The sequence below is a fragment of the Hesperophylax consimilis genome, chromosome 17 (genome assembly GCF_061612785.1).
Source record: "Hesperophylax consimilis isolate HC1 chromosome 17, BYU_Hcon_1.0, whole genome shotgun sequence".
Lineage (NCBI taxonomy): Eukaryota > Metazoa > Arthropoda > Insecta > Trichoptera > Limnephilidae > Hesperophylax > Hesperophylax consimilis.
Genome location: NC_142852.1, coordinates 19,887,250 through 19,959,338, shown reverse-complemented (window position 1 = coordinate 19,959,338; position 72,089 = coordinate 19,887,250). Strand labels below are relative to the sequence as shown.

At 34.3% G+C, this 72,089-nt stretch overlaps 2 protein-coding genes, 1 long non-coding RNA gene and 1 pseudogene across 3 annotated transcripts; all 4 read right to left on the bottom strand.

The window, feature by feature from the left end:
* Positions 1-16,181: 16,181 nt before the first annotated feature.
* Positions 16,182-16,576, bottom strand: LOC149416169 (uncharacterized). Its single transcript, XR_016303656.1, has 2 exons — positions 16,439-16,576; positions 16,182-16,322 (listed from the first exon to the last, which is right to left on the bottom strand). It is a non-coding gene; the product is annotated as an uncharacterized LOC149416169 (long non-coding RNA).
* A 1,475-nt stretch (positions 16,577-18,051) lies between these two features.
* On the bottom strand, positions 18,052-20,612 carry LOC149416168 (uncharacterized). The gene is made up of 7 exons (XM_089642065.1): positions 20,358-20,612; positions 20,012-20,198; positions 19,669-19,878; positions 19,382-19,576; positions 18,908-18,940; positions 18,678-18,733; positions 18,052-18,443 (listed from the first exon to the last, which is right to left on the bottom strand). Exons 1-7 carry the CDS (start codon positions 20,378-20,380, stop codon positions 18,353-18,355), a joined length of 795 nt encoding a protein of 264 aa, XP_089498191.1. The 5' UTR covers positions 20,381-20,612; the 3' UTR covers positions 18,052-18,352.
* A 2,585-nt stretch (positions 20,613-23,197) lies between these two features.
* LOC149416167 (uncharacterized) lies at positions 23,198-37,770 on the bottom strand (annotated as a pseudogene).
* Positions 37,771-38,186: 416 nt separating this feature from the next.
* Positions 38,187-53,591, bottom strand: LOC149416166 (uncharacterized). The gene is made up of 7 exons (XM_089641895.1): positions 53,512-53,591; positions 47,956-48,071; positions 46,918-47,070; positions 46,582-46,763; positions 39,086-39,290; positions 38,460-38,612; positions 38,187-38,290 (listed from the first exon to the last, which is right to left on the bottom strand). The coding sequence occupies exons 2-7, from the start codon at positions 48,020-48,022 to the stop codon at positions 38,187-38,189; spliced, it is 864 nt and encodes a 287-aa protein (XP_089498021.1). The 5' UTR covers positions 48,023-48,071; positions 53,512-53,591.
* Positions 53,592-72,089: the final 18,498 nt, after the last annotated feature.

The window sequence follows — 72,089 nt, the reverse complement described above, 5'->3', positions numbered from 1 at the left end:
GAGACAATCGGATTCCCAGTTCATCTCCTATCCCCAAGAAGAAGGCAACAATGTCAAAATACAACAAAGGTGTGCTTTCTCGAGGACATACTGAAAGTGCGCAGACATCATTTGGCAAGACCCCCATCTACGTTACTCAATGGGTTGATAACGCTGTTTGTTCTGTAGCTTCAACAAAATACGGAAAGAATCCATTGGATCTAGCAAGCCGTTACTCACGGAAGGAGCAAAAAAAGATCAGTATACAGAGGCCATATGCAATTCATCAATATAACACGAATATGGGCGGAACTGACAGAATGGACCAAAACGTTGCATGTTATCGCATTACTGTTCGCCAATAGAAATGGTGGTGGTCCATTTTTACCTGGGTCATTGATGTAACCATTAAGAATTGCTGGCTTCTGAAGCGCAAAGCCATGGGCAATTTTAAATTGGGGCAGTTAGAATTCCGTGAAGAAATATCAAAGCATTACTGCGAGAAGTATTCTATCAAGAAATACTTCAAGGCACCCGACAAACTCACTAAAATAGGTCGAGCGGCGATGCAGTATGATACCTCCGTCCCCCATTATCCTGGGCCAATACCGATAACTGAGACTAATAAGGGAGGAAAACTGTCTTGTGCATCTTGCAAAAGCAAGCAGCGCATCCGTTGCATCACATGTAAGGTCGGACTATGCGTGAAATGCTTCGAGGGCTATCACACTAAATAATGTTGTTGAAAATTACACTTTTTGAACAATAAAGATGAAAAAATGAAATTTCTGACTAGTTATTTGCCGAAAGATCCATATGGACCTCATCCTTCTCGAGGCTCCTGGGGGATGAGGAGACGATTTTTTCAAATTCCGAAAAAAACGTTCTTATTCTACTTTCAAAACCAACCACTCTGTGAATTTTCTGCGCGAAATTCGAAAAAAAAATAGTTCGTCATGAATGGGTTAAAATTGGTAATATTCCTTTGGTCTAGAATCTGAGTAAGAAACAAAACGAGAATTAGAGTATAGACATCTAAACAACAACAAAAAAAATATAGATCCCAATGGTTATTAAAATAAAAAATAAAACACAACAAAAATATGGAAAATGAAAACGTATTTTTATTTTAGATGTATATCTTAAGATTTATCACTAATAATAATTTTATTCTTCCGGTAACGGGCAAAGCTTTATCATTGGTCGAACCAACGAACCAGATTGAGTTTTAACAGAAGCTACCCTAAATATTCCATCCTTACCGGGATGAACGTGGATAATTCGTCCTAATACCCACTTCATCGGTGGAAGACGATCGTCCTTTATTAACACTAATTGACCTAATTTAATGTTTGGATTGATTTTGCACCACTTTGATCGTTGTTGAAGCGTATTTAAATATTCTAAATGCCAACGTTTCCAGAAATGTTGCGACATCTTTTGGAGATGTTGCCACCTACTTAAACGATTAGACGTGGTGTCAAGAAAGTCATATTCAGGCAAACCTAGTAGGAATCCACCGATTAAAAAGTGGCCCGGGGTGAGTCCATTCACATCCTCGGGGTCTGAGCTCATTGAACACAAAGGGCGGGAGTTGAGGATGGCCTCAATTCTAGTGAGAACTGTCGCAAATTCTTCATAAGTTAGAACGGTCTCACCTATCACCCGTTTTAAATGGTATTTTACAGATTTTATCTCTGCCTCAAATAAGCCTCCGAAATGAGGACTTGCTGGAGGGTTAAAAGACCAAATAATGCCGCTCTGAATTAGATGATTAGATATAACATCACGCTGTGATGCCAAGAATTTATTTATACCGAGTAGGTACCGATTTGCACCGACGAAATTGGTTCCGTTATCGCTTATGATTTCAGAACATAACCCTCGACGATCTGTAAACCGGCTAAGGGCTGCAATAAATGCTTCAGAAGATAAATCAGACACGATCTCTAAATGAACTGCTTTCGTCGCCATACATACAAATAGACATAAATAACCCTTTGACGTTTTTGCTCCCCTACGTTTGTGATCTTTCAAGGTGAAAGGTCCTCCGAAATCTACACCAACTCGAGAAAAAGCACGGCTTTGTTGCACTCGAGAGGGAGGTAAATCACCCATTAGGGGAGGTAGCACCGAAGATTTCATTTTATAGCAGACAATGCATTTCGATAGTTGTGAGCGAATTTTATTCCGTGCAGCCACTATCCAAAATTTACGCTGAATAGTGAATTGAAGGCTTCGTGGCTCAACATGAAGATATAGTTTATGATAATAATCTATAATTAAATAAGCTAAATGACAGATTTTCGGAAGTAAGATCGGAAATTTACTTTCATATGACAAATTTGAATACTTGAGTCGACCGCCCACCCTGATAATACCGTGGCTATCAAGAAACGGTTTCAAGTTTTGAATTTGCGTTGAACATGGACTGCCATTTCGCATATTACGTATATCAACAGAAAAATACGTTTCCTGTTCAATGCGTACGATTTTCATAAGCGAATCATTTAATTCGCGAGAACTTAGATAAGTCGAGTTTGAATTTCCACTACCAGGACGTTTCTGACAATTATTTACGAAACGCATTATCCAAGCGACGACGCGTTGCAATTTATAAAATGAAGAATATTTACTAATAATCGAATTAGGTACTATTTGAGATGATACAAACGTTTTAAGGTTGCATGTTTTGAGTTCTGGTATTTCTCCGTCAGATTGATTGTACACAGCTGAACAAGGCCAGAGTGCTATTGGTTGGTGAAGCCATTTTGGTCCCGTAAACCACAAAGGGTGTGATATAATGTCTGCTGGGAAAAGCCCTCTTGAACCAGAATCGGCACAATTTTCCTCCGAGACAACATGCTTCCAAACAGCATTTGGTGTATTTTCCAGTATTTGTACAACCCTATTAGCGACAAATGTTTTCAATAAATATGGCGGCGTTTTTAGCCACGCTAGTACAATAGTCGAATCTGTAAATAGAAAAACGTTTTCTATTTGTTCGGCAACCTTTACAGATGACATAATATACTTTACAAGTTTCGTGAGAAGAACGGCCCCACATAATTCTAGTCGTGGAATTGACAGGGTTTTCAAAGGAGCGACCTTCGATTTTCCCATTAAGATGTGAGTGGTATTGCTCCTCCTCTCTAATAAATATACCACTGCAGAATAACCCAATTGTGAAGCGTCACAGAACCCTACGAGGAAAAGACGACTTGTCATCACCGTGTTGTAATATCTAGGAATATTCAATGTTCGAAGTAATGCAAGTTGACTTACAAATTTACTCCACGTATTATGAATATGTGGTGGAACATCACGATCGTCCCAATCGACACCTAACTTCCATAGTTCCTGTAATAGACATTTTGCGAAAAATGTCACTGGGGTGATGGATCCCAAGTGGGTCGAATAAACGAGCTACCGTTGATAAAATTGTTCTTTTTGTGCATATCTTATTTGAAGGTAGATCGACCTTGTAGGTAAAATTATCAGTCGTTGGACTCCACTGAATGCCTAATATTTTAACAATTTGATCAGTTCCGGCGTTATCAAAAGAATGACCATCTTGCTGGTGCTCTTGCGAAACGTGATCCAAAAGTGACGGTGTATTAGATTGCCATTTACTAAGTTCTAATTTCCCAAGATTAAACAATCCAATGATATCTTGTTTTAGTCTGAGGGCTGTGCTAATCGTTTCTGTCCCTGTTACCAAATCATCTACATACAAATCATCGCATAGAACCTTGGCAGCGTCAGGATACTTTGATCCTCCATCTTGTGCTAGCTGGCGAAGGGTACGAATGGCTAAGAATGGTGAACTAGACAACCCGTACGTTACAGTTTGGAACTCGAAATCAATAACCGGTTCATTCTGAGATTCTCTCCACAAAATATTTTGGAATTTACGCTGAGATGGAATAATTAATATTTGCCTATACATCTTACAAATATCAGCTGTAAATACATACTTATGAAAACGAAAATTTAAAATCATACGTGGAATTTCAGTTTGCAATTTTGGACCGTTCAATAATAAGTCATTTAGAGATAAGTTATTTGGTTGGGTTTTTGCCGACCCATCAAAAACCACACGTAGTTTTGTAGTTTTACTGTCAGGATTCAAAACACAATGATGAGGTAAATAGAATGCATCTAAATTCCGAGGTACCCGTGTCATGTGTCCCAGACCCTCATATTCTTGTATAAAATTTCCATAATTAATTGCTAACATGGGATCCCTTTTAAAACGAATTTCTAGTTTGTTCAATCGCGATTCCGCAAGTTTTAAGGAATTTTGAGAAGGCATAATTTCAGATTTTGTTAATAATGGTACAACATATCTACCATCACATTCTCGATAGTGATTCGAAGCGTACATTGTTTCGGCTAATTCGTCGTCCGGATTACTCGTCACAATTGAAGGTGTTTCTTCAATTTCCCAAAATTTTCTAAGAGTATTGCTTAACGAATTTGTTTCAACAAATAAAGACGAAGGCGTTTGAAATGACGAATTTTCCATCTTCCCCATTATAATGTAACCGAATACACTGTTTACAGCACATGGAGAGCCGTGAATTATTTCATGGCCACTATTAAATATATCCAAGTATACGTCAGCTCCTAACAAAAGGTCTATTTTGCCCGACTTGTAAAATGATTCATCAGCTAATTTTAAATTTTTAAATTGTGACGTTCCACTCGATGGTAAATCATATGACGGATGATTAGAAGTGATTTCTGTAATCACGACAGTTTGACATTGAAGAATAGGCCCTTTTTTATTTCGAGGTTTTATAAAACATTTTGTTTTTCCATGACAAGAATTTATACTAGAATTTCCTAAACCGTTCAGTGAAATACGATGTTTTTTAATTGACAAACCCAAAAGCTGAGCACATCTTTCCGTAATCAGAGAGACTTGACTCCCACAATCTACGAGGGCGCGGATAGGTATATAATCATTATATTGATTTCGGACCTCAATTTGTACAGTTCCTAACAAAACGGTAGAAACGCTCGGAATCGTTGTTGCGGCCAGGGTTGCACTTGAATTATTAAATTCATTTTCGCCCGATGGTTCGGCGGCAATGTGCAACATTGAATGATGTTTTTTATTACAAACCTGGCATGTAAATTTTGATACACAATCTTTTACATGGTGTTGTTTCAAACAATTGAAACAGCGGTTTAAAGTTTTAATTTTGTCCCTCCTTTGATGGGGACTTAAAGATGTAAAAGATGCACATTTGTAAAGAAAATGTGCACCTTTACATAATGGACAATGAAGGTTATTATCATTCTTATTGGCAGATAACAACGTTTTAAACGAACCTTTTTTCTCTTTTGTAGTATGTGGAGATAACATTTCTAAAATTCGCGTTTGATTTCTCAGAAACTCGAAAATTGAATCCAATTCTGGAATCTCTTCACCGGGCAATTTGGATTCAAATTGACGTTTAGTTGTCAGATCCATCGATCGTATCATAATATGACCAACAAATTTATCAAAGATATTTTCTATCTTCATCGCCTTTATAGCGGCGCAATTCTCTTGAAACGTACTGAGTAACCGCGCTATACCTGACGCAGACTCGTTTTGTAATATTTTGAAATTAAGAATTTCATCAACATAATGCGTGAAAAGAATTCTAGAATTTTGGTATTGATTTACCAGAATATTCCAGGCAATGTCAAAGTTCTCTTCGATAAGAGGCAATGATTGTATAAGTGCCAGTGCCGGCCCTGTAATAACTGATAAAAGATAATGGTATTTTTCTACCTTAGTATATGCATTGCTGTCATGTATAAGACTTTTAAATAATGAATGAAATGAGCACCAACTTTTAATGTTACTATCAAAAGTGGGCAGCTTTATCACTGGTGCACGAATCACCGAATTACTTGCCGTTTTTGGAATTGAATTTTCATTATTACTAGTGATAACGCTTTTCATTTGCATGATCTCGAAATACATTGAATCAACATTATTCGCAATGTTTCCTAGTTCTGACATTTCTGTAATCTTGTCTAATGACAGTAATTGTTCCTCAATCTCGTTTTGAACTGATTCAAATTCTTGTAACCAATCTTTTAACTTTTCACACCTAGCAAGAAACGTATCTTTTTTCTTACTATCATCATAAGTGCTCGCTATGAGCTCTTGCGTAATACGAATACGAGATACTATTCGCTCACGTCGGGATTGCAACAAAAGTACTTTTTTCTCAGCCATTGTATTGAGAAATTAATCTGCACAAAAATGCCGAGTGAATACAACAATTTATTTTAAATATTAACAAATTTGTCACCAGTTAAGTATTTTTTACTACCTACAGGCAATTTTCGGCAACAGCACGGCTGACGCGAATTTTACACATAGATCAACTTTTATGAACAATTTAACCTTGAAATAATTAAATTAACCACAATTTTTTCAATTAATCACAATTTTTTCAATAAATATAAATTATCAGGCTCGAATGACCAATGTTGGGGACGGAAACGCACCGTCGCAACGCGGAATCATAGGATTGGAAAAAGTTCGGAATGCCGACTTACCCTTTTCTATTCTTCCACGGTATTCTTTCCTTCTTTGCGCTGGTTCACAACAATTCACAAATTTCACCATGCGCGAGCTCACGATGGCTTTGATTTTCGACACGGTCGATAAAGGGGGCTCCGTAATCAAACGATGTTGACAGGACGAATATTTTAACTCAACTAACGTCGGCATAGGAGAGGAGAGGAGGGGAGAGGTCGATAGGCCACAATAATTATATAAAGGATATAAAGGTAGGTAGCACGATGCTAGGTGCCAACAGTACCAAAATAAAAGATAAAATAAAAATTTGAACATACACTGCCTCACTTCTCACCAGCACCAGTAATAGTTACTAGGCACACCTAAACTGAGGCAGAATTTTAGCAAAATTAATTCGTACACTGTTTATTAACTAACACAATTTACACAGGGTGTCAGGAGGTAAAGTGTGCTAACTTCGCGAGGTGATTCTACAGGATGGTAGAAGTAAAAAAGTAAAATAACTTTTTTCGACCTAACCGAACTTAACCCCGGACAGCCTGGGAAACAAATGTGTTCCTATAAAATCAACCTACAACATTACTTTACTCGCCCACCGTACAACCGTGTATACTAGGTAATGTTGAATGCTTGTAACTCGCGCAACGCTGGGTGTTAATGATATTATTGTCTATAACTACCAAGGTATTTACGGTTGAATCGGCCACTTAAATATTACCTAATTACATAATAATATGATTTCATATAATTACACATACCGATGGAACATAATTAACTTTAGAATAAAAATAAATTCTTAGTTGGTTCTTTACCGTGAAAAATAAACAACACAAAATGACCGCCAATGTTATAAAATAATATTTTATACATCCGACTGAATAACATTGGTTCGTTCAGACAACCATACATTGTAAAGTACGAGAATATAAATTAAAATTTACAAATCTTTGTTATTTTTTTCAAATATATCTTGCAGAAATATTTTTTATATCGTGTCGTTTTCTGATGAAGTTTTAATCGTAAGTATTTTTCGGCCCCATATCTTTTAGAGGAAGTTACAAGCCAAAAATATGTATATTCTTGGTATGCCTTATATTGTAGGTAATAGGCATTAAAATCGCTTGACAAACGGAGTCAGGAAACGTTCGATTTCAAGCACAAAACTGGTTTTTATTTATTTTGTAAATAATTTTATAAGCAATAAAGTTAATCAAGTGAAACTGTCACAGATAATCTTAGCTACAATACTGTTTTTTTTGCTTTACGCGTTCATACATTTCTATTGTTAAAAATATTTTTTATTGAGTAATTTATTTTTTATTTGTATTCTACTCAAGCGAAACGATAGGAAAACCTTCAATTTATCTAAAGCATATTTTGTGGTATTCATAATGTACACCAATTCGTTAAAAAGATTAATCAAAATAGGGATATAGCATTCGCCTTAAAATTTGATTGACAATAGGGCCGCAAACAGACGACCATTGAGCACAGAACTTCGGGAATAATGGCGTGTTAAGAGCATGTGTCTCTCACAGCAAATACAAATAAAAAAGAGCAGAGTTTTAAGAATAAAATACTTTTAAAAATAAGTTTTTGGTCATAATTATTTCTTATTTTTCAATAATTTTTAGGAAAAATATTTGTGTTAAAAACATAATATATATTGCATTAATTTGATCAAATAAATATTAAAATTATTATATCAATTTGATCAAATAAATAGTTGATACGTCTAGAATTCGATTTAAAATCACAACTTTTCGGCTGGATTTTGAGGTTTTACTCATTTAGTTCCCCTAACGTTACTAGTTATTCTATGGTTCCAGTACAATTGTACTGGAACCATAGAATAACGAGTAACACTCCTGGGCGTGTAACTATTTGCCTACTTTGGGACTATGTTTCATTACAATACAGTTTTTCAGAAAAGTGTATGTGTAATGTTGGACTAAATCATTTATTAAATGCGTATACGTCGATCCAGACGCGTAATTTTTGTATTGGAAACATAATATATATATATTTTTTTAATTTCTTGTGTCTAGTAAAGTTTATTTTATTCACGTAATTGTTGTTTGTTTTGAGACTTCTTGCATTTCTTAATTGCTTTATTCACAAAAATAATGTTTATTTTTATAAACTTTCCGACTTACTTCTACATCCATTTTTTTTTCATTATATACAATGTGAATATTTATGTGAAAAGTGTGGGATTGCACTAATCTTAATACATTCGGGAATAAAAAATATTAGTCATAGTAGACCCGATATAGTTTTACGTGACAAAATTTAAAAAAAATAACTTATATCATTGATTCCAAATTCCAGTAATATTAAAAAATCTGTTAAAAATGGGATAATTCAATAATAAAAAAGAATTCGGCATTCTCAGACTATAAAAATATTACCATTTGTTATTTCGTCTACTGGCTTTATACCTAGCTCTCTCATTCAAAATTTAGGCGTATTAGGACCTGTTAGGAGTTCTACCGAGCCGAACCCTCTGATATAAAAATATCTAGAGTCGGTGAATTATTTTCCCATTTGATCTCTGGTGAGTTGACGTGTTGTTCTTGTATTGTTTTGTATTTATTTTGCTTGTATAATGCACTTGCACAATGAGGATTGACTAGATGATCATTTGTGGAAAAGTGTGTGGAAGGGTTTATTTTTTCCTATGGGGAAGATTTAACCCGGACACACAGTCGGAAAATTTTAAATAAATTATTTACTGTACACACGTATATAAGTTTTTTAAATATTCATAATAGAAGCGTAGCGGAAAAATATTTGAAATATAATTTGTAACATTAGTTAAAAAAAATCAATTCGATTATTTTACCATGCGAAGCAGAATGAATAATGGCGTGTGGTCGGAGGAACAGATGCTAAAGTAGATGAATTTCCCTACATGGCGTCCTTGAGGACAACAGATTTTTTTTTTTTTTTTTTATTTTTTTTTTTTTTTTATTTATTAAATTTAATATAATTACATTTAATACAATATAAGATATGGGTAGTCCCACAAAGCTGTGACAATCAGCTTGTCTGTAGGTTCTACCATTTAATGTTATAACATAATACACATTAGCTTAAGTTTAAATATTAATACCAAATATAATGTTTAGGATAGATAAACGTTTTGTTCATTTATTAACCACTTTTTTGTCAGTTTAGGGCAGGGTTCCTCATTATTTTTCAAGTTAAATTTTTTGTTAAATTTGTTATAAATCACAGGTATCAAATAGTCAAGTGTTCTGCTACCATACTTATTTGATATTAGTGGAATTCTTAGGCCTTTTTTTTCAGTAAATCTTGAAAAAAAAGAAAAAAAAAACTCACATAATTGCGGATGATTTAATTATGATTTAATTTTAACTCACATAATTGCGGATGCTCCATTGTAAACGCACACACCATCCTCACAGCTGCACATTGCGTTAGTGGGTAAGCAAACCTTCATAATATATGTATATATACTCCCTCCAAACACGACGTCTAATTTTTGATCAAATCTTATTGTTTAAAATCCTAAATAATGGTCTCGACTCACCAGAACTTACCAATTTAATAAATCTTCATATTCCGTCTAGATCAACCCGACAATCTGATTTACTTTATCTACCCTCGTGTAGAACAAACATTCGAAAAAAATCCCCAATTCCTCGTATATGTGCACAATACATACATACATACTTGGTTCATTCTAGACACGAGAGACTGAAGATATTCCATGCTGTCAGAAATCAGCGCCGCATCATCAGGCATATTTTCAGATTACTCAATTCTAAGCCCAATCCCATCTCTTCGAATTGTTCAACATACTTCTCAAACAAACAAACTCATTCACCTGCTCCATGTATTCGTCAATCAGTTTCATCGTCAAATAGTTAAACTTCAATGGTTTAATTGATTAAATAGACGAATTCTCCCAATTTTTATTCCAGCATCTTATGTTGTACACGCTGTATGTAAAAATGCTCTGTATGATACACTGTTTTTAAAAAAGAAAATATTTTCATAATCTAGGGAGATTCCGGTGGCCCACTCGCCGATGGAAATGTGTTGGTCGGTATCGTCTCCAGAGGAGAACCTTGCGCCAAGGGTTATCCTGATGTTTACGTCAGGGTCAGCTCCTACTTATCCTGGATTAAGAACAACATTCAGTCTTAACAATTTTTCTAATATTATCACAGCTGACGGTTTCACTTGGAATTCAGACATTTAAATGAATTTTTTTATTTACAGGGTACACATATATTGTCAATAGACGTCTCTTCAAATTTAGTTTATCATTAAAATAACAATATTAGATTCCTCTTTCACCTCAGCAACCAGTTCGTTTAATCGTCAATTTAGTAGATTCCTATCAATTCCTATTTTATTTATTTATTCAAACACCATAAAATGGCTTTTACAATACAGTTATAATCGAGTTATAGGCGTAAAGTTGTAAACAGGATAATAATAAGTGTACCAGAAGTACATTGATATGATAGAGCAAATCCAGAAGAAATTCCTCAGGTATGTCTATATGCGGAGGCATGGAACCTATCCTAGGTTCATGCACCATATCGACTTACTTGAGGAAACTAATTCTGTGAGTCTGGAAACTAGGCGGAAAGCAAGTCTGGCTATTATGTTTTTCAAATTTGGAACGATTATATCGATAGGCCATTCCTCTTGGGATGCTATGATTTATATGTACCAGACCACTACAGCTGAAGTCGATACCATTACTATTCAGAGTACCAAAAGGCAAAACCGACGTCCTGGCAAAGCATAGCATGACGAGGGGAGTGGTGCTGTTGAACGAACTAGCAAAGAATTTGGATGTGTTTTTTTTTTGACAAAGAATTTCTCTGACAAAAAAGTGACTGTTCTCTAAATGACCCAAAACAATTATTGAAGAGTCACTTAGCTAAATGCTGATATGATGTAAAATTGTATTGTAACTGGAATGAATATTCTGTTGTACAATAAAAAAAAAATTAAATTAAAAATAATAGCAATCAATTAAAGAACAATTAATGTGTACACAAAAACATTATTGAAAGTGATGCAGTTATTAATATAAGTGCAAAATAAAAATTACTATTGTTGTTTACCTTACCTGATTCTTACCTTATCTGATTTTTGAAGTCTACAAAAAACTGTCTGTGATCGAAGCGTCCTTGTGTTTTAATTATTAAGAAAAGAAAGTGGAAAATAAATGGGATTGACATTAAAAACAGTTTCTTTATTAAACAAAAAATTTTTACCGATAAAATTTTATGTATTTCTTGTAGTTGGATCATTTTTTACAAATTCCAAGCCGCATTTTTTTAATAAACAACACTATTATTGGCGAGTGTACAATATAAGGTATTCCCAACCAGAATAACTGCGACAAATTAATAAATGCATCTGCTTTCTACATAAAAAAATAATACGCAGTAATTGTACTAGTACTAGTATATGTTGAATTAGTTGGCGTGTTGGAAATAAGCCGACGTAGCTCAGTGGTCCAGAGCACCTGACCGTACATCAGAGGGTGCGGGTTCAATTCCCGTCGGTTGCATTTATTTTCAATTTGTTAAATACTTTAGGCGACTAATTATTGCTTATAATAATAGAGGAAAGTGTAAGAGTACCTAGCTATTCAAATCTGGTTGCCAAACACTTCTTAAGATATTTCATATAACGTTTCAATTCTGAATGGTGGTCTTACACCAGGGCGATACTGAGAGTATCTTCCACACTGGACCGTGCGGGATGTCTACTATAGCCACTCAAGCGATTGGTTGCATATATATACATTTACAATATTATCTTATTAATTATAATCCCTATTCATAAAACAGGTTCTAAAAGCAACATTGTAAACTACCGCCCAATCTCAATTTTAACTGTATTTAGTAAACTCTTTGAAAAAATTGTCTACGATCAAATTTATACAACAATTGTTCGCAACATACAAAACCAACAACACGGATTTCTACAAAAAAGATCGGTACTAACAAATTTGGTAAATTTCACGGAATATTGAACGAGCAATATGGACAATAGAAACCAAGTAGATGTAATCTACACTGATTACTCTAAGGCCTTCGATAAAGTAAACTATTTCATTTTAATTAAAAAATTAAGTCAAATAGGCATCCATGGTGACTTACTTCGGTGGCTCACTTCATACCTTCGGAGCAGACTTCAATGTGTATCAGTTGCGGGAACTAAGTCCAGTTTCTTTTCCGTGCCCTCCGGTGTACCTCAAGGTTCTCATTTAGGGCCATTATTATTTAATGTGTATATTTATGATATTCACAAATGTTTTTTACACGCCAATTACCTAGCATATGCAGACGATAAAAAAATCTTCTTAGTTATCAAATCAATCGAAGATTGCATTAAACTTCAAGAGGATCTCAATCGTCTTTTTAACTACTGTGAATCAAATAAACTTGTAGTAAATACCTCAAAGTGCAAAAAATTATCATTTACACGTAACAAAAATAAAATTTTCTTTGATTGTACATTAAACGGGACACAAATCAAAGAAGTAGATTTTATCAGAGACCTTGGGGTAATACTGGATGTGAAATTAAACTTCATTCAACACACTGATGCAATCATCAACAAAGCCAACAAAATGCTAGGATTTATAATAAGTTTAACGAAACCTTTCCGCAACCTTCAGACTCTATATTTCCTTTACATAGCGTTCATCCGTCCCCACCTAGAACACTGCACACCGGTCTGGACTCCTTTTTACCAAGCTCACATTGAAAGAATCGAAAGAAATCAAAAAAAATAATTTAAACACATTAATTATAAAAAAAACTTACATTTCTCAAATTACGCCGATTCTATTAATTACCACAACTTCAACTCACTTCATACACACGAAGTTTGATTTTTGACCAAATCTTATTATTTAAAATTCTTAACAATGGCCTCGACTCACCAGAGCTAATGAATTTAATAAATATTCATATTCCAACAAGATCAACACGGCTATCCCATTTGTTTCATTTACCTACATATAGAACTAACATTAAAAAAAAATCACCAATTCCACGTATATGTGCCCAATATAATACTAAATTTCAAAACGTAGACATTTTTAGCAATACACTTCACAAATATCGATTAGAAGTAACTCGTACGATCGAAAATTAATACTATAGTATGGAATGTATCCAGAGCATCTCCTATCCTCATCCTAAATTCCTATTCCTCCCCTCCTCACCTAAAATATATATATATATATTTTTTTATGCAATAAAACTCCATCTCCAATCAATTTTAATATAGGAGACTTTTTTGGCTTGACTGTATTTAACATGTATATATTTATATTTATATTTTATGTATAAGCTGTTTGTCTCTTACCTGTACCAATAAATAAATAAAATATCACTTCTGTCAATTTTTTATCAATATTCAATTTGCAGAAAGAACACATCTACTATGGCACAATATATACGTTTAAGAAGACAATAATAGTAGGAATATTTAATTTGGATAAAAAGTGCCCATCTTTTCCCCAGCACCATTACCAGTCACTAGGCGAACCTGTATTTAGGCAGAATTTTGAGTAAAATAAATTCGTACACTGCTTATTAATTTACACAATTTACACAGAGTGTCAGAGGATTGTGCGATAACTTCTGGAAAAATTCTTGCGAAAAATCGATAATGGCACAGTAATAAGGAGACAATAATAGTAGGAATATTAAAGAACATAAAACCTCACATCACAACAAATCAAAAATAAACTCCTCAAAACAATACACATGTTCCTAAACATATATAAAATAAAACAGTTGAAAAAAATATATTTTGCACCTTGCCAATCAATAATAGAATATGAAATTATTGCTAGGGGAGGAGCAACAAACTCAGCTATCGAATACATAGAAATCGCACAGAAAACGATATTTATTTATTTATTTATATATTTTGTAAGAAGAAAACAGCTTTTACATAATATAGTACAATGATGGATATAAATATACAAGTTAACTGAAGTCAAGCCACAGAAGTTTCTTATGCTAAAGTTCATTGGGAATTAAGTTTTAATATCTTAAAATTAATTTTGTGTTAAAGGAAGGGGAGAGGAAGAGGAAAATAGGAAGAGGATAGGAGATGCTCCCGATACATTCCAAACTCTCATATTAATAATCGATCGTACGCATTACTTCATATCGATATTTCTTTAGGTTATTACCAAAAATGTCAATGCTGTAAAATTTTGTATTATATTGTGCACATATACGAGGATTTGGGGAATTTTTCGAATGTTTGTTCTACACGAGGGTAGATAAAATAAATCAGATTATCGGGTTGATCTAGACGGAATTTGAAGATTTATTTAATTGGTAAGTTCTGGTGAGTCCAGACCATAATTTAGGATTTTAAACAATAAGTATTGATCAAAAATTAGACGTCGTGTTTGGAGAGAGTTAAAATTATGAAATTTAATGGATTCGATATAATTTTAGAAGTGTGTGTTTAGTTTATAATTTATGTGTTTAAAATTTTTTCTTTTGAATTCTTTCTATTCTTTCAATATGGGCTTGGTATAAAGGAGTCCAGGGGCCTTAGCATGAGAAGTCGATATAGCCCTATAGCAATACGATATCGTTAAAATACGTCATCAATGAGCACTTAACGACATATGCTAGCACGATCAAAATATAACAACCGACGATTGTTAAAATTTCTTGTCTATGGTCAAAGTAGCGACGGTATCGTTAAAATTGCGAGCATGAGAATGTATCGATAGGATAACTTCCGACCGACGGTTGCTAAAAGCCCGCCGAATATAACGTGGGGTCTTGAGTGTCAGTTAAAACTTTGGTTGGCTGTCGATATACATATTTTTTTTAATAATGTCGTTCATTATGCAAAATTTCTGGTTCAATGAAAGGAGGCAGGTTAGGGAAGATCGTAGGATTGAAAGGCGTCTTTTACGCGATCAATTGAATCCGTTCGAACTTGCAGAGACGGAATTCAGACAATTGTTTCGAATATCTCGCATTATGGCTAGAGATCTCATTGATGAATTAACTCCTTTTCTAGTGTCAAAAAATACATTAGGACTTCCAGTATACATTAAAGTGAGAGTATTAAACATTATTGATATCTTAGTAAAACAATAACACAATATAAATCTATCCACCACTGGAACGACCACGTGAAATAAATAAATTTGTTTCGATTGCTGATGATAATTTTTCACAATAAAGTGATTAAAATGATCAAAAGTGAAGTTTGTTAATTAGTTGTATTATTTATGATGTTGACAGATACTCGCACCCATCAGCTTCTTTGCTACAGGGAGCTACCAACGTGGAGTAGGCCAAGATCACTTCTTGGCGATAGGGCAAACTACCGTTAGCAAGTGCATAAAACTGTTTATGAAAGCAGTTTTAGAACATCTGTACAGAAGATGGATACATTTTCCGGCTACAAATGAAGCCCGCAAGCAAGTAGAGAGTAGTTTTAGGGAAAAATTAAACTTTCCACATGTTCTGGGATGCATCGATTGCACCCACATCGCCATCGTCACCCCTTCCAGACACGAGGAGCAGTACAAAAACCACAAAGGATTTTATTCGCTGAATGTTCAAGTGGTAAATATTTTTTCAGAAATAAAACAGCCGGATTGTTGTTTTCAAATTTTATTGAAGGTTTTTTATGTTTGATAAACAGGTCTGCGATGCTACGTTGAAAATATTGAGCATCAACACACGCTTCCCAGGTACTGTCCATGACCAATTCATTTGGAATAATAGTTTAGTCAAAACTGAAATGAACAGACTATACAATCAGAGAATTGGGACATATTTCTTGCTAGGTATGTATTTCAACAACTCATTTTAAAAAAAGGCAAAAAAATCATAACTTAGTAGTTATATGTACCTATTATAATGGGTGTTTTGTTTCAATCAGGCGATTCTGGATATACACTCGAGCCTTATCTGATGACACCAATATTGAATGCAGTCGAGGGGAGTGCCCAATACAGATACACAAAGGCGCACTGTGAGGCGAGATGTTCCGTAGAACGCCTATTTGGGGCATGGAAGGCTATATTCCGTTGCCTCAGGAAAGACAGAGTTCTCCATTATGAGCCCGATGCTGCTGGTCAAATAATTATTACTTGTGCTATACTATACAACATGATGAAGCACTATAAGTCAGTTTCCTTGTTGAACTATATGCATTTAAAAAAGTAAGGCAACAGTACAAAATATTAATAAATTGTTCTCTATTTTCAGATTAACAGACTATTATAATGATAATGTAGAGTTAAGAGAGGTTGAGCTGCTGCACCAGCCTGAAGATGTCAGCAGGGTTGTTGCAGCCCGCAGAGTGAGAGACGAACTAGTGCGAAAGTACTTCTCCCACGAATGATAATATATTAAACAAGGAAACTGACTTATAGTGCTTCATCATGTTCAAACATTGTATCGTATGTACCTACATTGTAAAAACAATTCACGCCTCATAGAGACATTGCAAGAGTTTGAAGAACTGCTACTAATCAAGTATACATATATGCAAAGCGCTGCATGCAATATTTCTCAAAAAGAACTTCAATAGTACTTTAAAACACTGTATTGTATGTACCAACACTGTAAAAACAATTCACGCCTCACAGAGACGTTGCGAGAGTTTGAAGAACTGCTACTAATCAAGTACATATTCATATATGCAAAGCGCTGCATGCAATATTTCACAAAAAGAACTTCAATAGTACTTTAAAACATTGTACTGTATGTACCTACATTGTAAAAACAATTCACGCCTCACAGAGACGTTGCGAGAGTTTGAAGAACTGCTACTAATCAAGTACATATTCATATATGCAAAGCGCTGCATGCAATATTTCACAAAAAGAACTTCAATAGTACTTTAAAACATTGTACTGTATGTACCTACATTGTAAAAACAATTCACGCCTCACAGAGACGTTGCGAGAGTTTGAAGAACTGCTACTAATCAAGTACATATTCATATATGCAAAGCGCTGCATGCAATATTTCACAAAAAGAACTTCAATAGTACTTTAAAACATTGTACTGTATGTACCTACATTGTAAAAACAATTCACGCCTCACAGAGACGTTGCGAGAGTTTGAAGAACTGCTACTAATCAAGTACATATTCATATATGCAAAGCGCTGCATGCAATATTTCACAAAAAGAACTTCAATAGTACTTTAAAACATTGTACTGTATGTACCTACATTGTAAAAACAATTCACGCCTCACAGAGACGTTGCGAGAGTTTGAAGAACTGCTACTAATCAAGTACATATTCATATATGCAAAGCGCTGCATGCAATATTTCACAAAAAGAACTTCAATAGTACTTTAAAACATTGTACTGTATGTACCTACATTGTAAAAACAATTCACGCCTCACAGAGACGTTGCGAGAGTTTGAAGAACTGCTACTAATCAAGTACATATTCATATATGCAAAGCGCTGCATGCAATATTTCACAAAAAGAACTTCAATAGTACTTTAAAACATTGTATTGTATGTACCTACATTGTAAAAACAATTCACGCCTCACAGAGACGTTGCGAGAGTTTGAAGAACTGCTACTAATCAAGTACATATTCATATATGCAAAGCGCTGCATGCAATATTTCACAAAAAGAACTTCAATAGTACTTTAAAACATTGTACTGTATGTACCTACATTGTAAAAACAATTCACGCCTCACAGAGACATTGCAAGAGTTTGAAGAAATGCTTCTAATCAAATATACATATATGCAAAGCGCTGCATGCAATATTTCACAAAAAGAACTTCAATAGTACTAATCGTATTCATCCTCTGACTCCAACTGCAACGTATAGTTGGGCGAGTTGGCAAATGATGTTGACCGTTGTTTCGATGGTTGAGTTTGTCTAGAATTAGAAATGTTTTATTAGAGATCTTATTCATTCTACTTTCATCGTACCTCCTAGCTGGACTGCTTGCCTCTCCAAGGACAATTGTTAATAATCGTGTTCCATCCCTTGTGAACATACTTCGCAATCTCTCAAGTGACATATTAAATAATGCAATATTTAATTTAATTTGTTCAGTTTTGTACATTAAATGTTTTTAAAAGCCTGTATAGATGTATAGCAAATAAATACCTCGCCAACTGTCGTTGGAGTAAACAAACCCTTTCACGTTCCACTGCCGTGTATCTCTGAAACAAGAGATGATAATTCATTAATTTACTAACTTAATTTACCTTCTATAGTAAATTAGTTATTAGTGCCAGTGAGACGAGACCAGAAAAGCACCATGTCTATGTAGACACTGTATCTTGCCCGGTCTCGGGGTGCCCTGACAAATAATTACAAAAAGGAACAGGAAATACCTCAAAAATGTCAGCAAATCGATCCATTGAACTCTGAAATGATAAATAACAACTCATTAATTTAATTTAAATAACAATAGGTAGTCGACATACTAAAAGGAAGATTATAAATTAATTTATTCATTTTGAATTTCTCGCCAAGCTGGATTTTACATGTTTATTAAATTTTTTTAACACAAAGAATATCTAAACAAACAGATCAATAAAAACTCCACCGCGCAAAATGGAAAAATAGTACATTGGGAATAGTACAATAAATAAATGAAATAAGTCAAAGCTGGGCATTTTATTTTGTTCTACTAAGATTTAATTCTAATTTAAAAGTACAGTGCCACACTTATAAGTTGAACTTACTCACACTTATAAATTGAATGAATTTAAACATGAATTGACGCTATTTCTTTATATTTTAATCTGGCAACTTACACGTGTAGCGCTGTATTTGGGAGTGATTCGAAGAGAAATAGGAAATACCTTAAAAATATTGGAGAAATTATTAATAGCTCCCACAAGCTCCTTGGATGATTTGTTGCTAGCCTCCTGCGCCATCACCATCCGAACCCCCACATCTGGCTTGTCAGTTAGCTTCCTCTTCTTGCTCGGGCGAGAAGGGGAAGCTAACTGCGCCGTCTGCAAATCTGTGGGCCCTTCTCCAACTTCATCGGAATACTGTAAAACACACAAATAATTTTCATTGATAATGAAAGATCAACTAAATTTTGACAGAATATATTATATTAACATTTTAAGACATTAGTGACCTCAACATCCTGCATTATGAGTTCAGGTCCATCTCCTATACAGCTTTCTGGAAGTCCGCTGCCCTCAGAACTGGCTCTGCCGATGATGTTGATGACCTTCTGTGTCAGGTCAGTTAACACCGGTATCTCGGCAGTGTTTCCAGTCGTGAGGGCAGCTCGCTTGGCATCGGCGTTTTGGGCGCGCGATTTGCATTTTAAGTCACGCCATGTCTGTAAAATGTAAAAATAATGTCAGGTTAAAAGTGATTTACGGTCTTATATCAAGTGTCTCGATGATAGATTATATTAGAAGGTCAGCAAAGTTTGCTGCAACCAGTTTGTATAGGTAGGTACAAATACTCACTGTTTTCCACTGCTCGGCTGACTTAGGAGGACCCAATTCTGCCAGTTGTTCCGCCAAATTACGCCACATCTCCTTATTTTTTTGGGAACCCTGAGGTCCCACAAACCTTCCAGCCGCGATCTCCGAATGGTCAGCCATATAGCTGGTTAACAAATCCATTTGACTGGTCGTCGACCTTACTCTCTTCCTGAAATCATAATATCAGCATTTTGAATATCTTAAAATACTGCGTATGATTGAAATATTAGTAAAAATAACTTCAAAATTTTGACACAATAGAATGTAAGTATATCTCTTTGATAATAATGGAAATTCTTTCACATAAAAAGATAAATAAATAACTTACCCAGCTACCATTGCTTGCGACATCGTAAAATATTAAAACAAACACGGCGGTTAAAATGGTCACGCTTGAAATCTGACGTTTGACGTCTATTCAATTCATAGACAATTCCGTCCCAGTATTGCCAGCGTATATCGATTTGTATTTATTGCCTTATCGATGTCGTTAGAGTTATCAATAGCATTCTCATGCTAGGGAAGTCGTTATAAAATGGTCGGTAGATACGCTTAGCAATCCGATATCGTTAAGTTCGATCGATTCTCATGCTAAGGCCCCAGATCGGTGTATAGTGTTCCAAGTGCGGGGGAATATATGAGGTGTAAAGGGGATATAGAGTGTTTATGTTGTGGAAGAGTTTTGCTATGCGAATTGTAAATCTTAAAGGTAATACTAAAAAAAACAGAGACTGATTGATAGAGACCAAATATTCAACAGTTGTGACGTACTAGATATACGCCAATTATACGTTGAAACACTACTAAACTACAGTTTTGACCAAAAAAATTTTTTTCAACATACACAAAATATCACTAACAGACCAGTTAGACAAGCGTACAAAAAAAACATACAAACTCCGACAGTAAATTCAAGCTTTGGACAAAGACACTACCAATACCATGCTATAAAAGCATTCAACAGTGTAACACTTGAAATTAAAATAGAGGAAAACAAAAATAAATTCACACACAACATTACAAAATGGATTAAAGAACAAAAAAGACAATATTACCAAAATTTAATAGCATAAAATAAATAAAAAAAACCTACACGTAAACAGAAAACCAATAAAAAACACACATCACTCACAAACACACAAGGTTATATTTTAAATGTTTTATTTTCTCTTTAAATGTATTAAGAAGATTCTATTTTTATGATATAAAATGAAGGCCTCAGCACGGGTAAGTCACCCAGTGAGGCCAACATTATTTGATAACTTTGAAATGTAAAAAATTTTGTACCAATATAAAAAATTAAATAAAAATTTGAACATAAGCTGCCTCACTTCTCACCAGCACAAGTAATAGTTACTAGGCGAACCTAAACTGAGGCAGAATTTTGAGCAAAATTAATTCGTACACTGTTTATTAACTAACACAATTTACACAGGGTGTCAGGAGGTAAAGTGTGCTAACTTCGCGAGGTGATTCTACAGGATGGTAGAAGTAAAAAAGAAGAGTAACTTTTTTTGACCTAACCGAACTTAACCCCCGGACAGCCTGTGTAACAAATGTGTTCCTATAAAATCAATCTACAACATTACTCATCGTCCACCGTACAACTGTGTATACTAGGTAATGTTGAATGTTTGTAACTCGCGCAGCGCTAGGTGTTAATGATATTATTGTTTATAACTACCTCGGTATTTACGGTTGAATCGGTCACTTAAATATTACCTATTTACATAATAATATGAAAATATAATTACACATACCGATGGAACATAATTTTCTTTAGAATAAAACATAAATTTTTAGTTGGTTCTTTACTGTGAAAAATAAACAACACAAAATGACCGCCAATGTTATAAAATAATATTTAATACATCCGACTGAATAACATTGGTTCGTTCAGACAACCATACATTGTAAAGTACGAGAATGTAAATTAAATTTCACTAATCTTTGTTTTTTTTTTCCAAAATATATCTTCCAGAAATATTTTTGAGGTCGTGTCGTTTTCTGATGAAGTTTTAATCGTAAGTATTTTTCGGCCCCATATCTTTTAGAGGAAGTTACAAGCCAAAAGTGCGTATATTTTAGGTATACCTTATATTGTATGTAATAGGCATTACAATCGCTTGACAAACGGAGTCTAGAAACGTTCGATTTCAAGCACTAAACTGGTTTTTATTTATTTTGTAAATAATTTTAAAAGAAAGCAATAAAGTTAATCAAGTGAAACTGTCACAGATAATCTTAGCTACAATACTGTATTTTTTTTTGCTTTACGCGTTCATACATTTCTATTGAAAAAAATATTTTTTATTGAGTAATTTATTTTTTGTTTGTATTCTACTCAAGCGAAACGATAGGAAATCCTTCAATTTATCTAAAGCATCTTTTTTGGTATTCATAATGTACACCAACTCGTAAAAAAGATTAATCAAAATTGTGATATAGCATTCGCCTTAAAATGTGATTGACAAAGGGCCGCAAACAGACGACCATTGAGCATAGAACTTCGGGAATAATGGCGTGTTAAGAGCACGTGTCTCTCACAGCAAATACAAATAAAAAATAAGAGCAAAGTGATTAGAATAAAATACTTTTAAAAATAAGTTTTTGGTCATATTTAATTCTTATTTTTCAATAATGTTTATGTAAAATATTTGTGTTAAAAACATATTTTGTATCAATTACTATTTTTTTTGTTAAACTAATGTTTAAGACAAGATTTTTTATGCATAGCACAAAGGGTAACAATTATTTTATAAGCAATAATTATTCGCCTGAAACACTCATCCACATTGAAAAATCTCCAAAGAAAAAATGTAACAAGCAGTAATTGTTGAATTAAACACTAGTATATATTGAATTATTTCGCGGATAAGAGATAAGCCGCCATAGCTAAGTGGTCAGAGCTGTCGACCGGAAATCGAAAGGACACGTGTTCAAGTCCCGTTGGCGTCATGTAACTTTTATCAGGAGATTTTTCAATGTGGATGAGTGTTTCAGGCGAATAATTATTGCTTATAAAATAAATTGTATCAATTTGATCAAATAAATATTAAAATTATTGTATCAATTTGATCAAATAAATAGTTGATACGTCTAGAACTCGATTTAAAATCACAACTTTTCGGCTGGATTTGAGGTTTTACTCATTTTGTTCCCCAAACGAATTGTACTGGAACCATAGAATAACGAGTAACACTCCTGGGCGTGTAACTATTTGCCTACTTTGGGACGTTTGGGATGTTTCATTACAATACAGTTTTTCCGAAAAGTGTATGTGTAATGTTGGACTAAATCATTTATTAAATGTTTATACGTCGATCCAGACGCGTAATTTTTGTATTGGAAACATAATATATATTTTTTGATTTTCTTGTGTCTAGTAAAGTTCAATTTATTCACGTAATTGTTGTTTGTTTTTAGACTTCTTGCATTTCTTAAATGATTTATTCACAAAAATAATGTTTATTTTTATAAACTTTCCGACGTACTTCTACATTCAATTTTTTTTTCATTATATACAATGTGAATATTTATGTGGGAGGTGTGGGACTGAACTAATCTTAATACATCCAGGAATAAAAAATATTAGTAAAAGTAGACCCGATATAGTTTTACATGACAAAATTAAAAAAAAATACTTAAATCATTGATATCGCTATTCCAAAATCCTGTAATATTAAAAAAATCTGTTAAAAATGAGATAACAAGAATTTGTCATTCTCAGACAGTAAAATATTACCATTTGTTATTGTTCGGCTACTAACATTATACCTAGCTCTCTCATTAAAAATTTAGGCGTATTAGGCCCTGCTAGGAGTTCTACCGAGCCGAAAATTTTTAAATAAATTATTTACTGTACACACGTATATATTTTTTTTAATATTCATAATGGAAGTATAGCGGAAGAATATTTTAAAATATAATTTGTTACCACAGTTAAAAAAAATCAAATCGATTCTTTTACCATGCGAACCAGAATGAATTGAAGGACAACAGAAGGATTCACAATTCAAAGACTTAAAATTCATACTTATTTTGAAAACAGAAAACTCTTTGCAAAATAATAATTATTTACGATAAATTCGCATGTATTTCTCTCTCCCTTTTAAGATCATGAATAATTGCACTCCAAGAAAAAAAAGTTTTTCTTAACTGTAAGCTAGCATATGGCGCGTCAGACCCATTTTTGAGCAGAAAAATTAGGAGGACAAAGAACATGAAAGAATTATTGTCTTTCATGAATCAGCATGTGTCTATTCAAATCTCCTTTTCGAGAAGATGAATAATTGCACTTAGAACATGAAAAGGGTTTTTCTCCTGTGTGAGTCATCATGTGTCTCTTTATATTGCTCTTTAAAGAAAATGAAAAGTTGCACTCAGAACATGAAAAAGGTTTATCTCCAGTGTGAATCAGCATGTGCCTCTTTAAAGTGCTCTTTTGAGAAAATGAATAATTGCACTCAGAACATGAAAAGGGTTTTTCTCCTGTGTGAGTCAGCATGTGGCTCTTTAAATTGCACTTTTGAGAAAATGAAAAATTGCACTCAGAACAGGAAAAGGGTTTTTCTCCTGTGTGAGTCAGCATGTGGCTCTTTAAATTGCACTTATGAGAAAATGAAAATTTGCACTCTGAACATGAAAAAGGTTTTTCTCCAGTGTGAATCAGCATGTGGGTAGTCAGATGGTTTTTTTGAGAACATAAATAGTTACACTCGGAACATGAAAAAGGTTTTTCTCCAGTGTGAATCAGCATATGGGTCTTTAAATTTCCCTTATGAGAAAATGAATAATTGCACTCAGAACATGAAAAAGGTTTTTCTCCACGGAGGATCAGCATGTGTTTCTTAAAATCTTGTTTTCCTGAAGACGAATAGTTGTACTCGGAACATGATAAAGGTGTTTGTCCACTGTGATTCAGCATGTGGCTCTTTAAATTGCTCTTTTGAGAACATGAATAGTTGCAGTCGGAACAGGAGTAGTTACTATGGGGACATGCGAATAGCTTTTCCGCGAGATGCATCTTCAGGTCTGTAGACAAATTGGAAAAATTATATGGATAGAATCATTATGCAAGAATTTTTAAAATATTACTAGGAAGATTGATTGTACCTGCTTTCTGGGAAAAAGTTTCAACGTGTTTTAAGCATTCGTTTTTAAAATCAGGCAGGTCTATGTCAATTTCCGTATAAGAAAAGCCCCCTACATCTTCTTCTAGTTGCGTAACTTCCGCCTTGATGGTATCGGCCTCCACATAAACGCTACCTGAAAAAAACAAATCGGTAATGCATTTTTTTTTTAAAAAGCTTTAAATTATTCTTCAAGAATTGAGAATGCCTTTATAAACAATGAAAATCGTGAATTTAGAGAGGACACAGGATAATTTTGAGAAAAAAAATGACTCCAGATGTGCACATCAGATCGTCAGATGGATGCTTGAGGAAGGAAAAACCATTTAATCTTGAGCATCTTCAGTACAGAGTACTGAACTGCGAACTGATATTGATGTTCGAACATTAATCATGACCGTGACCGATATATAAGTTATAAAGAGTGTAGTAATTTAGCAGTTTTCTGTAAATGTACATTTTAAAATAAATATCAAATAAACTTTTACGAACAGAACGAAAATATGTCCTGTTAACACGACATTTCCAAACGGACATGGATTCCGAACACCCGAATTTAAAATTCAACATTTTATACGTATGCCATGCAACTTACTGACTGTCCGAGTACTCTCCGTATATTGCAAGCATTCCTTCTTTACATCTGAGAGGTCGCAATCAATATCCGTATACAGCATTTCACCTCCGCCTTCTTCCTGGGGCCCTGGTTCCGTCTTGATGAAAACATAGTCTGGATTTAGTAGATCCATGGTACTGCTGTAGTAGCGTTTGGAAACTGGTTTTGGCCAGAACAAATATACCTGAAACAGAACATAGTTAAAATTTAACTCTCATTTTAATATTTGATTTCACCTTTCGTAGCTTAAATACATATTTGAAAATAATGATATAAATTTTGACTGTATCGACTGTGTGACTCGACCTTGAAGTTATGACAACGGTTGAGAGAATCTTCGTTTATCGTCGGATGACTCTATATTTATTTAGTATTCTGCAGCCATTTCGTATTTTTATTATTTGGGTTTATTTTAATAAATGCCTTCGAAATACTTACCTTATAATAGGAAGACGTCAAATTGACAGTTTAAATGTTCCGCTGTTGACAAATGAATCCCTAACCAAACTGCAATAACGGCCGATTCCAAAATGAATAGCGTTGAATATAAGCAGTAGTACTTACCAATAACTATCACAAGGGATGATAACGATACGCGGGTTACACAGAGTTTGGAAACAGGAAGAAACGGCTGTCGGTGACGAAAGCACGTGTCGCCAAATGTAATCGTTATGCATAGACAAGAATGAAGTCAAAGACAATTAATATAATTTCCCTGAACCTGGCATTTTAGGTACATGATAAATTTATTACATTTGCGTTGTGTACATATTATAGGACTAGCAGATACTTAACCTTTCCGGGAGTAAGTTATGTAATGCTGGCCGTGCTCTGGCGAGTGAGTTTTTTTTACAAAAATAAAAAAAATATATTTTTGAATTAAATTTTATGATGGTATGCAAAATAAATAACAGCCAATATCTTTGTTGATAATGATGTAAAATGTTTAAAATTGGTATAAAGTAACAGTAATATGCCCATAGATAGCAATACGATGCATTTTTACAGAATATAAATCGATTATGAATATGCAACCCCTGTCGTCCATAGCCGTCCATACTCCTTTGGCGAAAGTGTGTACCGTCGTCCATTAGCGTCCATACTCCCGGAAAGGAAACTGTTGACTATGGGAAATCCAACAAGTATTTAATTAAGGAGTTCCCTCTGGGCCGGAGCCCAAAATACCTGAAAATCTTAATCGTTTTTTAAAAAGGAAGGCAATGTCGAATCCCATGAGAAAAGAGTTATCGATATAATATTTTTTACGCCTTTATAAAATAAATTCCTTCGTAGAGCCCCTAATTTCACTCCTGTGGCTAAGTTGACATCGCTCTTGTGTCCTTCTAGGGCTTAGAATATTTAATTTTCGGCCGGCCAAGTCCTCCATCACAACACAAGCAGCATTTTTCGCTTTCTGTTTCCCATAAACAAACACCACGGACCAGGGACGACAGTTTGAATCGTTTCTTTTCAGGAGCTTCACTCGAAAGTTTGGACTCAAACATAACCGAACCACCGCCTACCACCCACAAGCTAATGGTATATTCTAAATATGGCACAGGACCCTTTAAGCCTCTCTGATGGCGCGTGATAACACGTCTGTTCAGAAAATCTCCCACTCATATTATTTAGTTTTAGATCGTCCGTAAAGACATAAAATGCTCACCCGCTGAAATTACGCACGGAAGAACACTAAAGTTACCAACTGATTTAGTCAATGGTAAATTTAAACGAGTCTCCATAGATCGACTTAAACCTGCATTCCTACAAAACTCAGAGGAAATTCTCATTAAAAAAGTTTTTAGCGGGAACGCCTCATCACCCACTACGAGTATAACCTCCTGTATATCTACCTCCTGATCCTGTTACCAGTGGTTGTTTGTTGTTTATTGTTTGGTTCAGGTGGTATTTTAACTTATTTTGATTAATTTACCTACTGAAGATTTTTCAAAAATTCCTCCATCACTGTTTTTTCCATATGAGCAAACGTCTACCGTTATAAATTTATAATTAGAATCTACTAAGGTCATCAATACTGTGGAAAATGGACCTTTATAATTCCAGTAGTCTAAACAGCAATTTATTGGACAAATAAAATTGATATGTTTACCATTAGAGCACCGATGCAATTAGAAAAATTCCAGAAGTTTGTAAAATGATTCGCTATTTTTTTCCCCATTTCTGTTGTTGGCTAGGCATTACCTTCGGTCCGAGGTGTTTCCATATGGCTTTACAAACTTTTTCTATATTGTTCACAGTGGAAAATCCTATGCGATAGCTGAATCCTATAGATCGAAATGAATTTTCCGTAGCCAAAAATCTGTAGGTAGTAAAAAAATATGATTGTTTCAGTTGACCAGTGTAAAGACGACTGGAGTAAGTTGCGCAATTGCTACAATAGTGCGATTGAAAGGCGCAATAAAAAAATGTGGACAAGCGGGGAAAGCGATGGCGCAAAAGTCTTGATCTTACCATGATGCCCACGACCAATGGGGCGTGCAAAAGGAATGCGAGTCCCGATGGAACTGTGGCGGAAATTATTGGAATGATGAGAAATTCCCAGGAAATAAGGCAATAAAAAACAAGATCTGGACGAAATAGATCACTTTTTTTCTGGGCATATGTAAGACGGTAAAAAAATTGTCAAAGATAGACCAGTTGAAAATAAAATCGATTATTAATTCGGCCGTGTACGAAGCCGAGCTCAAGCAGTTGGAAAGGGAGGAACAACTGCGTAGCTATCGCTAAGAACACACTTATCATGCTGATCAATAATGAAAATATTGATTTATTTTATTCATAACTGTCAACATTGTAAGTGATATTTATAAGTGGTTTCTGTTATTCCTCACTGTTATTCCTCACATGCGACCCTGGCAGAACCTATAACTGAGTACATAAGTAGGTAAGTATAAAACAGCAATATATTTGAGTATAATTCTGAGCTAGTTGCCGGAGGATAAAACGAGAATGTAAACGAGATTGTTCCAATATCTTTATGAAAAAATATAAAATCTGGAAAAAAACTTTCACTTGAGTTTCTTTGTAGATCACATACTGTTTTTCGCCTTTTTAGTCAAATTGGTTCAATTATTTCCCAAACAAAAACGTTATTTTATATCATTGACTAGCTGACGTGTACTCGGTATTGCTCGGGTAATGGATGATTCTTTTCAATATTTTAAGTATAACTTACAAAAAGTACATTTTCATAAAATCAATAAATTATCGCCATCCATGAAATTGTAGATTATAACGTTATTTACGTTTAACCTTGGTAAGGTGAAAATAATATTTTTGTTAAGAATTGGAAAGTATTGGATTCACTTGATCATCGTCAGCAGGCGTCCCAGCCTTTTTTAAGTATTCACGTAGACGTCATATACTCTCATTACGCTCGTTGCTTCGTTTATCCGCTCCTTTTTACAATAATTATCTGTCTCTTTATTAATCTTTTCCATTTCAAAACAGCCCTGTACATTAGGGTGTGTCAATTATTTCAACTTTTGAATTCAGAAACGCCTGATATCTCAAAAGTTGCGTCTTACAAAGAAAATGAGAACTACATTTAAAATTATTTTTTAAATAATGGTTATTAGCTCGCTAAAATGCATTGAAAAACAGAAAAAAAACCTAAAACATGTATTTTTAAATAATGGTTATTAATATTTTCTTCACAATAATTTAACCTTTTAACGTTTGTTTATTATTAAAAACTGCGTATAGTTGACAAAAATTAAATTAAAAAATCAATTTTATTAATTCAAGTAAATCTACAAGAATACCGAAATTAAAAAAAAATGATAAAAATCCACTAAAACGTTTTCCATTGCCATTTAGTTTGCTTTAATTTTCAATTATTGGACTTATCAACGTAGTCAAAGATTAATGATAATGGTGTATATCGATTTCAACACTACGCAATAACTTCGTAAAAAATATACAAGGGCGCAAAGGATTGTAAATCCGAATAAGTCTTATATTTTTTTTTTTTTTTTTTTTTTACAGTATTACCGCACAAGAGTCCCAACTGCTCCCGTCTGGAGCCAGTGAGACTATGGCATCCCCAATTGGGGTATGTTGTGAGGCTGAGGGTATTGGGGAGGGGAGGGAGATGGGGAAGAGGAAGGTGGGGAAGTACCTGGCTATTCAGATCTGGTCACCAAACACGGCTAAAGCCATTTCAAGCAACGTTTCAATTCTGAATGGTGGTCTTACACCAGGGCGATACTGAGAGTATCTTCCACTCTGGAACGTGCCGCAAATATACTATATATTATTTTAAATTAATTAATTGTGAAATAACACAAATTAATCAAATAAAATTTATTTGCGCACGCCGGGTTCGAACCCGCGACCTTCGGATCTGTAGTCAAAAGCGTATACCACTAGACCACGCCGGCCGTCAAATAATAAGCCTTTAGAAAAACCATCTACTCTTCTTCCGCTTCTTTCCAACAGTTTTTCAGATTCTGATGAGGAACCAGCGCTAAGTGAAGATCATCAATCTGCAGTGGCTCATGATACATTATCTCCTCGAAATATACAATATTCGAAGATGAAGAATCCCTTGACGAAGTTATCTCAAATTTGTGATCAATACGGCGTATCACACAAAGCAGCAGCTGCCATTGCTTCTGCGGTTTTACAAGATGTAAATGAAGTTGGTCCGTCTTCCGTTATAGATCATAGTAGATTACGAAGAGCTAGAAAGCAAACTAGAGATATGTTATTAAATAGCCGTAAATTGACAAATATCGAAGGTTTATTTTTCGATGGGCGCAAGGACAAAACAATGTTTATTATCAAGAAAGGAAGTAAATTTTATCGACGAATAAAAGTTGAAGAACACATAACGCTTGTACAGGAGCCAGGATCAGTGTATCTCGGACACGCTACGCCATCATTTGGTACTGCTAAAGACAGTGAGAACGCCATATGTTCTCTTTTGGAAGAGGAAAATCGTCAAATGGAGAAAATTGTTGCAGTTGGTTGTGACGGAACAAATACAAACACTGGCCGGAAAAATGGAATCATTTCAAGAATGGAACAGAGACTTGGAAAGCCATTGCAATGGCTTATCTGCCAGCTGCACGCCAATGAACTACCATTGCGACATCTGCTATCTTCATTAGATGGACCGACTAGCGGACCTGTAGCTTTCTCGGGACCAATCGGAAGAAACTTAAAAAATTGTGAGAACATTAAAATTATTCGGTTTGTTCTCATTCAATCATCCATACCGGAAAATATAACAGAAAAATTAAACACGGACCAAAATTATTTATATAATGTGTCTGGCTGTGTCAAAAGGTATGATAACTGTAGATTTGGCAAGGAAACAACCAGGGAAAATGTCTCATGCCAGGTGGCTAACAACTACAAACAGAATATTACGGCTATATGTTGCAACGGAAAACCCAACAGAAAATTTGCAGATATTGGCCACCTTTATTGTGAGAGTATATGCTCCAATATGGTTTATCGTAAAGTGCAATAGTTCTTGTATAGATGGAGCCCGTAATCCCTGGAAAATGGTTAGCATTTCCAGATATCTTTCAGCAGAATTGAAAGCTATTGTCGACCCCGTGATTCAGAGGAACGCCTATTTTGCACACCCGGAAAACATTATTCTATCAATGTTAACCGATGACAATAAATGTATAAGGTAGCTAGGATGTAGATGGATCATTAAATATAGGGCCCTTCAAACTTCAGGAGTGAGAGAGTTCATAATTTCAAAAATTAATTTCAACTGCAATAGCTACATAGAATTAATTGACTAGCAGGCCACAGATTTAATTCTGACAGAACCTCCACTCCTGAGCAACGTAAAAACGGACGAATTACTTAAATTGTGTGATGAAGGAAATGTAAAAAGGTTCGATTTTCCTAAATTTCCTTTGCCACACACAATCAGTGGAAAGGTGTGTGAAGTTGACCACAGAGGCGTCTTCTTCTGTTGCTGGTTACAATGCTAGAAAAGGTTATATTTACGCCAAGCAACATTCAAGAAACATAATGCCAAATTTTAATTCTAAGCAAGATTTTAAGTAATTACTGTTTTAACAATATGTTATCATTCAATTTTGAGCATCCATTATTTTTTATTCGTTGTATTTTGGTCAAAAATGTTGTTGCACGTTATTGTTTAGTATCTTGATTTTAACCATAAAAAGTGTTATTTTCCCCTTTTATATTTTTAACAAATACATCACATTTGTATAAAAAAATATTTATTTTTCGTTCTTTGTACTGCACTTATGGAAATAAAACTAAGTGTGCTGCAAAATATAAAATATGGACCCATTGTTTTATTTTTTTCCCAAATCACGAAATCAATTTTTTTTCAAAACTTCCGGCCATTTTAGCGAGCTAATAGTGAACACCAATTTAATTTATTTTTACGTTTTCTAAATAGCTACAGATCATACGCAACTTTTGAGACCCCAGGCGTTTAAAAATAAGGCAATTTTTTTTCTCTCTATGGAGAGCGACACACGCTACTGTACATACGTCTCATTTTAGCATACATATGTTTTGATTCTGATAGTACCATGTCTTCCTCGAGGATAATCGGCTTCGCTTATCACTCTATTCCATGTCATAGATTCGCCGTGCATTCCTTTCTTCAATCATCACATACGCCTCATTTTACAATACATAAGTATTTGACTCATTTAAAAAATATTTCCTAAATACGTATCTGCCATGTCGTATCTTAATAATAAAGGTTATAGGTAGTCACGACGCGCGCATTTTGTAGCAACAATATTATTTTTCCCGTATGGTATCCCCAACGAAAGCAGCGTTCTACTTACCTTCTGAGCGCCCACCATTCACTGTTGGGAACTGGTTCGGCTAGCTGCTTGCGAACGCGATACGCTTATGTATCTTCTGACTTAGTGTTGTGTTAATAATGTTACAATAAATTCAATAAACAATAGATTCTGTGAAACATAACCATCTTTATTTCAATCAACATGACACATACTAGTAAATAAAAACAAACCACTGATAACTCCTCTGTAACATCTCCCGCTTCCTCATAACAACAAGCGTAAAAGAAAGAGAGATTGCAATGAAGTTCTTAACGGTAGTACCATAACAAATCAGTTCCAATTCTTCTTCATATTAAAAAATGATTTTAAATTATAAAAGTGCAATTTTCCAATAGTTTTCCATTACCAATAGTTTTGAGGTAGTATTGTTGTCTAACACCTGATTCAAACAAATTCGATCAAGACTTATTGTTCGACACACAACAATATTACAACAAATGAGTTTGAAACTAATAACGCTTCCAAAACTACATTAAAAGGTAAGATGGAAACTACTTTAATCGATTTCATCTACTCTGCGTACAAACATGATTCACCAGGCAGCCCAACTTTCGTTAAAGTTTAAAAGCTTTTACCTACATACAAGTATCTTGTACCTACAAAGTAAAAAGACAGAAAAGCACCACAATTTCAACGGTTAACCCTTTCAGCCCCAGTGTTAATTCAAATTAACATGAACATTGTGAATTTTTTTACTGTAACTGTAGCTTTTTAGAAAAGCCATGTTTTCGTTTTCTTATAGTTTGTAGTCTTTTCTGTGGCGTATATTTTTTCCGCTCGGTTGAAATCCTTATTCCCGCCACAACAACGATAGATATTTTGACATCTGCTGATTGTGAGTTTCATAGAATTTCTGGCGTCATTGATTACTTAATTTAAGGTGAGATACCAATATTGTATGCTCGAATTACAAATATTTTAACGCATTAAGATATGTTCTATAATAATAACATCAGTTCAATTCACTGTTCACAGTCATTTCCCAGAATATTGTGAATGAATTTCAATGTTCATTCAAATTAACACCGGTAGTGACGGATATGTTTTCGACTAGTATGGCGAATTTTTAAAGATTTATTATCCTGGATTATTTCTTTATTTATGAATAAATTTTAGTTAAAATGTTATTTGTTTGTACCTTAGAGATTATCACTACATTGTCAATGTGCATTTTTGACATGAAACAGTTATTTGTATTACTTTTGTGTTATGTTTATTTTACGTTACTATTTAAAAAAATACCCTCTGACGCCCAATGTCAATCCAAATCAACATGGAAAAATTTCTAAAAAAAAAAAAAAATTAAATGTCAAAAATTTTCAAATAATTTTCTGAGGTATTACCAAGCATTACATATTTTATATGTGTGGAAACAATAATGCGGGTGTGAAAGGGTTAAGTGGTGTCAAGGCAATTCACATTAGTTGACGTCATCTAGATGTCAATCTCTTAAGGAAATGCGTTTTGATAAGATATGGATGACGTCAGGAATCATCCAGAGTGCTTATATTGCTGGGTTATACAAGTATTAAACCTAAAAACTACCTTACAGCATTGGAATTTAAAAAAAGTTTTTCTTTTTTATTTTAAAATCATATAGAATAACCCCCTGAAGTTAGCGAACCTTAACCCCCGGACAGCCTGTGTAACAAATGTGTTCCTATAAAATCATCCTACAACATTGTACAACATTACTCATCGTCCACCGTACAACCGTGTATCCTAGGTAATGTTGAATGTTTGTAACTCGCGCAACGCTGGGTGTTAATGATATTATTGTTTATAACTACCTCGGTATTTACGGTTGAATCGGTCACTTAAATATTACCTATTTACATAAAAATATGATTTAATATAATTACACTTTCCGATGGAACACAATTTGCTTCATAATAAAAATAAATTCTTAGTTGATTCTTTACCGTGGAAAATAAACAACACAAAATGACCGCCAATGTTATAAAATAATATTTAATAAATCCGACTGAATAACATTGGTTCGTTCAGACAACCATACATTGTAAAGTACGAGAATGTAAATTAAATTTCACTAATCTTTTTTTTTCAAAATATATCTTCCAGAAATATGTTTGATGTCGTGTCGTTTTCTGATGAAGTTTTTAATCGTAAGTATTTAAAGAGGGCCGCAAACAGACGACCATTGAACATAGAATTTCGCGAAGTACAAATAAAAAAATTTAAGCAAAGTGATAGAATAAAATAGAAAAAATAAAGTATCTAGGAATCGTAATTGACCATAATCTTAGATGGACACATCACATCAAACAAATCACAAATAGACTCCTCAGAACAATACACATTTTCCTAAATATAAGAAACATATATAAAATAAAACAATTGAAAACAATATATTTTGCACTATGCCAATCAATAATAGAATATGGAATAATTGCTTGGGGAGGAGCAACAAACGCAGCTATCGCTCAAATAGAAATCGCACAGAAAACGATATTAAAGGTTATACTCAAAAAACATAAGCTAACCGACACAGACCAAATATTTAAAAGCTGTGACGTACTTGATATACGCCAATTATATGTTAAAACACTACTAAACTACATTTTCGACCAAAAAAACAAACCCCAACAAACACAATATCACTAATAGACCGGTCAGACAAGCGTACAAAGAAAACATAAAAACTCCGACGGTAAACACTACCTTTGGACAAAGACACCATAAATACCACGCTATTAAAGCATTCAACAGTCTTCCACTTGAAACAAAAATTGAGGAAAATAAAAATAAATTCAAGCACAAAAAAAAATGGATTAAAGAGCAAAAAATACAAAATTACCAAAATTCTATAACATAGAAGAATAAAACATATACACACAACCCAAAAAAATATATAAAACACGCAACACGCACAAACACATAAATCATTATAAATGCCGATTTACATTCTCTTTTAATATTTTTCTTTTAGTGTGATAATTATATTTTAATCTTTATTTTTAGTTTAAATTTATCTTTATTTTAATGTTGTTTTTTTTTCTTTTAAATGTATAAATTCTTATATTATAAAATGGGGGCCTCAGCACGGGTAAACAACCCAGTGAGGCCAACATTACTGAATTAGAATATGAAATATTGTAAAATAATGTATCAACAATAAAAAAAATAAGAAAATACTTTCAAAAATAAGTTTTTGGCCATAATTATTTCTAATTTTTTAATAATATTTATGTAAAATATTTTTTGTAAAAAATATGTATTGTATCAATTTGTAAGAGCGTAAATAAAAAGACAAATTGGGGGATTTTCGTCACATAACGCGTCTCAGGATTTTATTGATAATAATTTTATTCAAAGAAAAAATAAAATTCTGAAAAGTGCGAAAGATAGATAATTCAATATTTCATAATAATGAATAATAAAATAACATGAAATATATGTTTTTAGTACAATATTACGTTCAAAAATTTAAAAGAAAGCGCAACTACCAACGGTATAGTTTTATTCTAACTAAAAATTAAATACTTTTTCAAAATTTAAAAAGAAACTACACAAAATAAAATAACTATATTTCGAAATCAATTAATGTTTTATTGTAGAAAAAAGACGATACGTATAGAATTATTTAAAGAATATTAATTTATTATTTTTATTTTCGTGTGTCTACTAAAGTTGGTTGTATTCACGTAATTAATGTTTATTCTTATGATATTTCCGACATACTTCTACGTCCAATTTTTTTTCATAATATACAATGTGAATATTTATGTGGGAGGTGTTGGATTACAATTATCTTTAAACATCCGGGAACAAAAATTATTAAAATATTTAAATTGATTATTTACTGTACACACGTCTATAATTTTTTTAAATATTTATAATGGCAGTATGGTGGAGAAATATTTTAAAATATAATTTGTAAATTTAGTTTTAAAAGAAATCAAATCGTATTTTTTACCATGCGAATCAGAATGAATTGAAGTAAAACAGAAGGATTCACAATTCAAACTAAACATAAATCATACTAATTTTGAAAACAGGAAACTCTTTGCAAAATAATATTTATTAACTATGAATTCGCGTTTATTTCTCTTTCCCTTTTAAGATCATGAATAGTTGCATTCCAAACAAAAAAAAAGTTTTTCTACAGTGTAAGGTGGCATATCCCAGACCCATCTTTTAGAAGAAAAATTGGTGTACAAGGAACATGAAAAAATTATTCTCCTTTGTGAATCAACTGTGTGTTTCTTCAAATCTCTCTTTTGAGAAGATGAATGGTGGCACTCGGTACAAGAAAAATGTTTTTCCTTACTGTGAATCAGCATGTGGCTCTTTAAAGTGCCCTTATGAGAAAATGAACAATTGCACTCAGAACATGTAAAAGGTTTTTCTCCAGTGTGAATCAGCATATGACTCTTTAAACTGCCCTTATGAGAAAATGAACAATTGCACTCAGAACATGTAAAAGGTTTTTCTCCAGTGTGAGTTAGCATGTGGCTCTTTAAATTGCCCTTTCGATAAAATGAATAATTGCACTTACAACATGAAAAAGGTTTTTCTCCGGTGTGAATCAGCATATGACTCTTTAAACTGCCCTTTTGAGAAAATAAATAATTGCACTAAGAACATGAAAAAGGTTTTTCTCCAGTGTGAGTCAGCATGTGGCTCTTTAAATTGCCCTTTCGAAAAAATGAACAATTGCACTTAGAACATGAAAAAGGTTTTTCTCCAGTGTGAATCAGCATATGACTCTTTAAATTGCACTTATGAGAAAATGAATAATTGCACTCAGAACATGAAAAAGGTTTTTCTCCAGTGTGAGTCAGCATGTGGCTCTTTAAATTGCCCTTTCGAAAAAATGAACAATTGCACTTAGAACATGAAAAAGGTTTTTCTCCAGTGTGAATCAGCATATGACTCTTTAAATTGCACTTATGAGAAAATGAATAATTGCACTCAGAACATGAAAAAGGTTTTTCTCCAGTGTGAGTCAGCATGTGGCTCTTTAAAGAGCCCTTTTTAGAACATGGATAATAGCACTCAGGACAAGAAAAAGGTTTTTCTCCAGTGTGAGTCAGCATGTGGCTCTTTAAATTTCCCTTTTGAGAAAATGAATTATTGCACTCAGAACATGAAAAAGGTTTTTCTCCAGTGTGAATCAGCATGTGTTTCTTCAAATCACCTTTTCGATAAGATGAATGGTGGCACTCGGTACGGGAAAAATGTTTTTCTTTACTGTGAGTCATCAAGTGGCGCTTTAAAGTGCCCTTTAGAGAAAATGAATAATTGCACTCAGAACATGAAAAAGGTTTTTCTCCAGTGTGAATCAGCATGTGTTTCTTCAAATCACCTTTTCGATAAGATGAATGGTGGCACTCGGTACGGGAAAAATGTTTTTCTTTACTGTGAGTCATCAAGTGGCGCTTTAAAGTGCCCTTTAGAGAAAATGAATAATTGCACTCAGAACATGAAAAAGGTTTTTCTCCAGTGTGAGTCAGCATGTGAATCTTTAAAGTTCCCTTTAGAGAACATGAATAATTGCACTCCGAACATGAAAAAGTTTTTTTTCCACTGTGAGTCAGCATGTGTTACTTAAAATCTCGTTTTCCTGAAGATGAATAGTTGCAGTCGAAACAGGAGTAGTTACTATGGGGACATGCGAACAGTTTTCCCGCGAGATGCATCTTCAGTTCTGTAGACAAATTTGAAAAATTATATAGATAAAGAAGGCTCATTTTAATAGCTAGTTTTAACTAATTAGGTACATTATCATCAGCGCAGTCAATTAATAAATATGTTAGGATACTCGAAACATAGGATAGCACGATTTTTTTAAATTTTACTAGTAAGATCGGTTTTACCTGCTTTCTGGGAAATAGTTTCAATCCGTTTCAAGCATTCGTTTTTAAAATTAGGCAGGTCAATGTCAATTTCCATATAAGGAAAGCCCCCCACATCTTCTTCTCGTGGCGTAAGTTCCGCCTTTATTGTATCAGCCTCCACATAAACTCTACCTGAAAAAACAAATCAGTTCTGCATTTTTTATTTAAAAGCTTTAAATTATTCTTCAAGGATTAAGAATGCCTTTATAAACAATGAAAAGCGTGAATTTGGAGAGGAGACAGGATAAATTTGAGAAAAGTAATGACTCCAGATGTCCGCTTCAGATCGTCAGATGGATGCTTTAAGAAGGAAAAACCATTTAATCTTGAGCATCTTCAGTACAGAGTACTGAACTGCGAACTGATATTGATGTTCGAACATTAATCATGACCGTAACCGATATGATTCGTGACCGATTTATAAGTTATTAAGAGTGTAGTAATTTAACAGTTTTCTGTAAATGTACATTTTAAAATAAATATCAAATAAAATTAAACGAACAGAACGAAAATATTTCCTGTTAACACGACATTTCCAAACGGACATGGATTCCGAACACTCGAATTAAAAAATCGACATTTCATACGTATGCCGTGCAACTTACTGACTGTCCGAGTACTCTCCGCATATTCCAAGCATTCCTTTTTTACATCTGAGAGGTCGCAATCAATATCCGTATACGGCATTTCACTTCCGCCCTCCTTCTGGGGCCCTGGATCCGTCTTGATGGAAACATAGTCTGGATTTAGTAGATCCATGGCACTGCTGTAGTTGCGTTTGGAAACTGGTTTAGGCCAGAACAAATATACCTGAAAATGAACATAGTTAAAGCGGATTTCTCATTTTAATATTTGATTTCACTTGTCGTAGCAAAAACACAAATTCGGATTTAATTATATAAATTTTGACTGTATGATAACTTGAAGTTATGACAACTGTTGAGAGAATCGTCGTTTACCGTCGGATTACTCTATATTTATTTACTATGTCTGCCGCCTTCCGTATATTTGTTAGTTGCGTTAGTTTTAAGAAATGCCTTTGAAATACTTATCTTATTCCGCTGTTGATAAATGAAACGCCAAATGAATCCCTAACCAAACTGTATTAACGGTCGATACCAAAATGAATAGCGTTGAATATAAGCATTAGTACTTACCAATAACTATCACAAGGGATGATTACGATACGCGGGTATGTGAGTTTGGAAACAGGATGAAACGGCTGTCGGTGAAGAAAGCACGTGGCGCAAAATGTAAGGGTTATGCATAAACAAGAATGAAGTCACAGACAATTAATATAATTTCCCTAAACCTGGCATTTTATTTTCATGATAATTTCATTACACTTGCGTTGTGCACATATTATAGCACTAGCAGATCCTTAACCTGTTGACTATGGTTAATCCGTGACCTTGATAAAAAGAATCAAATGAGGAAAACTAAAAATAAAAATAATCGTTTCAAAACTAATATTTAAATATTACAAGCGATTCTGACGTTGTTCTTCATAAAGTTCCTTCATGCATTTGGATCAAAATCGTTTTAAGCAACTAATGGACATACAGTTATATTCCAATCCAATTCTGACGAGCTTATCACCTAAGTTCAACAAGTATTTAATTTAGGAGTTACCTCTGGGCTGGAGCCCAAAATGCCTGAAAATCAAAATCGATTGTGTACAAAGGAAGGCAATGTCGAATCCCATGAGGAACGAGTTATCACTATCTTTTTTACGCCTTTATAAATAAATCCCTTCCTAAAGCCCCTACCTTTCGCCTTTCTGGCTAAGTTGACATCGCTCTTGTGTCCTACTAGGGCGTAGAATATTCAATTTTTCGGCCGGCTAAGTCCTCCATCACAACACAAGCAGCATTTTCATCTTACTGTGGTGGTAGTTTAATATTTTAAAATATAGTCCGGTTATTCGTAACCCAGGAAAGTTTGTTTTTCTTTAAAAAAAATATGTTCTTAAATTGATTTTGTACAGTGGAAAGCTCAATACGGCGTCCCAGAAACAATTACCACGGACCAGGGACGACAGTTTGAATTTTGTCTTTTCAGGAGCCTCACTCGAAAATTCGGAATCAAACATAACCGAAATAATATTTTTGGATCCAGAGAAATCTTTTATAAATGCAAACAATCGGCGGTAGAATCCATGTAGGAATTTGCCGCTTAGTTGAAAAATATTAGTTTGCCGTGTAGTTTGAAGAAAGAATGGAATAGTGTTTGAAGAATATATTTATCATTAGGGTTTTCAACGATAAAATGAAACACAAACCGTTTAAGCAAGTCATTTGGGGAATGTGTTAATTTAGCATTCACTTGGGAACACGTTTTAGGTATTGAAAGTACTATGTCGAATTTAAATGTAGTTAATAATTTTGTTAAACCTTGGCAGGAAAGCCGTATAAAGCGTAGTAAGTCACCCCATAAAATGAATATTTATAAATCATGTTTTATTTGTGGGAAGAATAATCATTTAAAGCATTGTTAGTATAAAAAGTTACAATGTAATATATGGAAGAAGATATGTCATATTAGCTTGACTTATAAAAATAAGTATTATCACAAACTGATCGTTCTCCTACTAAGGAACGTATAAGTACTTTTCGAGCGATTAATGAGTTCAATTACAACGATTGTATATATAAATTTACGCGTAGACAATATTGTGTTAAAGGTAATAGTGGATACGTGTGCCAGTGTGAATGCAATCCCATTCGAAGTGTTTAACATTTTACTTTAAGCAAAAGGAATTACAAGTCTGCGACAAAATATATTCGGGTACGATAATAATTTTTTTAAATGTGTTGGTTAAGTTAAAATTCAAAAAAATGTGTGCCAACAGAATTAATTATAATTGCAAATGGAAGCTCTTGTATTGTAGGTAGAAACTTTCTAAAGTGTTTTGATATAAATTCTTGTCTTTATACCTTCCAACGTTTAACTCACATACTCCTTAGTTCATTTGTTATTTTTTGACGCATATTAATGACTGTATGCATGTACGGTCATACTTGATATGTATATTATACTTTGATTGACTTTACCATTTTTCAAGTTTTATAATTTAAATTCTATATTAATAACGGCGTTGGTATTTTGCCCTTACTTTTTAGTTTTTTTTTTTCTATAGATAAAAAAGACATTATTTTTCTTCTTTTTTTAAAACATTTTTTTTTATAACACATATCAGTATATTATAATTTTTTTTTTCTCACCTGACGAGTAAATTATTTTACTGTTTTCAGTCTTACTGTGTTTGCAACAAACATGAATAATTGAATGCAAATATGAATGTACAATGTACATACTTTCTTTATACTTGAAACCTTTCTTTATTTACAATATTATTTTATTTGGATTTTATGTTAATAGCACTGATTTCATTATTCTTGTATTTTTTTTTGTCAATTATTTCTTTATCACCGTCCATACTCTTTTACTATCATTTTCAGCCTGATCCAACTTATGTGTGTAATAACTTTCTTCTGTATGTTTTATAATATAAGAAAGTTTGTTTTTATATGCTTTAAAATGATTGAGTAAATTTTTATTATTTGGTTGTTGAGTAGTTAATTTGTATAGGGCTTGCTTATGTCGTACAGATACTACACATTACCTCCATGACGATGTCTATAGGCATCAAAAAAAAAGATGAAAAGTATGATTTTTTTTTCATTGTGAATAAAGCTAAATCCCACCAAGTTGTTATGCAGCATTTACAGATTGGTATGTTAGCTTTCAATAATTAACATAATTTAATACATTTTATAAATTATTCTATTTTTAATATTTTTTTTACTAGAGCCCTGAAAATAGATCCATTTTGAAAAAAAAAAAAAATTAAAGCAAAAAAAAATAAAACATGTATGAATCACATATTGTTATCAAAAGATGAAATAGTCGACTATGATATGTGAAACTAGATGAATAGGCGACAGAGAAAACCTTCCCAGAAGGCATTCCGTGTGGAAGTCACCTGTACTCTTTTATTGTCTTTTCTAAATCAGGTCAATACCGGATTCGGAGATTCTCGTGTGAAGGAAGAAGGCCATGACGCAGAAGATGGGAATCGTGTGCGTCGAATGCAAGAATTTCATTTGACATATCGTGGCGAATCTCGAATTCGTTGTGCTCTATGTAAAAAAAATCCAACAGTCTATCGGTGACGGGCCTGCAACCGCGCCCTTCATTTATTGTATCACTTGGAGAATAATTTGCTTAGATTTGGTTACTTTTCCTTATTTTACAATGTTTTTATAAATATTGAATTTTTTGTTATTTTGCGTATTTTCCATTAATATATTTTTTTCATTGAATTAAAAACAAAGGCAATAATTTATTTCACATTATCAATATAATTCAAACAATTGACTGCATTTTACCCATAGCTGACATAAATTTTGCTGAGGTGGGTTACCTCCGAGAGTTGCGTTTAGGCATCAATTTTCTAGACGCTCTGGCGAGAGGGCGGGCTGGTGGAAAATTCTAAAACTGATTTTGGGCTCTTCTTTAAGCCTATACTATAGGATTATAATTATGATTCAAGTTTATAAAAATAAAAATAAAATCATGGAGGTAATGGGTTCTAAACCGTGAGTAATCCATGGTTTTATAGGTTTAAATTTACATAGTTTGGATTTGGGTATTATATTATTTGATGAGTCATTTATGTATTTGGGAATTTTTACTTCAAATATTTTACAACAAACATTGACATCATTTAATTGAAATAATTCTATCCAATTTTCCGATTCTAATTTATTTTTTAATGTATCCATATCGAGTACCTTTTTTGAGGTATTATTTTGTTTAAATGATGGCAATATAGGATTGCTAAATTTATAGATAAACATAAATGAGTAATGATCAGTAATATTAGTATGAATGACAGCTGATTTTATATTGTGGATATCAGGAATAATTTTAAAAATATGATCTAAACATGAAGGTCATTGACCTGGAACGTTCCTAGTATTTGAATTTACGCACGATAAATAGTTGAGTTCCGCTTACATGTTAAGGTATTTATCTTTATCCATACTAGAGTAGTCGTTTGCGATATCTTAATTGATATCCCCAACAATAACATTATTTTTGTTTCTAAAATTGAATAAAATATTTTTTAATTCATTTATAAATTGTGATATTATCGACATATGCGTACGATAAATAGCAATAATGTTTTAATGTTTATTTATGTCCTTTAATTCAATATTCAAAATTTTAACATTTCTAACACTGTTAATCTCATAAATATTGAGTACATTGTACTGGTTGGAAATGAATATTCCGACACCAGAGTTTTTGTTTAATTTTGTTATTGTTGTATAATATGAATACCCCGGAATAGTACAATTCAATTCTCCAGCTGAATGCGTTTCTGTTAACACTATGCATCCTGAAAAATAAGTAAAATCTTTTAATTATATTATTAATTCTTCTATGTTTTTTTCTATTTTTCTAATGTTTACATGAAATAGGCTAAATCCTTTTTCAGGGCAGGTTAAATTGAAATCTTTTATTGATTGACATAATTTTTCTTCTATAAACATGTAAAGGGTTTTTTTCCTGTGTGAGTCAGCATGTGGTTCTTTAAATTGCTCTTTTGAGTAAATGAAAAATTTCACTGAGTACATGAAAAAGGTTTTTTTCCAGTGTGAATCAGCATATGTTTCTTCAAATCTCTCTTTAGAGAAGATGAATGGAAGCATTCGGTACAAGAAATATGTTTTTTTTCACTGTGAGTCAGCATGTTGCTTTTTAAAGTGACCTTTCGAGAAAATGAATGATTGCACTCAGAACACAAAAAAGGTTTTTCTCTACTGTGAGTAAGCATGTGGTTCTTTAAAGTGCTCTTTTGAGAAAATAAATATTAGCACTGGGAACATATAAAGGGTTTTCAACCTGTGTGAGTAAAGATGTGGCTTATCAGTTGACCCCTTCGATTACATGCATAGTTGCATACGGAACATGAAAAATGTTATTCTCCACTGTGAGTCAGCATATGGCTCATCAGTTGACCATTTCGATTGCATGCATAGTTGCACACGGAACATCAAAATGGTTTTTCTCCACTGTGAGTCAGCAGGTGTGTCTTCAGGTTACCCTCTTGATAACTTGCATAGTTGCACACGGAACATGAAAAAGATTTTTCTCCAGTGTGACTCAGTATGTGCCTCTTCAGCTGAACCTTTCGACCACACGCATAGTTGCACAAGGAACATGAAAAAGGTTTTTCTCTACTGTGAATCAGCATGTGCCTCTTCAGCTGACCCTTTCGACAACACGCATGGTTGCACACGGAACATGAAAAAAGTTTTTTTCCACAGTGAGTCAACATGTGGCTCTTTAAATAACCCATATGATTACATGCATAGTTGCACAAGGAACATGAAAAAGGTTTTTCTCTACTGTGAATCAGCATGTGCCTCTTCAGCTGACCCTTTCGACCACACGCATAGTTGCACACGGAACATGAAAAAGGTTTTTTTCCACTGTGAGTCAGCATGTGGCTCTTTAAATGACTCTTATGATTACATGCATAGTTGCACACTGAACATGAAAAAGGTTTTTCTCCACTGTGAGTCAGCATATGGCTCAATAGTTGACTCTTTTGATAGCATGCATAGTTGCACACGGAACATGAAAATAATTTTTCTCCACTGTGAGTCAGCAAGTGTGTCTTCAGGTTACCCTGTTGATAACTTGCATAGTTGCACTCCGAACATGAAAAAGGTTTTTCTCCACTGTGAATCAGCATGTGCCTCTTCAGCTGACCCTTTCGACAACACGCATAGTTGCACACGGAACATGAAAATGGTTTTTCTCCACTGTGAGTTAGCAAGTGTGTCTTCAGGTGACCCTGTTGATAACTTGCATAGTTGCACTCCGAACATGAAAAAGGTTTTTCTCCACTGTGAATCAGCATGTGCCTTTTCAGCTGACGTTTTCCATAATATGCATAATTGCACACGGAACATGAAAATGGTTTTTCTCCACTGTGAGTCAGCATGTGCCTCTTCAGCTGACCCTTTCGACCACACGCATAGTTGCACACGGAACATGAAAAAGGTTTTTTTCCACTGTGAGTCAGCATGTGGCTCTTCAGCTGACCCTTTCGACAACACGCATAGTTACACACGGAACATGAAAAAAGTTTTTTTCCACTGTGAGTCAGCATGTGGCTCTTTAAATAACCCATATGATTACATGCATAGTTGCACAAGGAACATGAAAAAGGTTTTTCTCCAATGTGAGTCAGCATGTGCCCCTTCAACTGATCCTTTCGACAACACGCATAGTTGCACACGGAACATGAAAAAGGTTTTTTTCCACTGTGAGTCAGCATGTGGCTCTTTAAATGACCCTTACGATTACATGCATAGTTGCACACGGAACATGAAAAAAGTTTTTTTTCACTGTGAGTCAACATGTGGCTCTTTAAATAACCCATATGATTACATGCATAGTTGCACAAGGAACATGAAAAAGGTTTTTCTCCAATGTGAGTCAGCATGTGCACCTTCAACTGATCCTTTCGACAAGACGCATAGTTGCACACGGAACATGAAAAAGGTTTTTCTTTACTGTGAGTCAGCATGTGGCTCTTTAAATGACCCTTTTGATTACATGCATAGTTGCACACGGAACATGAAAAAGGTTTTTCTCCACTGTGAATCAGCATGTGCCTCTTCAACTGACCCTTTCGACAATACGCATAGTTGCACCCGGAACATGAAAAAGGTTTTTCTCCACTGTGAGTCAGCATATGGCTCATCAGTTGACCCTTTTGATAGCATGCATAATTGCACACGGAACATGAAAATGGTTTTTCTCCACTGTGAGTCAGCAAGTGTGTCTTCAGGTTACTCTGTTCATAACTTGCATAGTTGCACTCCGAACATGAAAAAGGTTTTTCTCCACTGTGAATCAGCATGTGCCTCTTCAGCTGACCCTTTCGACAACACGCATAGTTGCACACGGAACATGAAAAAGGTTTTTTTCCACTGTGAGTCAGCATGTGGCTCTTTAAATGAACCTTACGATTACATGCATAGTTGCACAAGGAACATGAAAAAGGTTTTTTTCCGACGTGGGTCAGCATATGCCTCTTTAACTTCCTATCTTCAGCATTTGAATAGTTGCACTTGGAACAAGAAAAAGTTTTTTCTCTTACATGGTTGCGTACGTTTATTGCAAAATTTGACTTAGGACAGGACGAGTAGTTGTGATGGGGAGGAGTGAATCCTTTTTCCACAGAATGCGTCTGAAGATCTGTCGACAAATTTGAAAAATAACATGGGTGAAAAAGACTCAGTTAAACTTATTTCCTAAACATAGAGTTAATAAGCGAAGTAAGTTCGTAGAAAGGTTAAAAAAAATAGGAGAGTCCGAATCGTTCATGTTTACAGTGAAAAATTGGTTTTACCTGCTTCCTTGGTATTTCTTCCAAAGCGTTCTAAGCATTCCTCTTTTACATCCGGCAGGTCTATGTCAATTTTCATATAAGTAAGCGCCACTTCATCTTCTTGTCGGGGTCCAAAATCTGCGTTTATGGTGACTGTCTTCACATTAATGTTTCCTGGAATAAAAAAGGACAGTTAATATAATGAATCTTTGCATGGCCAGCCCCGAACCAAACGGCGCCAGGCGCGAGTTTAATTTTGGCTGCCATAACAGTCTTAATTAGTACACGGAGAGGCAGGATGTTACTGTAATCATTAAAATGATGATTTGTGTTATTTGTAGAGCGGTATTTATCAAAAATAATATCAAGGTCGATGTGTTAGGTTAAGTATTCGACGCCCGGAGCGAACTGCACCAATTATGCCCGCATAGGGCCAGCCCTGTATCTTCGTCAAATTGATATTTACGAGAATTGTTTTAATTGAAAAACAATAAATTATTCTTTTACGAATAAATATCATTGATCAACAAGGTCTATGTAAGATAAAAAATGACCTCAGATGTCCGCTTCAGGGACCGATTCTTCAAGAAGGAAAAACATTTCTCTAGAGCACCTGTAGTAGAGAGTTTGGTTGTTTTCAGTCAATGGGATATTATTTTTCCAATCAATATTTATATTTTTTTAACGTAAAATACGTGTAATTCACATCATATCTCAAATAAAATTAGGTGAAAATCGAGGAACCGACAACTTGTTATGAATAATATTATAAAGTTTAATGAGTGCTGTATTTTGGTATTTTCCGGCAAGGACGCATACTAAGGTAAATACCCAATACACCTCATGTTTTATAAGAGAGGATGTTGTGCACAAGTGTGTGTCCTGTTTGCACGACATTTCAAAAGATACATTGATTCCGGACATCTGAATTTAAAGTTCTATATTTTACACGTATAGAATGCAACAAACTGGCTGTCTGAGTATGACTTTTCGCATATTACGAGCATTCCTTCGTTACAGCTGGGTGGTCGAAATCTAAATCAGAAAATGCGATTTCACCTCCATCTTCTTCCTGGAGCCCTGGTTCCGTCTTGATGGATGTAGTATCTGGCTTCAGTAGATCCATGGTCTGCTTTGGTAGAGTTTGGTTATTGGTTTAACCCAAAAAAATATATCTGAAACAGAACATTGTTAAAATAAAATAAAATGATAAAATTTACAAGTTAAATTAAAACAGGATTCATGATTTTTAGTTTATCTCGTTAAATCATTCCACCTTACGTACCCTTAAAAATTGAATATAACAACCTGCAAATCCAGATACGGGAGAAATATCTTGGGCTGTGCATTGATAAACACCTAACTTTTAAACAGCATATTCAAGATATTAATGATAAAATCAACACTTTAATTAGCGTATTTAGCCGGATATCATATCTGTAACCAAATAAATTTAAAAAATATCTATATTATAGCCTCGTACATTGATATTTAAACTATTTGATTGAAATCTGCATATTTATTTATTTTTTCGTGTTCTCCATAAAACGGTTATACACCAATATATCATGGAGAAGATTACAAATTAAAAAGTTTACAGAGGCAGTTTTAATATTTTGTGACATGTGTTAAAAGATAGTGATTGAATTGTCTGTAGGTGACATTGAAAATGTCGATGGCTAATGCAGAATCGTTAAGCAGTTGAGTCGCTCTGTTTACTGGCGCGTTCTGATAGGCAGAAGTCCTCTCTTTCGGAGCACATAAGAGTGCATGGGATATCCCTCGAGTATAATTGTTAGGGACATAAAAGTTAACCTCTTTCAGCATAGGCGGATTGTGTATTGTACCAGAGTTTAACTTATAAAAGTGTTTGCCTAAAAATATTTTTCTGCGGGCTTCTAATGTATTGAAATCGAGCATTCCTGTTAATAACAAGGATGAATATAGGAATGGATAGTATGTATATTCCCTCATATACAGGTAACGAATACACCTTTTTTGTACTTTTTCTATTTCTAAGATATGGTTTTGTTCAGAAGTGGCTTAAATAATGGCGCTGTGTTCCAGGATGCTGCGGAGAAGTGCTTCATATGTTCTCCATATTGCAATTCCATTAGTAAATGATCTCGCATTACGAATAACAAATCCAAGCATTTTGTTGGCGAGGGACACAATGTCAGATATGTGGGATTTGAAAGAGAGATTTGCTTCGAAGATCACCCCAAGGTCACGAATTTCGTTTTTGCGTTTTAATAAATTTTTATTAATGTGATATGGGAATAGAAATGTATCTTTGGATCTTGTTAATGTAATTACACTGCATTTCTGGATGCTGAATGGTAATTTATTTAATTCCGACCATTTGACCAGAGAATCAAGATCATTCTGCAGAAGAATGGAATCGATACAACTTTTGATAGCTCTGAAAAGTTTGATATCGTCAGCAAAGAGGATATATTTTGAGCGGTTAATGGTCGTGCCTATATCATTAATGAATAAAAGAAAGAGGAGGGGTCCTAGATTCGATCCCTGGGGAATCCCGGAGTTAGTTTTGTATTCGTGAGAGAACTGGTGTCCGTAACTGACATACTGACGACAATTGTGTAAGTAGCTAGCTACGAAAGAGAGAAAATCCTGAGAGAATCCGATTTCTCTCAATTTCATTAGTAAAATATCATGGTCGAATTTATCAAATGCTTTTTCGAAGTCTGTACGATTTATTTATATTGGTGGTGAGATTCATAAGGTTTATTGAGGGTGATAGAGTGGGGCGAAATCCATGCTGATTCTCGGTGAGTGTATGTTTTGTTTGATTATATATCTGTGAGTAAATTATGGTTTCTAAAAGTTTTGCGGGTGCTGATAAGACAGCTATAGGTCTGTAATTATCGATTGCCGATATTTTGCCTTCTTTGTGTATAGGCGTGACTTTTGTTAGTTTCCACATTTCAGGGAAGGTATTATTACGAAGTCAAAGGTTAAAGATGTGCTTTAGAGGTTGAATTAAATGTTTTGAGTATCTTTTGAGTATGATGGGTGGTATAAAATCTGGACCGACAGAGTATTTAGGTTTTAGCTTGTGAAAATCGGCAACAATATCATCATCGTTAATTTCGTGAATTTGAACAGGTAAAGCATTGTGTGACGAAGAAGCTATAGAGGAAATGTCAAGTTTGGGAATATTATCGCTGATTACTGATTGAAAATAATCTTCTAAACCTTCTGCGATTTCAGAATATTCATTGTATTGATTTTCATTAAAGGTCATGTGATTAAGTTTGTCACAGACGCGGCGTTTATCGTTCGTGTAAGACCAAAATCAAGTGGGGTCTGTTATAATACTATTATCTGCTTCACGTGTAAAGTCAGTGTAGGCCTTACCAATTAACTGCTTGATTAATTTTCGTGATTTTTTTTTGAAGTTTGTTAAGGCATGTTCGGATTTAGTTTTTTTCCAAAGATGGTGCATTTGATTTTTCTCTCGTATGTGATGAATGGTCTCTCCAGTAAACCATTTTGGATATTGTTCATCATCTCCGAGCATACGTATGGATCTTTTCTTCAAGCATAAGTCAAAAATATTATTGAGCTGCTTATAAAACATTTCAGCAGCTAGGTTTACATCGAGGCACTCATAATGATTCCAGTTATGTTGTTCTAAGGCATTTCTAAGTGTATGATCTGAGTTTTCGTTGAAAATCCAACCCATATTTATGTCCGGGGGCAATATGTCTGATTTTTCTTGGGTTTTTGTTATGTACTCGAGTGTGAATGATAGTGAAGGGTGATTAAGGTCTTCTTTGACAAGTGGAGAGTCATGGCGACGGACAACAGCATTTTTGGAATGTATGTTAATTAATACTAAGTGTAACATGCGTACATTTATGATATGAACAGTGTTTACTTGTGTCAAATCATAAAGTCATAAAATCTAAAATTTTATTATTTAAACTTCTGACGTTTTGGTAGATTCCACTAATGTTGGATTTCGGGGGTGTTGGTGTCGGCCATCTTGGTTTTGGGTAGTGGCCTCGGAAATGACCATTCGTTGAAGGCCACGTTTTCAGGCCAGATCATGGGGTCCAGGAAAAAATGGACACTATTTTCCGGAATTCGTATTTTGAAAGAGGCATACCTCTCATGTCTCGTGACGAGTTTCTCTACCGTAAATTCTAGATTGGGCTTCTTCCTTTTTAGAAATGAGGTTATTTGATCAACCGTGTTTGCCCGGTGGAACATGAATGCATGTAAGTGCAGATTTTTTGGGATAGCCACCAATGAAACATATAGAAATGAACTACACGTAAAACAAAACAAAGTAGGGGAGGTAGGGGAGGGAAGGGCAGTCGGGAGACATAGGCACCCCCCTTTTATTCTGATCCGGTCACAGATTTTATTTTTTTCCTAATTTTGTAGTTTACTTTACCGACTGACAACACTGTTCATCCATAGACTATCTGTGATTTCTGTCAGTTGTTACACACAGACACGTTTGAAGGTAATGCACTCGTTAAAGTGAATATTTTGTTGTGGTTTCGGATCGTAATAAAGAGACAACTAACGAAAGGTATGTCTATTTTTTATTATATATCTCTTGTATATTTACTAACTTATAAATCAAACTGAAATTCATGCTTAATTACCCAAATAAAAAGAAATACCGGTAACCTATGTTGAAAATGTATACAGAGGGAGTAATGGGCATTCTGATGTGAGGGAGGTTTTGGCATGCCCAAACCTCCCTACTATATATTGAGTATAGGAGGATTTTAAAAAATTCTTATTACCTGCTTTAATTAAACTATTCGAATAATTTTTTAATACAGAAAAATGCCCTTCAAATTCAAAAAGAAAGGTTTGCGACGGGAAATTCCTAAAGATTTGATATTACGAGCCATAGAAGAGGTATCAAAAGGATCAAAAATTAAAACAACAGCTGATAAATATCATATCCCTAGATCAAGTTTGCAACGGCACCTTAAACAAGATTCTGTAAAGGATTCTTCGCACAGATTTATAACCTCACAAATTTTCACCGACGAAGAAGAACAAAAATTGTCAAATTACATGATAGTTTGTTCTAAACATAATTATGGATTGGCAAAGGTACAAGCACGTAAATTGGCCTATGCTGTAGCCATAAAGAAAACTAATATTCCTGAAAATTGGATCGATAAATTTACTACAAAAAAGACTGTTGTACACTATGTCGGCCGAATCGAAGACATTAATCATACCATGGCTACAATAAAATTTGTGAGGCTGAGTAAGATAAGAAACACCTTTTTTTTCCTGAAGTAGATGACGTAGCTAGTGTCCCACTAGACGACATCAAAACTAAATTACAAGGACCAAATACATGCAATAAAACCAAACGTGGTAGCTCTAAATACACATTTGATAAACCTTTATGGGTTATACCTAATCTTAGATAAGTTAAGATACTATTTAAGATGTTTTTTTATTTGTTGTTAACATTTATTTTTGAATACTATTATGGATATCAAGTGTTTTATAGGCCATGCCCAAGCCTCCCACAGGGTGTGTCCAAACCTCCCTGCCACAGGGAGCATCGGGCACTTTTGAATAACTTCTGAAATTATCTCGTAATGTTGAGACTGATTATAATTTCAAGAAAGTTCTCTCTAAAATATCTAGCCAAATGTGTGGTGAAATAAGAATTGGTAATAAATATTGATTATCTATAAGATCTAATTTTTTATGCATTTAATTGTGGAAAAAGTGCCAATCCCTCCCCTACCTCCCCTAATCAAAAAGCTATTTCACTTCAAACCGAGAACATCAACAGAAAAATTATGCATGGAAACAAAACTATTAACATTAAGAAACTTTTTATTAATATTATACATGTCTCCTTATATGCAAAATAAATAATAAACTCATACATCCAAATATAGAAATCATTAAAACGTACCAAGTAGGTACCTACATACACACTTTACACGGCAATACGATTAAATACATTTAAACACCATACATACTCATTACGGCAAGCAATCTATTGGTTTCGAGAGGAGCAACATATATAATTGCCTCCCAGACGAAATTAAAAATGAAAAAAGTGAAGGTAAATTAAAAAAAAAGTTGTTCAGTTTTATGCTCAGTCAACAAAAAAATGATCGTGAATTAAATCGTAATGTAATATATTAACATGTAATGTATTAGTTTTTTCTAGTTAAATAAGTGAAAATGTAATTTGCTTTTATCTAGAATAAAAAAAAAACATTAAAAAAATAAAATGTGGTTTCGCTTGGAATATCCTGTCAAAATAACGAAGTCGTAGCCAAAACACATATTTTAAAACCTTGAAGATATGACAACGGTTAAGAGAAACGTTGTTTATCGTGGAAAAACTATATTTATACATTTACAATGTTTACCGCCATTCCGATTTTAACAAAATATCTGTTAACAATATGTTTTTTGTTAGGTAATTGTAATAAATGCCTTCTAAATACTAATCTAATAATCGGTAGACGTCAAATTGACAGTTTAAACATTCTACTGTGACAAAACGCCCAATGATTCCCTAACTAAACTGGAATAACGGCAGCTACCAAATAAATAGCGATGAATATAAGAATGAGTACTTACTTTACCAATAACCATCACAGGCGTGGGATAGTATGTTTAACAGGAAGAAACGGCTCTCGGAGAAGAAAGCACTTGTCAAAAATATTTATAGGTTATGCATAGACAAGAATGAAGTCATAGACAATTATTATAATTTTCATGGCTACCAGATAACTCAAAGAAAAAAACATTTTCATCATTTGACTTTTGAACACATACATATTCATTTGAACACATACATTTGATATTTAATCACGGTAATTAATAAGAACGGTTATTATTAAGAACGATCTTAACTAAGAATAATGATTTTTAAGAACATTTCATATTCAGCACAATTTGCGAGTCATTCCACACGGGTGGTACCAACTGCCAATAAATACCTAGGCGGAAAGCAAGTTTAGCTATTATGTATTTCAAAATAAGAACAATTTTATCGATATCTCATTCCTCTTGGGATGCTATGATATTAAACAAACTTGCAAAGAATTTGGATGTAAGGGACTGTTCCCTAAATGACTTAAAACAATTATTGAATAGCCACCTAGCTAAATGCTGACGTATGTAAAATTGTACTGTAATTGTAAAAAATATTCTTTTGTACAATAAAAAAAATATGCCAAACAACACTAAACCAACTGTCACGTTATTGATGGTCACAGTCATTCCTCCGACCATAAATATACCACTCTCTAGATCGATATCTTCGGGCTTTTTGTATGTAACGGAATTATACAGTACTTAACCACAGATATACAAGCAGCATACAAGCAGTACCTACCGTGCGGAGCAGAGCAGTAGACAAGGTAGAGGAAACTCAAGGCCATTTAAAAAAAGATGCGACCATAGACAACATAATTGCTCTCAGCCTACTCTATTCATTCACTAGCCCAAAAAAACTATTATAAAAATAAAAATGTCCTTGAAGCAGAAAAATGTCGAAATGTTTTCCAAGGGCAAGGTTCATCTGAATAAGAAAATAAACTTTTACAGTGCATTTCCTTAAGATGAAACTTGTTAATCTGAGAAGAAGAAACCCAAAATGACAAGAAATTTGCAAAAACACTGAAGAAAATTTCCAAAACATGATTGTCCGACAGTACGACGAATTTTTCAGCCTCATGAACTCATGGTTACATATGTTTAAAAATCTTTAATTTCACCAAAACAATAAGATAATACAGGATAACACTAATCAATAACATGAATAAGTTTATCGATATAATAAATAACATTTATAAGTTATGGAGGAAGACAAGTATGAAGCATTGTTCAAAAAACCGAACGAATAACCTGAAAACTGTCAATTCACTTTAAACTTGAACTTACGTAGGTAGGTTGAATATGGGTCATTCCGCCGTTTCGTTCAAATTTGCCTGTTTCCGCGGATTTTTTTTTTTTTTTGCCTTTTTACTATATATTTTTATAGAAATGGGTTCCCGTACCTATCAGATGTATAAAAGTGAAAAGGGCACCTTTGTGCGACACTTGGATTCGAAGAAAATTGATGGAAGGTAATGAAGGTGTGGATGGTAATGAAAAACTGTTGGATGGTCATTTAAACATTTGGATGGTAATGAAGTTTGGTAATGAAATATTAATAGATGGTAGTGAACAGGTCTTACATCTAAATAGGAACATAATATTTAAGGAACTTGAGATCATTCTTGTGAAAGTTTTTGCTGGAAAACTATTTCAAATCAAAGTTCGGCAAATTTTTTAAAGTGAATTGTCCTCTTTCATTCTCATCTGGATCTTGCAAGCGCTGAAGAATTTGTGATTCCAAAATGAAATCGTCGTCACTAATTGTTGGCCAGACAAATTTTTTGGAATTCCCTTGAGCTTTTTTCAAAAAAATTACTTTGTACTCTAGTGTGTACTCATGTTTTCCAATAATTTTCCCAATGAAATGATGTGTCGTGTTAGTTATTTTATATTGAACCATTATCCAGTCATCTAAGTAGTATTTGAATGGCGCCTCCTTATCCTCTTTGTTGGTTTCCTCGTCAATGTCCATGTGTGGGAGTTCCACAGTTTTGGGGGACTGCTGTTTTAATAATAATAATAATAAATTCTTTATTCCAGGATGTGGGGAGGTTAGTGCAATCCCACACATCCCATAGAGGATATAAGTACAGATAATATTTACATATAGTAAAATAAATAAAAAGGGATTAAAAATTAAAAATTAAATTAAAGATGAAATTAAACCAGAGAGACACGGGAATCCATCGGATCTAAGATTGTGGGAGCAAGTATCTTTCTCCAATGGTCTTCAATGCTCGATCCTGAAGTCAGACGGGATTCTATGATAAGAATGTTTCTGGAATGGTTTATCCTTCCCCTCAGTCCTGCAATCCTGGTTCTTAACAGAGCTGCAAATCCTGGAACTCGCCCTTCTGTAAACATAGAGGAGGCACTGCAGTGCCTGGGGAGTCCGAACATCAATCGGTAAGCGTTGTTATATTGCACCCGAAGCCTTTCCATTGTTCTTTTCTTGAAATTAGCCCAGAGCTCGCATTTGTACAGATTTCATCGAAATCAGGATATTCTACTCTTAGGGATCGGATGAACTTCTCGAACTCACATTGATCGAAAGGATTGAATTCTTGCGTACTATTTTTATAAAGGGAATAATGCTGTATGCTGAATAACTATGTCGTTTACTTTTTTCTCTACTGTATCTTCGATTGGTCTATTTACGTTTTGTAGCTGCAACGCCTTCAATTTCTTTTGTTCGTTTCTTTTCTCGTTCCTGAGTTTGCTTATCTGGTCCTGTAACGTCTTAATGATTTTCAATGATCTATACCTCAATTTTCTAACATTCGTTAGACCACGCACATTTTTTTTAATGATTTGTTGTTCATTCTCGACTGCGAGAGGGTCAGGATCTAGAGTATTTTGCACATTATTGGGTACTTCCTTGACATTTTCATGAATTGGAGGCATATTTTCTACTGTAATCGTTTCTATTTTACGCTGCTCCTCTTTTTTCTTCCAATAATTTACAGAGTTCTTTCGCCATCTTCGTCTTTGCTCTCTCTGAGCTCTTTCACTCATATCTTCAATGCTGCAAATCTTTTTTTGCGCTTTTCGCATTAAGTATCTTTTTTTTTTCTTTCGCTTTCTGAAGACTGTACAGTTCCGGATTGTTTTTAATCTCAGCATATTTTTGTTGCTTACGCAGCCTGTCCTTGGATAAATTTTCTTCTTTTTTCAGTTTTTTATTTAACTTTGCCATTGTGGATTATGGTGTTTAGCCTGTAACAAATAATAAAGAAAAATTATCATAAGTATCGGATCAAGTGAGAATTTGAATAACAAATATGGATAATTTCAATTTCGTTACTTTTACAGGAGAGCCCAAAAATTGTTACACTACTTTTATATCTTTGTTTAATATTTTTTTTCCCTAAATGATTTAAAATCTAACAGTAATGATATGGTTTTTTAATCAAGAAATTTGCGTTGGACTCTTAATAATGCCCTTTATATAGATTTTTGTTCAAATCTGGATTTGTTTAGAAACTTGAAATTTTGTAAAAATTCATCTGTTTTAATAGACAACTGAAGTAATGAAGATAAGTAATGAAAATAATTGTGACTGTAGGGGAATAGTTAAACCATTTGTTTAATATATTATTCGTTTACATTTGAATAATTATAATTATATCATTGAATAAAAAAATCGATTTTCAAATAAAAATTCGCAGGGTAAATTTTAACAGATTGTTTTTCCATATCAGTAAATAGATAAAACGAAAATATGTATTTCACCAAAACTGAAATTGTCCGACGCTAGAACGCAAGAAACTGCTTTTATTGATAATATTAACTTTTATGAACCCCCAACATGGTCCCAGATGCACGTAAAAATAACCCCTACAAATTTATCATTACCCTCCACACCTCTAAATTACCATCCGGCAAAAAATTTTACGATACGGAAGGTAATGAGACGGAGGGTAATGAGGTTTTGACAATCTTTCCTTAATAACTCGCTTAATAATGACATTACAAATCTTTATGTTTCAATAAAAAATAGTCCGACTAATTATAGTTTATAGGTTCATGATTCGAATTTTTAAAACATGTACTTACTTTAAAAAATGCTGGAAGGTAATGATGCCTGGTCGGTGACAAAGTCGTTTTCGAGCACGGAGATCGCAGATATTTCTTTATTCAGCGACGCACGTCCTCCCCGTCCAGATATAGCGGTACACTGATTAGTAACGGAGGCGCGGGGTGGGGTACAGCTGACGAACAGTGACAAACACGGTCACAATTTTAATTACCGCTTTGGCGGAAGACGACAGCGATTTTTTCTGGACAAAAACAAAATCTCAATTCTTTCTATGATACAGTAACTTTAAAAATAAATTAAACACCAATAAATATGCAAAATTAGTTGTACATTCAGGTCGATTAATGAATGTAGTGATTTTACTAGTGTAAAATGTTCTTATTTATTGATCAATTTACCGGTCCCTCATTTACACGGGGAAGGTAATGAGATTTTAGCATGTTTTTTGTATACCATAAAGTTGTTAAGTAACAAATGCCTAATCCGGTAAATACTACTTTTTTCTTTTTTAAATAACTACATTTTCCAATAAAAGTTTCTTCAAAAACATTATTTTTCATATGACTTTTTTGCAAGAACATGCGATTTGAACGAAACGGCGGAATGACCCATATATGTTTGTAACTCGCTAACACTATACTGGCTTATATTGTATTTTTATCACGAACAACTTTAACACGCAATATTTTCGACGGAAATGATAGTATTTCGGCAGCAAATGACAACCCTCGTGTATAAATAAACCACTGTCATTTTGTTTGAATGATTTGAAAACTGTCAAACGGCAGAATTCCGTCATCTCTTTCTGTTACACGAGTCATTATGGTAGAGAGCGAGAGATCAAACCAATCCTTCTGCTCTCACCAATGAGATCTGAGCTTTTAGCCATATTATTCGTTTTCTATAAGAATTTTGAGGTGGGCGTGGCGGTTTCAAATGAGTTTCAAGGCCAAAGCTTAGTTAAATGCCCCTGCCTCCGACTACGTCCGACTAAAGTTATACAAAGCCCATTCCAATATCAGTCGCAAAAAAGAATGACCTGTTAAAATTATGTAAGACCAATATTATTCCACCAGGCTTACATAACTGGTATGAAAATAATAAAATAATTAAAACACTTTGTTTTTACCACGATAATCTCTATTTTTTATATAAAGTCAACATGTTTCGAGAACGATGTTCTCTTCATCAGGACAATTAATGTACTAAAAACTAAATTGTCAAGTATATAGAGACAGGTGTGGGTAGAAAAGGAAGTAGTGTGTTTTGGGGGGGGGTGGAGGGGAGGGGTGAGAGGTGGAAAGGGGAGGTGCTTAGAAGATCAAAGACAAAAAATTACAATGGAAAAATTAAGACAGGGTTTTTCACAAAATTAATTTGATTAATAAAAATAAAGATTTTCGTGGTAAAAACAAAGTGTTTTAATTATTTTATTAATGAAATGGTGCCACAAAGTGAATTTGTAAAATTTGAAGAAGGTATGAAAATACACCATGTTTTAGTAGCATCAAAAATGTGGCTCACGAGCCCAGCTTTTCTGATTCCGATCCTGAAGATGAGTAGAGTGTACCGTACCTACATGTCTACACGTATACGCATCCTTTAAAAGCCTTTTTACTATTATAAAATATTATGAATGTGTCTTTCAGTAAACACCAATAATGATTGGTAATTATTATTATTTTTATTAGTAATAAAAAATATTAAAATTTGTATTGCATTCTTGGTTTTCTTATTTATTTCTACTAAATATTCCAAACATTGCTTATTTTTACGTTGATTAAAGTTTTTATAATCTTTTTTATTTCATCTAAACACACACATTGTTTATTTCTGATATTCGTCATAATATCTTTGATGTGATTATTATTATCATAAATATTTCTTTTGTTGCATTGAATATCTGTATTTCAGTAGGTACCAACAATAATTTGTAATTATTATTATTTTGATAAACAAACTACCTAAAAAAAACTTTTGTCTTTTTTAGAAATTATTATAAGAAATAATAATTGGAATTTAATAATTAAATATTATAATTAAAATAAACTTAAAGCTATTTTGCAGCATTACAGTCAACAATTTGACAATAATCTAACCAAGCAAAGCACACTAAGTCATTATTGACCGGTAAAAACCACTAAGTCCGGCTTATTTTTTTGTAAATCTTTAATTAAATATTGCTGTTATTGCTTTCAAATAATATTGTGTATTTATAAGGTACTTAAGGGTCCAATCTAAATAATAAAATATTAAAAAATATATATATTAGAGATATTCATCCACTTATAGCCTTTCCAAAATCGCTAAATATTAAAATGCGATTATCTCAGGATTGTGTTTTAGTGACTTAGGGCCGGTTTTATAAACGAAGTACCAAATTTCTGTTACGTAACGAACCGTTTTTCGTTAGCGGACCGCTATCCGTTCGTTATCTTCTTTTGGGTACTATAAACAAATTTGCATTATCAGCGGTCAACGGTTACATTTGGTCCGAAAGTTTTTTTACTGGCAATGTTTTTGGTAAATAATTATTTCTGATATTGTTTTCATCTATGGTTATTACTTTAGCTGTCAAAAGCGGTCGTTATTTCGAAAGTTTGGAGCGGTTTGCAGTATTTGTTCACACAATATTAACCCACTTCTACAATACAATTCTACAATATACTTCAAAACTATGTAAGTTTATATTTAATAATTATATAATGTAGTGGATTGGTTATTTATTTATTTATTAACGGACATCGTCCAAATTACAAAATAATAACACGAATAAAGTAAAATGAAAAATATAGGAGTAGACAAAGGTACATGAAAGCAAAGACATAAGGTAGATATAATATTAAAAAAATAAAGTGACATGTCGAATCAAGTCAAAAATACGCCGTGGGTCAGGACCACAGGACATTTATAATATTCCGTCACTTTTTTAGCGACTGGCAAAAATCATTTAGACTTATCCCAAAAAAGTTAAGGCTTTGACTTGAGTTGACCAGTCTACACATTCTGGACAATGGTGAATAATATCCATAATTTGTCGAATGATGGTTGAGGAAGAGCAGTTCATTATTTCTGAGTCTTTGCGAGGGGATATTGAAGGGAATGAGTTGCAGTAGAGTAGGTGAATCAATAATACCATTTATAATTTTGAAGAAGCAAATGAGGTCATTTATTTCCCGACGGACTTCCAAAGTAGAGAGGTTTAGAGTTAGTTCAATTTCATCATATGAGTATTTGCCTTTTTCTAAACCTAGCCTCCTAGCAATCCCTCTTAAGAACCGATGTTGAACAGATTCAATGCGTCGAATGTGGACAGCATAAAAAGGAGACCAAATAACACAAGCATATTCAAGATGGGGGCGAACCAAGGAGCAGTAAAGAGTTCTAAGGGTATTTACGTTTTTGAAGTCCGAAGTGATTCTAGTGATGAAACCAAGTAGTTTGAGCGATTTATTAACGATTGTAGTTATGTGTTCCCGAAAAGAAAGCTTGCTATCAAGAGAGACACCAAGGTCTTTAATAGATGTAACAGTTGCTAAGCAAATATTATTAAGTTTGTATTCGAAGACAATCGGTTTTTTTGATCTATAGAAGGACATAATTTTGCATTTATCGACATTTAGTTTTAAGCAATTAATTTTACACCAATCATTGAAAGAGTCGATATTCAATTGGAAAAGAAGGCAGTCATCGTGATTTTTTATTATCTTTAGAATCTTATTGTCGTCAGCAAAAAGCCAAAAGCGTGTATGAGAAAAAATACTAATAATGTCGTTTATAAACAAGTTAAAAAGAAGCGGTGCTAGATGTGCTCCTTGAGGTACGCCGGACGTTACTTCAATAATAGTAGACACAAAGTTGTTTAATTTAACTCTTTGTTTTCTATTGCTTAAATAAGAATTAAAGAATGATAGCAAGGGGTTTCTAATACCGATAGCATATAGTTTGGCCATAAGGATTGAGTGGTTTACTTTGTCGAAAGCTTTAGAGAAGTCGGTATATAGAACATCTATTTGTGAGTTATCTTCTAGACCATTGACGATGGAATTGGTAAAGGATAGTAAGTTAGTAGTAGTAGATTTAGCAGATCTAAATCCATGCTGTTCCTCGATCAGTACATTTTTAAAGATAGGTGTGATTTTCTTCGTGATTATTGATTCAAATATTTTAGGAATATGGGATAATATCGATATGGGTCTATAGTTTTCTACGTTCGACTTATTACCTGATTTGAAAATAGGTCTGATATAAGAAACTTTCCAGGAGTCTGGAAAAGTGGCAGATGATATTGACAAGTTATATAACAAACAAATTGGCTTAGATATAGTAAATTTACATTCCTTCAGTAATATTTCTGGAATATCATCAGGACCAGTGCTTGTTTTGCTGGGGAGATTTTTTAAGGAGTTAAAGACATCTATAAGTGTGATTTGGCAATTATTTAAATCAATAGTATTAGTATAGTTGAGTGGAGGGATAGTGCACGAGGTATCAGAATAGACGGAGGAGAAGTGTTCAGCGAAAAGGTTAGCAATGTCGAGACCGTTGGTAGCATGATTTTCATGAAAGAACATACTTGGAGGGAGATCATTATCATTAGTACTTTTTTGTTTAACAAATTTCCAGAATTGTTTAGGGTTAAGATTTAATTGTGTCTCAGTGAGTTCGATGTAGGATTTATAGCACCTAACAGATTCGATTTTGGATAGTTCTCTTAGCTGAGAAAATTTATGGTAATGCGCCAAGTTGTTCGTACATTTGAATAATTTGTGTATTTTCTTTTTCTCGATTATCAACTTCTTTAGTTTCATGCTGAACCAAATGGGAAACTTAGGCTGGGAATAAGTTCCCTTAGGTACAAATAAGTCTATGGCATTAGTTATACATTCGTTGAATTTAAATGTAGCATCGTTAATATTGATGTTCGATTCAAGAAATGTCCAGTCAGTTTGGGCGAGATATCTGTTCATGCTAGTATAGTCACCTTTGTTAAATTTGTAGTGGTATGTAACCGTTGATTTTAAGGTAACATTTTTGAAAGGATTAGTGAAGTTGATATCGAGTGGTGGGTGATATTTATCTATTGGTAGTAATGAGTCAGAAGCTTCACTAACACAAACGCTAGGCGTGTTAGTAAAGATCAGGTCAAGACAGTAACCTTGACAGTTATGGATTGAGTTTAGTTGGAACATGTTCAAGTAGGCAAATAGATTCATTATTATAGAAGCTTGAAGGGAAATATTACTAGGAGTTTTTACACCATGATTGTCATTGAGCCATATTACCTTCGGTAGATTGTAATCACCGCAAATAATTAATGAATCGGCATTTATAGAAATACGTTCTACTGCTTCAGTATGTGACTTGTAGATATCTGTTGAAGAGGATGGGGGAATGTAGATACAACCAATGATAAGTTTCTTGGAGCCAAGTAGAACAATAAGGTTAAGGTTATGATTATTATGTAGTTTTATGCATCGTACTCATTATCTAACCAAATTATTTTTACATTGTCAATTTTTTTTATTTATTTTTTTTATAGTGAATACCTCACAAGAGTCCCAACTGCTCCCGTCTGGAGCCAGTGAGACTATGGCATCCTCAATTGGGGGATGTTGTGAGGCTGAAGGTAAGTGGGGAAGGGAAAGAGGAAGGTGGGGAAGTACCTGGCTATTCAGATCTAGTCACTAAACACGGCTAAAGCCATTTGGAGCAACGTTTCAATTCTGAATGGTGGTCTTACACCAGGGCGATACTGGTAGTATCTTCCACTCTGGAACGTGCCGCAAATATACTATATATTATTTTAATTAATTAATTGTGAAATAACACAAATTAATCAAATAAAATTTATTTGCACACGCCGGGTTCGAACCCGCGACCTTCGGAATGGCAGTCCAATGTGTTACCACTGGACTATGCCGGCCGTCAAATGATGAGATTTTAATGTAATTATTGTAATCTTTCAGAATGAACATGAACAAGAAAACGAAAAGTAAAAATTTCTCAACAGAAGAGCTGTTCATTATCATATCTCTAATTGAGACAACGCCGGCGTTAACATAAAAAAAAACAGACGCCATAACAAATTTGGCTAAGGAAGCAGCTTGGGGCCAATTAGCCGATTCATTTAATGCAGAAAACGGGGGCATCCACAGGGATGTCTCCCAATTAAAATTAAAATGGGACAACTTAAAGAAGGCGGCGAAAAAACGGGCAACCTCAATCAACTCAAATAACAGGTGTGTATCTCATTTTTGTATGATTTTCTGTGAATAATGTATTCAGTTGCCGGCCACCCAGGTGTTATTTTATTATGGTTTATGTGCATGGTTTTCTTTTTACCCGCCTCACTAAACAAAGCCTAAGTAATATGAAAATACACATAATAACTCAGGTATGGCCCGCTATATGTCTGGTAATGTTATTTTAGCTCGATAATAAGCTTATTGGACCCGGGTGTTTAACTAAAAATATTATAAATGTAGTATGTAGTTACACGATAATAAATATTACAAACGAGCAGTACCCCAAGTATATTGTAACATAATATAATTTAATTAGAAATTGTATGAAGCGTTACTCTCTATAATATTGTGTAGTAAGTGTTAGTTATTTAGAATATTTGGAAAGCCTGTTCTTTCTTCTTCCGTCAACCACATAATATAATAATAATACCTTCTCTTCTTTCATGACTGCTAACAACAATAATAACTTTTCCCACTATTTACATGCTCATCGTTAAGCGTAGGATTTTTTCTATCATTCAAAAGATCATCTGTCAGTCTCCATTATTTAAATGTTTTATTTTATTTTCTAGAGCCACTGGCGGAGGGGAAGGATCAATCGTCCCAGATCCAATACTGGACAGGATTATTGCTATAATCAAACTCTCCAATTGTGTTGGCCCTAGGAGTATGTTCGATGATGACGCCGGCCATGTGGTGATAGAATTTTCACAAGATCATGGACTTGTGTTAGATGCAGGAGTTACTACTGTAGAAACTCCTCAAGTAGAAACTCCTCGAGTAGAAACACCTCAAGTAGAAACACTTCGGGAAGATGAAGGTCGCCAAACAGCGGTGGGATCGGTTGTTGGAGACAATAGGTGGGATTGTTGGAATCCCACTGTTCTAAAGACTCCGGTAAACACCAAATTAAAATTCAAAAAGAGGAAAACATTAGAAGAACTAGTGATGATATCTAAAGTCAGAAAAAATAATGCCATTGCTGCCTATTATGAAAACAAATTGAAGAATAAGAGCTCCAATATATGCAATTGTAACCAACCAACCATCCCACTACACTGTCTCCAACAAGTGCACTCACCCTCTGTTGATGTTGATGAAGTCGATGACCTTCTGAAAATTCTGTATATTATGTAGAATTGCATCTTACTTTAGATTAATCTTGAGATTTATTTTTTATTATTATTAAAAAAAAATTGACATGAGGATATTCAGCTCTTAAGTATTACTGGACTACCGGTGTTTAACTAGAGGTGATGGGATACTATTCAAGGGCTCCGATGTCTTCAGCATTAACAGAATGTGAATTTATTAACAAAATGTTATTCATATAACTCCATTTTGCAAATAAATGTAACTTCCAGCTTTTCAGCTTAAAGGTACAGAAATAGCAGCATGTGTTAGCAAAATGAGTGGTAACAGGTAAGTATAATATAAATTGTAACCTCTGCGACAAGCTGTTATTATTGGCAATGTTACAGCAAGTGCATCAGTGAAATGAGTAAAATGGTAATTTGTTATAATATAAATTGTATTCATCATGATCTTGCATCATCATGTAGAAATGGTGTTTTAATTGTGTATCATTTTAATCATTGGAAATGTAACTCGTACTTCGGAATGTAGTGGCGAGATGGCCAGGTTCTTCTTATGATTGGAGTATTTTTAATAACTTAAACTACAAATTCCTCACTTAAAACCAGATTGGAACGTTGAAAATTTGGTGACAACACCTTAGTAGGCGACAGCGGTTATTCATGAACCAAAATGAGAACCATTGAGCAATCCTGTTACAGAAGTAGAACGTTTACGTAATGAGTCCCAAATTAAAACCATAAATTGTATTGAGCGTTGTTTTGGTGGGTGGAAACATAGGTTCCCTTTACCGAGTCATTGTGGCTACTGCAATACTACACAATATTGCAAGAAAGGAGCACTGTTAAAGCAGACTTCCAAAATATGTATTAATGAAGTTGTATAGTTCATTATTAACAGTCTGATTAATGTCCTCATCAACAACATTGGCAGGAACTTGTTGGTCCAGAGGTTCGGGTGCTTCCATGGGATAATCATCTTCGTTCTCCTTTCCCGCAATATTGTGTAGTACTACAGTAGCCACGACGAACCCCTCAACGCGGTATAGGGAAAGCCTTATTGGCAAGAATAATACAGGGAATCTACGTTTCCATACACCAAAGCAACGCTCAGTGCAATTTCGGGTTCTAATTTGGGACTCATTATATAAACGTTCCACTGCTGTTTCAGGATTGGTCAATGGTTTTCTTAAATATTTGGTTCGTGGATAACCGCTGTCGCCTACCAAGGTCTTGTCACCAAATTCTCCACGTTCAAATCTGGCTTTCAGTGACGAGTTATTAAAAATAGTCAAATCATGAGCAGAACCTGGCCATCTCGCCACTACATTCCGAAGTACGAGTTTTGCATCGCACACAGCTTGCACATTCAAAGAAAAATAACCTTTGCGGTTACGGTAAGTTTCTGCTTGGTCTCCTTCAGGTGACTGGATCCTGACATGGGTGCAGTCAATGGCACCGATGACCTTTGGGAATCTAGCAATCCTGTAGAAGTCCTGAACTGCGTCACTGTTCATGTTTATGTGAACAATGGAGGCGATTATTTTCGTCACTCTCCATAAAACGATTCACGCCGTCGACTTGGAGACTCCCGTAAAGTCGCCAGCAGCTTGCAGCATTGATCCCAAAGCGTAGAATCGTAGTGTAAGTAACAACTGCTGAAAATAGTGCACGGTTTCAAATGAGCGAACAATACAACAACTACCTACTGACAGCTGTCAAAAAGCATTTGAGCGTCAACAAAACGGGCCGTTGCCCATTTAACTCACCAAAGTCAGTGGGTTATGCATAAATCGAAATTTAACCAATCGTTGACCTGGCGAACGTTTATAAAACGGCAAAATCAGGTGGTAGACCAAATATTAGTTAAAAATGGTATTAAGCGTAACGAACGGATGAACGAACGAAATTATAATTATTTCTTCATCAATAATAATAATAATAATTTGTAGAGCGCCGTTTTTGTGAAAAATCACCTCAAGGGCGCTCATCATCCCAATAGATGTCACCGTGGGTTCCATATTTTAGATTTTTCAAATTACTTGAGTTTGACAAGCAAAATCGTCATATAGAACAGCCCGGCCTTGTGAGCACAGCTACCTAGAGCGCGCGTAAACGCGCTCAAGGCACACAACCAGTGTTCAAAAGCGTTCTTCATATTTCAAGCGAACCGTCTATTAAGTGTGAGCCTTGGCTAATTTGAAATAGCTTTTGGGATTGGGCCTTGGCTAATTTAAACAGCGTTTTTTATATTGCCAGTTATAATTTAATTAAAATCATTTTACCTTGGTTAATATTATATTTAATCCCTTTTATTTTCTTTTTCATCAAATGCTATACCTCTCATACATCAATCAGACTTCTTCTCTATATGGAACTGTATACTCCGTTGGGAGTCATCCCACAAGAGACTTTGAATAGCCTGGTTTCAAGGGTTTATCCTAAATAAATAGTTCTCGTCCAACATACTTGATATAACGTGCGTATTGCAGTGTTCACAATTAAATAATATGGCATAATACGTCCAACGTGTTATGCCATATTATTTTATTGTTACGATCCTACACAGTTACTTCATAAGGAATGTAACGCCATGAATTTAAAACAACTATTATCACACAGACGCTTTGAAAAGAACGCAGCGTATCACAAGTTTAGGCTAAGGTCTGAACTTTGTGGCAATTCACAAATCATTTGTATCAGGCTCCACTTCTATTTAATAGTCTTCCAGAACATATTGATTCGTCTAATTCGTTCTGTACTTTTAAGAGGATTGCCAACATTTTTGTTCATCTCAGTCCTTTTAAATTAATGGTATAATGTGTTGTATGTGTAAATTTTTTCATCCTTGTCCTTTTAGAATGCAATTTTTTTTCTTTCCTTTTCTTCTCTATGGTCCTTAATAATTTAATAGTTAAATATGTATTATGTTTTTTTACAATCAATTATCAACATATGGTACCTTACATGTTTACTACATTATAATTTAATGAATTGGCTGGAATTAGATTAATTAATAAGCAATATTGTTCTCTCAATAAATAATATTTTTGTTATTTTTATTACTTTGTTAAAAAGGTAGAAATAAAAATACGACTCTGCGTCTCATTCCAGTAACGGAATAAGATAATGTGTCAGTCTTCCTCGGGCGTTCCAAATCTTTCCTTCAGTTGTTTGAGTCCATAGGGCAATCAAATGTATTTTCATCTTTTTATCTCTGTGACTGTAGATTACACACGCTCCACTTGATAACGAAATTGAGATATCAAAATCGATATAAAGATTGAAGTCCGCCATATCTTCAAACCTGTTCAAGTCAATTGAATTCCTAACGCTGACGTAGCAAAGATCCTTGGCTCCAAGCTTCATACCCGGCGAGGACTACTAACATCACTAATTCATCTATCCAAAACGCCTCGTAACTGTGATTTGCCCATGCAAAAAGTGATTTACGTGGATTACATAATTAATTGAACCATCAGTATAATATTACATACTTCTTTTGGTGGAAGGCATTTCTGTGACCCGTGTGACATTATTTGAGGTTAGTTTGTTTTTACTATCGTGTTAACTATTAACATTAGTATATTATTTAGTTGAGTGATTTTCGGCATACTATCCCAAGTTTGCAAAACTTTTTGTTAAACGACCGCTTGCCATAATGTACTAAATGAACTCTCTCGCCGATCGATTCAAAATAATATCATTATATTAATAAAGACATATCGCCATTCTCTTGATAGTTTATCAACATAATAAATGCTCGCAATAGGTAGAAAACTCGGCTAACTTATCGATTATGTAGCCACTATACACAGCTATATATATATATATATATATATATATATATATATCACCCTCCTTACGGTTTAACAAACGCTTTCACCGTCATATATAATGGTAAGTATACATTTGCGAACCGAAACGGGAAAGGAACGACGGTTCGCATACGTAACCCGTCACTTAGTTTAATTTTGGCCGACATTGTCAATAGATGCACAGCGATCTTGTTGAATATGCTCACATTATTTTTGTTATTATTTTTGCCAGTGAAACCCCCTGGCCGCTTAAGGAACTTGGCTCATGTGGCATTATGTTACATCATTTGGTACTATCATTCCAGGAGATTCTCAACTCGCACCTTTCCAACCATGGATGTCGACGACAAACTGCTGTTGGAGTATTCAAAGGAACAATTGATAGATTCCATTTTGGAATCCTCGGCAGAGCACACGCTGGACATCCTGGACACAGACCCTCATCCCAGCGACCTCACCCTGGCGCTGCTTGCAGCCGCTGTTTACGAAAAGAAAAAGCCGGGAGAAGCCGACGAGGCTTATGGGCAGAGACTTGATCTGCCCGAAGGCTGGCAGCTGCAGACGACTGGTTCCAATCCAGACTCATTCAACCAGTACTTCGGAGCTATGTTTATTCACACCGGCTTCCAGCAAGTGGTGGTGGCCCACCGGGGCACAATTCTAACAAAGGTAGGAGCGCTGAAAACAGATCTTGTGGGAATAGTCCTTAATAAATACACGAGTTGCATGAACTCCGCAGTTACGTTTGTGGACTATGTTAGTCAGGTCATACATACTGTCAACTCTGAATCAGAAAATTTTAAAAGGCGTTATAACCTTACTATAACGGGCCACTCCCTCGGGGGCTGGTTAGGTCAGGTGACGGCTTTTACAGTTAAATATGTGAAGGTGTCTAACAAAGCGCTGATGCCGAAGACATGTGGGGGAGTTCACGCTAAGACCGTGGTCTTCGACAGTCCGGGGGTCAAGAACATGTTGGACAAAATTCAGGATAGGTATTACCCTAGATATGGGACCAATTTTTTGGACAAGTTAGACAGGTTAGACATTATGGTTTACATATCGGCGCCAAACCTTATTAACACTTACGGAGCGCATCTCCGAACAGTTTATCGTGTTTTAATTAATTTATCCAAGTACAAATTCGAAGAAATGGAAACAAGTTTGTACAATGAGAAGACACATGCAATAGGTAATTTCGTGGAAGCTTTTAGAGAAACTTCACCACATATAAGGGAAGTATTGGACTGGGCTAAGGACAGTGATGAATATAAAGACCTTTTTATTGATGAAACGCTAAATCATGCCAATGATTTCCATTTAGAGGAAAAAAGATTAAAAAAAATGAACTATTTCGAAGAACTTCAAAAACGGTATCAGGTGGTTCCTTCCGATACTCAAATTAACGTCACAAGTAATTTAAACGTATTTTCTGAGGATGAAGTACAAATTCTTGAAAAGTTGGTGATTATTCAAAAGCAAACGGATACTAAGATTTTAAACGATTTTTTTTTAAAAGAAAAGCTTGAATTCAAAAACAATAAATTATTTGCCGATTTTGAATTATTGCTCGAGCGTAGAACAATTAGTTGCAAATCTAAACAACTGTTGAGAGAACTCACAAATCGGGTAAAGCAGCTGATGCGGTGGCTGAGGCAAGAGTTCTCCGAGGCAGTGGAGGAACAGAGCAGAACTACTGACTTGATTTACCGCAATGAAGGTCTGAATTATTTGAAATCGATACAAAAGACTAAATTAAATTTCGAAGATTCCGTCAAATTTAAGGACTTTTTGCTTTCTACGCATCGTGTTCTGTTGATAGTAACACAAGATGCCGCGTTTGAAATGACCCGCATTCATAACATTGTATTTAACCAAATTGAAACATGTGTTAACGTATCAGATCCACTTAAGAAATATATCACCGAAGGTCATTATACTTTCTTAGAATGGCCGACACTACAATCAATTTATAAAATTTACGGTTCACCCGTCGACCAAAATAACCTGATGATAGTTGATGGTAGTTCGTCCTCAGCTCAGAACAGCTCAGAACATCAGCCTTTTTTAAATAATTACACACAATGCTCTTCTTCACCCTTGAAAAAACTTGTTTTCATTTCGTCACAGCCTATAGACATAATCAACCCTTTTGTAAAAACATTGAATGCCGATCGAAAAATTAATCTCTTGGATTTATCTGTCAAGTCACAAGAAATTATATTTAGAAGGAAAATATTTGAATTTAACGGAAGTGGAGGGCATAGCTTCCAAGAGTTTTTGGGAGATAGCTTTCCTCTTAGTGAATTGGATCAGTTCATACATTCAAATTGCTTAAAAAGCATTGTGACTAATGAAGACTATGTTATTTCTTTGAAAGACACGCGTCCAACCATAAGTGATCTTCAAATGCCATTTATAAAAATAAATATCAGAACTAGCAAGGAATGTATCTTACGTTGTGTAAAATTACCTAACACCCTGGCGGTGGTCAGCGGGTTGAACCGCGTGGACCAGGAGACTGTGGCCAGCTGGAATCAACTCGAAGGGATTAATATCATCCTTGCCGAGAAAGATGCAGAATTTACCTTTAGAGATACCTGCGATGAGAACCAAGATAAACGTATTTACTTGTTTGAAGTGTCGGGCGGAGATGTGTACTGCAAACAAATATTTGATAAAACTTTTTATTTACCTCGGAAGTTTTTCCACCTAGCATCAATTGACATACAAAAGTTAACAGAAATTAATCTTCCTGATGACCTGTTTGTCATTTGCAATGAGGAAGATAAGTCTTCTTTCTTGGGATTAATAGGCAATTTGACAAAAAGAGAAGCATTAACAGATAATACACTTACAGCTGCCACAAAGGAAATGGAGATGGATATAATTAAGAAAAATTCCAATAAAAATATTCATTTTCTGAAAATAGGTAAAAATAGATATGAACTGAAGTGGCGATATTCCCATGGGTCTGTGGAGCGCTTGTTTCCGTTTATGTCCACAGACTCCTGCGAGCCTGTCGATGAAACAACTTTGAGCAAAACTGAACGAAACTTGGTAATCATAACAGACGATCCCGGCACAGGGAAAACAACATCTCTTGTAAGGCTGTCAAGACGCATTGAATCGTTGTGGGTTATTTATATAGAGTTAAAAAACTTCCAAAAGCATATATACAACCTACCAGAGGTGCTCACTGCGAAAAGCGTGGCAAGCTTTTTACTGAGCGAGTGTGGCACTGATGACAGCCCGGTTCGATTGTTAGATTATTTGCTTCAAAATGAGTTACATTCAAAGCGGGTCGTGTTAATGTTTGATGGTTTTGATGAGCTGGATGATTACGTTAAAAATA

Coding starts and splice junctions, on each gene's coding strand:
- LOC149416166 (XM_089641895.1), bottom strand. CDS start 48,022: ATGGATCTACTGAAGCCAGATACTACATCCATCAAGACGGAACCAGGG. Junction 46,764..46,917: donor AAGAAATACCAAGGAAGCAG/GTAAAACCAATT, acceptor ATTTGTCGACAG/ATCTTCAGACGCATTCTGTG. Junction 38,613..39,085: donor GGAGAGTACTCGGACAGTCA/GTAAGTTGCACG, acceptor TTGTTTTTTCAG/GTAGAGTTTATGTGGAGGCT.
- LOC149416168 (XM_089642065.1), bottom strand. CDS start 20,380: ATGTCGCAAGCAATGGTAGCTGG. Junction 18,734..18,907: donor GATTTGCTGACATTTTTGAG/GTATTTCCTGTT, acceptor CTCTTGTTTCAG/AGATACACGGCAGTGGAACG. Junction 18,444..18,677: donor CTCCAACGACAGTTGGCGAG/GTATTTATTTGC, acceptor TTCTAATTCTAG/ACAAACTCAACCATCGAAAC.